Genomic DNA, 72,089 nt, shown 5'->3' on the forward strand with positions numbered 1-72,089 from the left:
TATCATGCCCTTCTTCCAGATTAGGGCTAGACTGATGTACTGTATAATGTTGAGTAAATCAGGAGTAGCCAGGAATAGAAAGAATGCTTCATTATTTTACAACCCAGAGCAATCATTACATGTGAAACTAAGATTCCTGTAACCATGCAGGTCTGTTCAAGTCACTCCTGAAATTCCTTCATGAAGGTGGAGGGGGTACACAGCAAGAAAATTTTCCCTTGCTACTTTCTCCAAAACCTTTCTGTGTGGGAGGAAGGCCATCTATGGCTTCAGGGAATAGAGTGGGCCTTACACTGAATTTTTCTTCCTTCTTTCATCTTCTCAGCGTAAGATGCAACCACATTCTCTCTTCTTTGAATGACTGTTCAGGTGTAACTAATTTCCAGGGTACCTTAGTGATTCTGTATTTGGGGTTTTATGATGATTCTCTTCTATTTTCTGGGGAAGGTAATGTCCACTATATGCAGATATGAGTGTGGGTGTAAGAATTTCAGAGGTATCATGGAAGTTGAGGCAATGTATGAGAATATGAATAATGCATGCAGCAGTTGCTTAAAACTAATATTGTGCAGTCAACCACTCTTTTTTTTCTAGCTTTCTAGCAAATACAGGAATAAAATTGCTTACTGTCTCCTTTATGAGAATAATTGGTCCTTCTTGTAATCCCATTGCAGTACTCATGCAGAAAACTGTTTTTTTTCTTCTGTTACTGTTCTTATGGAGCTTTTTATTGAGAAAATAAACTGTCAAGAGTGTTAAAATTAGACATAACATCAGAAAACATTTTTGCGAGACCAGAATTTTACTGTTTGATGAAAAAACAGTAAAGGTTGATCTAACCTCATCTGCGCTTAAGCTTTCATTATCATGAAACCTTCTAGCAGGCAGAACCTAGCCAGACTTGTAAAACAACCAAAGGGAGAGCTGAGACAGTTGATTACCATTTCCAAAATGTATGACTTGGCTTAAAGACTGGAAGATGGCCATGGGTACGGTTTTGGGTTTTTGTTTTTTGGCAACAAGATATGAAACTTATCAGCAGTTCTGTTGTTGAGACCTTAAATGGCATTGGACCTAGTCAGCCAAACAGCTAGAAATTTCTTGTGGTTTTGACCCTGTTCCTAGTTTGACAGCAGATGATTCAGAGTATGCAGTGGGTGGTTTACGACAGCCTGTACAACTGAGGTTGTAACGTGGCTACTGGGTGAAGTCTGTCCTTGACATAATTAGCTAAACTTTTCTCAACTCTACAAAGATAGGAAGATAAGGATTTGTCCCACAGGTGGAAGGCTGCTTTCCAGAGACCATGCAAAGTGAATTTGCCAAAACTGTCTGCAGAACTCCATGATTCTTCATCATCTTGTGGTTCAAATAATTCTTCTGATCTCCAGTCCAACAGCTGACAGTCAGTATTTCCATTTGTTTTGTAATGGTATCTTTATACAGTTTCAGAATAACCCCATATGAAACTTCAGAACATTGCAGAAACCAGATGGGAATGCCAGAATTAATGTCATCATTTCATTCTTCAAGAATATTGCACAGAACATGCCAGTGACAAAGGCTTGGATTCAGTCTAGATATTGAAGTTCGCTCTGCTAAAATGACAAATTGATCAAAGTTCAAAGAAGGAAAGTGATCTCGACAGCAGAACGTGAAGGCTCAAGGAAGGTAGAGCCTGACGGATGCAAAGGCATGGACCAGAGAGAGACTTAAAGTCGCGTAGGTAAGAAGAATCACCTGGGGCTAAGCCAGTTTGGGAGGGTGTTTGGTCTGCAGCTGTTTCTTGAATATTGAGTGAACAGGTAAAAAGAGACTGTAAGTAAATTATTGACAGAATTTACTGCTTGCATGAGAGTGCTGGGAAGTGTGGTAGAGTAAATGTAGACAAATGATAACCTCTCATGTTGATGGTAGACTCTCCTTAGAAAAGGTGTGAGAATTAGGAGGCCTTGCAAAACCTGGAAGCTGAAGAGTTTGAAAAGTATTCCCTGCTTGAGGTCGCTTTCCTCAAGAGAAGTTGGAAGCATTTCCCCTGGCCCCCGCTGTAGTAATGTTTACTTTGCAGTTGGCCAACATGCCCAGCTGCCCCACAGCCCGTGCTGCTGCAGCTTGCTTGCTGCTGTTTGCCTCAAATTAAGTCAGAATATTTCTAGTAACTGCAGTTGTGCATTTACAGTGCTTTGAAGAGGTACTGCTGACCTGACTGCTGGTCTGAAATGGGCTAGACCATTTAACTTCAGGTGTGGAATGATATTACCAGCAGATTCCACATTCAGCAAGAGTTCATCTCCTGCAGAAAGGGAGACATTGAAAACATTGCTTTAGCAAAAAGCAGGTCTACTCTTTGCACTAACACAAACATATTGTGTTTGTGTTAGTGTGTGTAAATGTGTGTAGTTTAAGAATCTGGCAGATAGACTGATTCCTTACAGACTGATTTACTGTTACCTGCAAGAGTGTACAGGTACTTGGAAGACTGTGCCCAGCAAGCGGGACTGGAAAAATTTTGTTTCTTTCTTAAATCAGGGAAATACCTCATTATGCAGCTTGGGAATTGAACAGCTCGATGAACAGCACAAAGAAAAGTAGATAAAAAAATACCCAGGAAAATGGAGGCTTTCTTTTCTAGCACACCCCTCTCAGCTATGATCTCGCAGCTGCTACTTAAGCTTGGTCATAAGAAAATGCCATTTCTTTTCCCAGTAAGAAACTAAAGTTTGTTTATAGCTTCTCCTCTGAGGGCTTGTGTGCTCAAGACTCCCCTATGTGCTGTTGGCTAATGCAAAAGGCAGGTCGTAGGAGCATCCAATTCTTAACCTCTAAATCCCTATCCCACAGAGGTAGATAACTTATGGTTCAACTGGTAGGGTGCAGCCTTCAACAATGCTGGAACACTACTTTAATTCATGCCCCTTGAGCTATTACAGACATGCCACTGCAGCCCTAAGAAACATACATGTATCATAAATAAGGTTAAATGTTATTTTAAGTAATAAACACTGAGATACAGAAGCTTCATTGCAGCTTTCTGTCTTTGCCTGTCTCTTCATTTCAACTATTTTTAGTTTGCAGTCATCATTATGACTGTGAACTCAAGGAACACTTGGACAATAGGTACATAAATAATTACGGATAGGTCTCCAGAGCCTTAAACATTAGCAGAGAATTCAAGTTAAATACTGTCTGGGACTATTCAATGGCTTGGAAATGTTGCTCGTGCTTATATATATTGATAATATTTAATTTTCCATGGTGAAAACCTAACCTGGACATTGGCAGTGGTGGACTGGTCTGCACAGAAACTATGAGAGTTGTAAAGCAATGGATAACTGAACACAATTCTGCAGAATGAGCTGGAGCCATCTTCTATGTTTGACTGCTTACACTTCACAACAGTGACCTCTGAGAAATTTATATAGGCTAAAACTGATTAAAGCTGTGTTATTACTCATTTAAGAGTTACCCTGCTTTATAATAAGGCTGCAGTGTTGCTGAAACCTGTTTGAGATATTAACTGCTAGAGTTGTCACAGAAAACATACTGCACATCTGCAGACATACCTGAGAGTAAAAAGAGATTTTTACTGTTTTTCCAATTGATATTTAAAATATGAGTTAAAAAATAGCTTGTAAGGATAAAAGCTAAGTGTGCATCAAGGGATACTGCACTGCAATTGTTTGTGATAAAAAAATGGTAACAGTGAAGAAAACTTGTGTAAACTGAACCTTTTTCAGTAACTTGCTTTTTCTGCATGTGTTTTTCAAAGACAACTCTTTTATATTAAGTTGCCTCTTGAAAAAGTCTCTTAGGAAGTATTAGTCAAAGGGTGCAGAAAAGTAAGGCTTTTATGCAGAGATATAAAAATATGTTTTAAAAAAATTGAAATCTGTATTTCTGAAAGCACTAACTATGCAGACATTGATGTTGGTAAGAATGTTGCAAAATTACCATGTAGATTTTCTCTATTTGTTTTTATTTCCTTTTCAAAGTCTTTGAGAATACTTTGTTTTGATGCATCTTTGAAGGGCTGGGCCATGCAGGACAGTGAGTAACACAGAAGACTTCCACCTCCCTGGGTCACCCCTGCAAATGCAAGGGTAGGAAGAAATAGTAAAGGCTAAGAGTTCACTGAAACACAAACCTATTGCTGCAAATCTATAAAGAGAAGAGTGAGGACAAGTTAGGCAAAGCACTGATTTGAATGACAAGCTTTGGTGATCAGGGAAGTTGTCTGCGTAGCCTTCCGTTCCATGTTGTGACACTCTGTAAAATTAAGTGGGGGCCCCGGAATACATCAAGAGCCAGAGCCAGGACTTTCTTGCTTAGTAATTAAAGGTGTCATTTTAAGAGGGCAAAAAGACCTCAGGTCTTATCTAGGCTTAAAAAAGGGGGAATTTAAATTCACACTAGAGACGGTGACTCCACCACCTCCCCGGGCAGGAGGAATACGCGGCACTGCGGACAGGCAGCAGAATTCCGCCTTCCACAGTGTCCGACTTCTGCAACTTGCGGGGTATTTCAGCGACGCAGACACACAGCGACCTCCCAGATGGTCACCGCGAATGGGCGTTACCAGGGCATTCCCCAAGGCGTCTTTATCCCCTCCGCAAGTCCCCGGACGCCTCGCCCGCACCGACCCCCGCAGCAGCGCAGCCCTGCCGGCTGCTGCCCGCACGGCTCCCGGTGCCACCCGTACTGCCCCCAGCCTGGGCCAGCCCTGCCTGGGCCCGCCGCAGCCCCCGGGACCCCCCGGCAGGGACAGGACCGCCGGGCAGCGCCCCCGCTCCGCACCGCGGGGGCGAGCAAGGGGCAGCTCCACGCATCGCCCCCGCCACGGAGTCCCCCGGGCCCGCCGTGACCGCGGTGCGCGGCTCTCACCACGACGAGGAGGGCGGCGAGGGCCGCGGTGGCCGCAGGTAGAGACAGGGGCAGGGACAGGGGCAAGACGTAGACGGCGGCAGCGCCGGCGCCATCGCCCCCAGCGGAGCGCGGGGCTCGGTCGCGCGGCAGCAGCGAGGCGGAAGCGGCCGCATCGCCAGGAGCCGCCGGCGCCCCCCCGCGGCCGGGCCCCGCCAGCGCCGCCGCCCCGAGCGCCGCCGCCAGGGCCGGTCCTCCCGCAGAGCCCGCCGGGCGGGCCTACCGCCAGGGGGCGCCATATGCGGGGCGGCGGCGGTGCCGCCATGGCGGCCGCCTTCAAGTAAGTGAGGGGAGCGGGCTCGGCGCGGCCTCCGGCATGGGGTCGGTGCTGAGGGGGCTGCGGGGCCCCGACGTGTGCGAGGGGCTGCTGAGCGAGCAGGGGATGTCTTGCCGGGAAAGTGGCCGACAAGGCGCGGAACTCAGTGTGGCCCGGAGCTACCTGGTATCACAGAATTGCAGAGTATCCCGAGTTGGATCCACAGGGATCACCGAGTCCAAGTCCTGGACCTGCGCAGGACACCGATATCACACCACATGTGACGTCTCACATCTGAGAGCGTTGTCCAAATCTTCTTGGACTCTCTCAGGCTTGATGCTGTGACCACTTCCCCAGGGGAGCCTCTTCCAGCACCCATCCACCCACTGGGTGAAGAACCTTTTCCTGATATCCACCCTAAACCTCCCCTGACACAGAATTACAAGGAGGTTAAAACTGTAGGGAATTCAGTGGCTTTCCATACATAACTACTAGTTTTAGAATAGTAAAATGGTTTGCGTCAGAGGGGATCTTCAAAGATCATCTGATTCCAACCTCCCTGCCGTTGGCAGAACACCCTCCACTAGAGCAGATTACTCAGAGCTTCATCCAACCTGGCCTTGAATACTTCCAGAGATGGGACATCCACAGCTTCTCTGGGCATGAAGACTGTTAGTAGTATGTAATTAATAAGGAGCATTAATTATTTCTCACCTGAAGCCTTGCACGAAGCATATTTTGTAATTTTATGTTTTCTCAAAGATTCTAAGAAAAACTGTAGCATTTAAAATTGTTTTATACCATTTTGTACATCTGAATGTGGTCGTTGAACTAACATATTTCAGACACAGTTATAACATTATGCTTTCTGCATTTCTTGAAAACCATTCTATACCCTTCTGTCAGTAAACACTTCTTTTGATTTATAACTAATATTACTGAGGTGAAAGCTTAATAGTTTTTGTTAGGTATATGTGCAGGTAGGTTCCTTGTAAGGAGGAGGCATTTTGGAACTGAATGTAGGAAAACATCTTAGATCAGTTCAGAGTTTCCTCTTCTTTCTGTAACCATATTGCTAAACAGCTTTGCCAGGCATCTTGCTTCCCAAATTGTATGTCGTTGTGGGTTAGTGCTTGCTTATCTATTTTTTTTTGCTATCAGTTACCTTCTGAAGAGCTTGCATGTGAACTTCTCTTTCTATTTCTTTTAGAACTGTGGAACCATTGGAATATTACAAAAGATTTTTGGTGAGTAAAATGTGAGATGCTTGTATAAATTGCTTATAATGAATTTTTTTTTCTTGCAGTTCTTCAGATCTAACACGATGGAATATTATTTTAATTTCTGACTTAAGAGTCCAGTATTGTACAGCTTCTGCCTGATGGTATTTGAATGTTGTGGGGTTTTGGGGGTTGTTTTTTGTTCACTCTCTTTAGAGCTCCTCTAGGTGGGAATGGAGGAGGGGAATTGCCTACAAAACCTGAACAATGCAGACAGGTGGAAACTCTCATTTTAAGTTACCAATGGGTACTCATTCTTGGATGATATTCTGAATCTAGCCTGTAGTACTTACCTTTGAGACAATAAATCTATTGTTATATTTTCTAAATAAATTATAATAAAGAATATAATAAATTATAATAAGGGATTTTTTTTTTGCAGGCCTACAACCACAAACTGTAGTTTTCATCAGTTGATGAAAAACCAGCTAGAGTGTGATCAAGTTTTCCCTAGCATTTTTGAGTCTGCATATTTCTGCTAAAAAGAATATATCAACTCCCATAGCATAAATATTACTGTATTATTTAATAAAATACGTTTTCTAATTTGAACTCTGTAATTTTTGTTTAGAAAGAGAACTGTCGACCTGATGGAAGGGAGTTAAGTGAATTCCAGGCAACCACTGTCAACATAGGCAAGTGCTTATTTGGAATAATAATAATAATGGGGGAGGTATTATTAATATCAGGTTATAATAGTGACCTTAATGACTTGCTCAGTTTTCTTGGTGCTTGCTTTGAAACAAGGAAGAGAAAGGATTTTTATTTACTGTTTCAGCAAGCGTGAAAGAGAATGCATGGTACAGCAATATACTTTAACATTGTTTTCAGTCCTGATCCTAGGCTGATGTGCACAGTGTAATTACTCAGGTCTGCTCCTGTCCAGGTACATGCAGCACAGATTAGGTGGTTGTGGAATCTTGTCTTTGTCTCAAGTCAGCAGCAATATGTTACAGGTGTGAAAGGCAGTGTCAAGGCATACGCTGACCAGCACAAAATTGATGCCTGAGCATCTTGGGACACTGAGTTGTGGCTTCTGCTGTGTTCTAAGCTTGGTAGGCAACTGCCTCAAGCAGAGGCAAAATGAGCCAGTAAAGTGCCCTTGCTGCAAAGAAGCCAATGCTATCCTGGGCTGCATTAGGCACAGCATTGCCAGCAGGTCAAGGGAGGTGATCTTGCTCTCTGCTCAGCACTGGTGAGGCCACACCTCAAGTGTTGTGTCCAATGTGGGGCAATGTATATAAGGGGGGTGCAGAGAAGACAAAACTGGGTTCTATTCATTAGTGCCCAGTGACAGAACTTAAGTCAATGGGCACAAGCTGTAACACAGGATGTTTCCTCTGAATATGATGAAACACTTTTTTACTGATGGAGTGATGGAGCGCTGGCACAGGTTGGCCAGCGAAGTTGTGGAGTTTCCTTCCCCGGAGATAATCAAAAGCCATCTGGGTACAGTTCTGGGCAACCAGCTCTAGGTGGCCCTCCTTCAGTAGGGGTGTTGGACCAGATGAGGTCCAGCTGCCCCAGCCTCAGCCATTCTATGTGATTGTCCCACTCTGGATTTGAGATGTTGCTTAGCCTCTGTTTAGTATAAAATGATGGGACGTTAACAGTTTGTGAAGGCAGATGTTAATAATGTTCTTTGAATGAAAAATAGATTTTATTGAACAGTACTTTTTCTCTTCAGGTTCAATTACAACTGCAGATGGTTCTGCCCTGGTGAAGTTAGGAAGTACCACGGTGATTTGTGGAGTGAAAGCAGTATGGTTGGCTTTTATTTTAATTTATCTGTTAGCTTAATTTGTGCATTGGTGTTTAGAATGAATCGCCCACAGAGTTACAATAATGTGCCAGTCAGACACAATTACAGTTTTTCACCTGAGTTAGTTTCAGACATGAAACTTAATATAGAATTTAATTACCTAATCCTGCCTGTATAGTCTGAGGACATGTATTTTTATGGTGCCCATCATGTAGGGGGAAAGATGTATACAAATATAAACTCTTTATTATTTCTAGATAAAAAATATATAATTGAGAAGTTACTGAATATGGATCAATAAGTGCACTGGGGATTAGATGGCTGGGCTGTTACATGCTTTGTAGCCTCAACTTTACTGCTGACCCTCCATGAACTATGAGCCAAGTCCCTGCATGCCCCTGTACTGAATTTTTCCATAGAAAATTTACAGACAAGGACTGATTAAAAATGGCTTTTGTAAATATCATTGTAATGATAACTGGCAAGAAAATGGCTATTTATATATAGAATAGCTGGAAAATCTCATCTTTTTTGTTTCTCCAGGAACTTGCTGCACCTGCAGCAGATTCTGCTAATAAGGGATATATTGGTGAGTGTTTCAGTGTGGGTCTTGCTCAGGTCTTGTACTGCTTCAACTAAGACGCTGTAATGACAGATTGTGTTGTGAAGATTTCTTAAGAGAATGGATTTGGTAAAATTATATTTTCCAATTGACATCTAGGCAGTGGTACTTCGAAAATTTTAGAATTCCCTCTGCTCTGCTTGTGAGTTTTCCATGTAAAAGTACTCTTTTATGGCTGATTCCAGGCCAGGTTGGAAACAGATCTGCAGCAGGGGCAAGTGTGTATATTTAGAGGGGAAGGTAGTTAATCTATAAAAGATTGTGGCATGAAAGGTTGTGCAAAGGCATGCTAACTCCTGTTTTGAAGTCTCAGTAGGCAAAAAATGTAACTCTTGAAAACACTGAAATAAACCCTGTTTATTTCTCAGAAAACTTTAAAAGTCTTGGGAGTACCTCCCTGCTCCTGTTCAGAGTTTCTTTGGAAATAAAATAGTTCTGTGGAACTGAGAGGTTAGACCAAATCCCTTTTTTGCAAGGCATCTCTAAAGTATGTTGTTTTCAGTGAGCTTGGGGTTTTTTCTCAAATGTTTATGCATGTTTTTGCTTCAAGTCTAAAGCCTCAGTTTTTAATGGATGATGAAAAACAGATAGCATACTGGTCAAGTCAGGCTAGTGGGATGAAAATATTGCTGTTTCCTGATCTGCTGAAGAGTGCCTAACACTTCAAGAAGAGTTTGTGTGGGGTTGTGATAGTCATAGCAGGATTATAAATAGAATATGGTAGTTAGGATTATATGGTTTTCCACGAAATATATAGTTTCTATATAAAGAGTACTACAAGTTCTTTAATATCAACTCATGCATAACTTTAGTTTTGAAGGGAGTAGGGAGGCTTGATTGAAAAATTTTTGGTCTTGCCTTGCATTTGAAGTACATAAAATGGTATTAAGAGTGACTGTTGTCTTATATCTATCTGTTTTTGATATCCAGTTGCCTGCTTTTTTGATACCTAGTACCAAATGTAGAACTGCCATCCTAGTGTTCAGAGAGGTTTCGCTCTGGACCACCTGGTGAAGAGGCTCAAGCAGCAAGCCAGTTCATTGCAGATGTGATTGAAAAGTAAGAACCATCTTAGTGCATTTAAAACACAGACAACTCTGCAACACAGTTTTCTGTTTCCTGGCTTATTCTCTGATCTTATTTTAGTTCACAGATGATAGTGAAAGAAGATCTGTGTATTGCAAATGGCAAGGTAAGTTGTATACAGAAGTGAAGAGGGGGATACTAACAAGATCTCAGTAATGAGATGTAAAAGAAGGTATCTGGGGTTATAGGTTGTTCTGTTGTTTTGCTTTTCAGTCTTCATAGCTTGGTTTACATCTGAAGTGTAAAAATTGCAAGATAGAAATCAGTATCTGTATTCAATGTGGCCAGAATTTTCTTGCATATTGCACCATTTGCTTAGCTGCTGTGATATCTCACATGTGCAAACCTTTTTTGATAGCTTGCTTGGGTGTTATACTGTGATATCATATGTCTGGACTATGATGGAAACCTTTTGGATGCCAGTGTCTTTGCTTTGTTAGCAGCATTAAAAAATGGTAAGTCTTCCTTAGAGCAAGAGACATGTTCTGATTAATGTTGCTTGGAGAAATGCATTAGTTTTGAACTAATTAATAGGTAACTGGTTCACAGTCCGTTAGGACTGTTTGTTTCTTGTCATTTGAATGCTAAATTACTAAAACACAAAGTGGAAATGATGGTATGGGTGCCATAGGTGTGTAACACCTGGAGAGACTATATTCCTGGTTTTTGTATGTCCAGTAGGCTTTTTGGGGAAAAAATACTTTTTGTTAAATATGACTCCAAACTATTTTAATTGCATGGCATTTTGGAAGTAGAAAATGCTTCTGTGCAAGGAGAAATGCTTCTGTTACTTTGAGGAGAAAAATCAAATACTTCCTTGAACAGGTAGTCCTAAGCTAAATACTTTGCTTGAAATCAAGAGTACCATTAACATAGCCAAAACTCTGATTGATTTTTGGTGGGTTAAAAGAACAGCTTAAATATTTCAGTAGTCTTGGACATCTTTAGGCCTGCTAAACCTAGCAATGTTTAATATTAGACCAGTGTCATTTTTTTATCTCTTCAGTACAACTGCCATCGGTTATTATACATGAAGAAACTGGTTTATCAGAAGTGAATTTAAAACAGAAGACTCCTTTGATTATCAGAAAGCATCCAGTTGCCACATCATTTGCTGTATTTGATGAGTAAGTTCATAACTGTTTTGTACTTATGGAAACAACTGTGTCTGTAAAAGTTTGAGTGAAAGACAGAGGATGCTACCAGTGATGCTTCTGCACTTCTAGTGATGAGTGTGCAGCCTCAGGCAGTGCTGTTTAACTCATCTTAAATCAAGGTCTCTCTTGTTGAACTGACCTGTAGTTCTGTGATATGAATGAGTATGCAGAACAAAACATATATAGCTTCTTCCTGTTACTTGAAGCAGAACTGTTCCCCAACCTAAAAGATATGCTTAAAAGTACAAGGTAGGTATTGTTTTAGGTTTTTGTAGTATCCGTGAAATGAAACAATGTTACCAATACAATTAATGTTTCAGAACCTATGTAAATAACTGATATAAAAGATGGTAGTTTTGAACAGCTTATACTAATGATGTAGTCAACAGAGCAAGTAAGAAGTAACAGTCCAGTTAGAACATAACCTCTGAATAACTGAAAATATAATTACCCAAAATGAAGTATGACCAGCATTCCTAAGTCATTGTTTGTATAGGAAAATAATCGAATTATGAGATTTCAAAATAATCACATCTGATAATTTACTCCTCACCTGAAATTGTTTACTGGCTCTTCATTAGTCTAAGTATGTTAAGGATATTTTCTGCTGCTGTTTATAAGAAATGCAGTCATTTCTGGTGGCATCCATTTGAAAGCAAAAAAATGACAAGAAGGACAGTGCTCACAGTACTATGTAAGATTTAGCTCTATTTAGAGATATCGGTGATTTATGGCACATTAATCTGTATTCACAGAAGTGATTAGCAGGGCCTTTCACTCAAATAAGAGATAGGCTGGGGAAAGCAATTAACTCAAATGTTGACCAAGTGATTACCAAAATGAACCAGAACATGATTTTATCAGTACTTTAGAGTGCCTGTGTTAATTGCTTTAATACCAGTTCTAATGGGTCTGAAGTTTGATGTAGACTGAAAGTGAGAGAGGCTGGGTAACATACCAGACAGACACACAGATCACACTTACTTACACACAGATGAAAAAATTGCCTTTGTAAGAAAGCTTTCCATGCATGTCTCAGGCTTTGTTTCCTTCACTGAAATCAACTGTTGCATCAAACAATCTACTTAAGTCTCCCTTTAGCTCCTAAAACTAAATATCGAGGGGGTGCGTGCCTATGTTGTGTGGTCTGTTTAATTCTCGTTTATTAGTTCTACAGCTGTTGACACAGCCCTCTAAATAAAATGCTTTACATACTCTGGCATTCAGAGGCATTTTTATTCTGTATAAAAGCCCTCCTTAAACAAATAAAACGTGTAGGTTACTGGATAGTGCGGCCATGGGTGAGGAGCACTGGTGCAGAATGTGGTGCAGCTCCACAGCTGGCTCCTGGGGTGTTGACTTGTACATAAAAAATAAATGATGCATTGAACTCTTCACATCTCCCTGCATCACACAAAGGGCTGATGTGTCACAGTGCATGCGGTTAGACTTCAAAAAGCAGCATTTTTGAACAGCATAGCTAAGGACTTATCTTTTTGTTACTACTGCTATTAAATGGCAATCTGAAATATTGGTGAGGTTTTAAAGTTCAGCTTTAAGTTCAAGTTTTATTTGTTGAACAAAGTTGGCTTATAGTTAGATCTTTTTTTTTCCATTGATTTTGCTCTATTTTTAACTTAAATGGTTCAAAAATAAGAGTATTTAATCTCTCAAAGATATGCATCATGTGATGTATGACAAGTTTATTTTGGATGCCTTAAGGACAGTCACACACCCTGTAAATCCATTTTTTTAACCAATCGCAGGCTGAGTGATATTAGAGTTCTCTGACAAGAAACTGAGAACTACTTTGGTGAACTTACCATTAGAAATGAGTTTTGCATTAAGGTGGAGATTAGTGCAGCCTACACCCCGTATCAGTCTTCGTGTAACTACAAAATAAGTGACTGCATCCTTCAAATGACAGTTTAGTGGCATTTTCCTGCAAGACACGGATGTCACAAACCTAGGAAACTTAAGGCATAAAGCTGCATTTTCAATAGACATATACACTTGATTATGTGGAATTTCCCATATTTTTTGACTTTTTAATTTTTTTAAAATTGGTGCACTTTGCTAAGAAAACAGGTAAGCCTGGGCACTAAATCCAGCTGCAAGTATTTTGTAAGACTACAGTAAAAATTAATGTTACGTGTATTTTGCAATAATGTTAATGGAGCAATATGTACAAACATGTCTGCACGCATTTTGCTTTCACAAGCACAGTACTCATTGTTGATCCAACTGCTGAAGAAGAAGATTTAGCAACTGGAACAGTAACCATTGTCACTGATGAAAAAGGCAGATTATGTTCTGTCCATAAACCAGGTACTTCCAAACTTATTACAAAGAAACCTATGGAGATGATAATGTTTAGGTCAAGAAAAGACTATGTACCTGCTTTGTTTTGTAAGATTTGGGTGCTTTATAGTAATGGAGTGTCTGTTCAAATACTCATTAAATTACTTGCTCTTGAAATTAGTTTTTAAGATGGTGGCATGACTGAAGTTCAAAAAGAAGTCACAGCTTGACCTACATACAGCAGAGGACAGATATTGAGCATGTCTCCTGTTACAGCTCTAGTTTGTTTCTGTTATCTTTGCCTGAGGCTAGAGCTGGGAAAGCTGCATGCTCCCTATGAAAGGTGTTGCTCATGAGAATTACTGTATTAATACTCTTATTTGGAAATCACATTTAGAGATACATAACTGATGTATAAGTAGAAAATCAAATTGTTCCCTTTAATTTTTAGGTGGAAGTCCTCTTACAGGAGCCAAGCTTCAGGACTGTATCACCAGAGCAGTTACAAGACACAAAGAAGTAAAGAAGCTGATAGACAAAGTAATAAAAAGTATAATGCCCAAGTGAACAAAAGGAGAGAGCTTTTCAAAAATGGATTTGTAAAAATTGTATTTGTTACAGTGTTCACAAACCTTTTATACTAAATAAACAAATACCAATACTACCTTTACAAAGTTCATTTTTTCTAAAATGTTTTTCACCCTTATTCTATGTACAGTGCTGTTGAGTGGTAAAAAATACAAGATAAAACATTCTGTTAAAAAATTGACTTAAGGAAACCAGATCCTAGCTGCTTTATAGATGAAATTTCTAGGTTCTGTAGGGCTGGCTTCCAAAATCAGTTAATTTTTTTTAGTGTAACGTCAAAAGTTAATTTTCCCACCAGTAATAAAAACCACTGATTTAACTTTAAGCTTTCTCCTTATTAATCTGAAAAAAATCCCCTTTGAACCAATTTTTTGGGGAGGAGGCAAGTCTCATGATTTTGGAGGGGCCGGTGTGCCTCTTTTCCTTTTACTTTTTGAGTGGCTGCCTGAATGCTGTTGATGACGTAGGTGAGCTGCTTGTGCTGCTGCCGTTGCCATAGCCATTTGATGCTGCAAGAATCGCAACTGCTGCCATGAAGGAGAAGGGGGAGAAAAAGCTTGTTAGTGTTGACTATAAAGCTTTCATGTCAGGAAGAATGAGAGGAAGGTTGGGGGGAGAGGGGAAGGTAGAAAAATGAGGAAGCACCAGGTTGATGAAAGGAATACACCATGTACTGGGGCACTGGGTACAGTCAAGCAGCACCAGTGGCACAGAAGCCTGCTGAGGGCACAGCTATCGTTTTATATGTGTATGTGCCCAGCCTTGTTTCTTTGCCCTTTCTCTCCATTGCAGTAACTTCAGTAACTCAGCAACTTCTGTGAATATTTGGGTCACATAGTACATTTTTAACATATTACCTTCTCACTGTATGCATCGTATGTATTTTCTGTATATATTACAAAGAGGGGACTGTGTGCTGAAAAAATATTAAAATATTTTCATAAAGCATCTGGATGACAGAATGGTAAAAGGAATGCTTCGTAGAGCTGTTGCTTCCACATGCTGATTGTAGCAGTGCTGCATTTGAACTTGCAGGTGCTTCCATTCGTGCGATTTTAAAATCTATTGGCACCTGGCAGAGCTGATTTAGATACGTGCCACAAGCACCCCTTGAATGTTTTCGTATCAGGAAGGTGGATGGCTTAAATGAATAAAAATAAATTCAGTGCTCCAAGCTGAGAGAACCACAGATTACAAATCTTGCATGATGGTTTGCCAAATTCATGTTTGTTTGTTTTTTGTAATTTGTGAGACCATAGTGACATTAGTTAAAGAAGTCAAAAGGGCAAGATTTTTGATTTTGGAGCCAAGAATTGTATTTTTAGTTTTTTGGTTTGTTTGTTTGTTTGCTTGTTTTTTAAACACAGAGTGAAGTTGCTGGATTACTTGTATCTGTTGCTGCTGCTGCTGCAAGGCTTGTTGTTGCTGTTGCAAGGCAGAAGAGAGCTGGAGTCTCTGCTGAGGAAGGCTTTGCCCAGGTCTGTTCATGGCAGAGCCAAGCTGAGACAACACTGAGAAAGGAGAACGGGAAAGCAGGCAGATCAAAGAGGTCAGGTTGAGTTTGTCAGGGTTGGGGAAGGAAGACATAGGAATACAGTGTAACACAGGAATACAGGAAAGGGGGATCAATAGAATTAGTTTCAGAGTCAAACTGGAAACAGTGCAGAATAAGGTATACATGCTATACATACTCTGTTAGAACATAGTTAGATTATGAAGTGCTTGTGGAGGCACAAAGAGGTTTCTCACACTGGATGTTAAGCACAGAGTTAAAGAATTATTCCTCAATGAAGTCTGGCATGGAAGTTCCCTGCATTTTCTTTTTGTATTAAGTGGAGCTTATTTTCATGTGATACAATCAATTGACTGCACTTAACTGCCGAATAAAATAGAGAAGTGCATGTGTTAAAAGTCCAGTATTTCTTGTGTAATTCACATGCTGATAATCATTAAATTGTTCTGATCTAACACATGACTTCTTTAAGACCAAACTTCATTTCAGTGTGAATTTATCAATATACACATTTAACTACAAAAGGAGGCTCAGCAAGCACATACCTGTGGCTTGAGGTTGCATAAAATTCCCTACTCCAGTCAGGTTAATTACAGCAGCTTGTTGGGCAGATAATGCCTGATCTTGATTGGATGGACCTTGGTCAGACCCCTAGCAAAAATGAAAAGCTTGATCCTTATTACCAAACTTTGGTATCAATGAATAAGCAAACAAAGCCAGTGTGAAGGCAAACTTTTGAAGTGCCATTTAAAAACATTTAATGCTATGTCATCCAGTGCATGTAGATGTAGCAGTCACTACAAGTAGAACAGATGCTGACTGCCCCAAAACAGCTTTGTTTTGGCAGAAATGGTACTGCACCTGTTACCCTGCAGAAGTCCCATGTAGTTGTCAACTTCCTTCCCTGCAGTCTAGCAGAGACTGCACTTTATCGTTGTAATCTTAGGACTGTTTCCTATCCTACTCCCAGCCCCAGAGTCTTCAGGTGACCCTGAAACCATCCATGTCCTAATCAATCAAAGTGTGCAAAGCCTGACACTTTACTTTCCCATGCTCATATTGTGCCACACACTCCTTAATTTCATAAAAAATACAAACCCTGCTTTTAAAATTATATTTTCAGAACAGAGTGGTTCTCAAGTAATCACTCAAATGGAGTAAGTGGAGTCTGACAGTATCTCCTGAAGTCAAAGGGTGCTGAATAATGACCTCTTCTAGAATTTAAATTATGCATTCATTTATAACATAGGGAAATAAAGCATTATATTCACAATCCAAGCAAGCTGCATGGCTTATCAGTCAGATAAAGAGCTGGTGCATTCCAGGATTTGTGATGCTTCTTTAGCATAACCATATGATATAATGCCACTAAGATCTAAGTAAACCAGACCAAAAGATTGCACATTAAGAAGACATCATCACCTCAGTGATGACTAAGACTTATAGAATCATAGAACCACCGTGTAGGGAAAACCCTAAGAATGACATGAGAATACATATATTCTGTTGGTAGTCAAGAAAATTGTTGGTCTTTTTGGGCTTAGTTTGTTTCCACTAAGCACTATACACCATAAAACATCTGAGACAGGTATCTTGTTTATGAACAGTCTACAGGAACACAAGTGAAATTATTATGACAAACTTCAGTATCCAGTAGAGACTATTTGGTAAGCAGAAGTCTTGCATGTCTGGGAAGACGAACACAAAAGCAGAGCAGCTAGTTTTCCCAAATTGCTGCATCGGTGTTGGTAAAGATTTTTTAGTGCAGGTAGAACTAACCACTCAAAATTTGTCATTTTGATAACAGGTCTCGAGAACAAGACTTTAGACGTTTTCAATGCTTAAAGCCTTTAACACCAATTACAAGCAGCAGTAGAGCAAATACCTTAAGATTAGAGCATTAAAGCCAACTGATACTTCCTTTGGTGCAAAGAAAATTCTGTTGAACTACAGCAGTGAGGATTGTAAGCCAACTCACAGCAGTGTAAGTAGGAAGTTAACTCTGCAAGTAAGTAGTTAACTCTGCAAAAATCCTGACAGCGTTTTTTTTTCTGTTCATCTGATGTATCTGCTAGTTATGATAAACGTTAACACTAAGCTGATTTTACACCACTCATACAGTAGGCTGGCTCTCTTCATGATAAGAGTTAGACAGTGCTCAGCCAGTTCTTTTGTTACAGCTCTTCTATATAGGATACAAAAAAAGGAGTATAACCCAGTTAGCAACAGAGCCACTGCAGTCTTTGCTGTTTGAGAAGATTTAGGAGGAAGACTTTCCTCCCCCTCTGCTACAGATCTGTTGGATAAAGGCTCATTTACTTGTGAAGATGGGGAGAATAGGAGAAACAGTTTCATCCATGCACCCCAGACTGAGGGGCATTCTCCCTGTTGCTGAGGACTACAGGTTGTGGGCTGCTGAGATTGTTGCTGTGGAGAAAACTGTGATAGCTGCTGCTGGAGTGGGTTAAAATAAGTGAACCACCTGGAAGCTGCTGAAGATTAAAAACAAAAGGCATAATTCAAACTGCTGAGTTTCCCACTGTTCTAGGATGAACATAATATTGATAATGACATACTCCCTAGAGGTTTGTTTTTTGTTTTGTTTTTTAATTCCTTTAAAATCAATAAGTTTACAATTGCTGCTGTTTGTGAAAAAATCTTATGTTCTGAAAACAAACCTGTGTGCAATTATAGTGAGATATGTCCACAGAAAAATATATTCTAATTATTCTAATTAAAACAGTATTGTACTGATACTGAAAATGTAAATGTTAGCCTTCAAAAGCCCTGCATATTGTTTCCACTTTCAGAACATTTCACTGGATTTTAATAGATAGTGAGATGGCCTTGATTCCTCTCCCTTACCCCAGCTTTAATTGCACTGATTTCAGCCAAATATTCTTGGTGTATATGGGTGGCAGAGCTAGCTTGAAAGGATATACTTCAATGTGGAATCACGCAAATAAAAGCATTTAGATCTATAGAAGAGCTCTACTCTGGCATAACTGCCTCCTGTGGTGCCTCCCTTTTCCATGTTTCTGGAGTATGTACAGGAGTGGGAGAAGGAAGTGGCAAAGCTACAGCTGTTCTTTCACTGGTAATAATTTTTTGAAGTATGGTGCAACACACATGGAAAACCGTAGCTGCAATTCTGCACCTGTAACTGGCAGCTGACTTCAAGATCCAGGAACTCCACCCCGTTCCACAAACAGTCCCTGTTCTGCTTTTAAATGCAACTCTGACATAATAAGCAATATTCTGCTCATGTTTATATTTGTATGTATGCTTAGTGGAAAGAAAGCATTTACAGACATTCTAAACTCCCTATCCCACATGAGCTTCTATTTCCATTACCAGAAGCTAGGAATATAATTTCCACCTAGTATCTATGGATGTAGCTTTTTCACTTATTCTAAGCATTTTAAATAACCAATTAAAATTTACAGTAAATGGTCTAACCAACTGGCTCCAAAGATCTGTGTGGGGCAGTGCAGTAAACAGGTCTCTATAGAAAGATAAGAAATTATCATTCTTATGGTGTCCAAGTATATCAATTACCTGTAGAAGATTTAAGGGCCGAAGATTTGATGTATTTTTCAAACCAAAGGGGCTGCCTGTTAAAGAGAACATCTTTTCATTAGTAGGGAGGCTTTACTCAGTTATATTTGTGAATTGCAATATACCTTTCCACTGGGACTATTTCTAAACATTTAGAAGTTGGAAAACTGGCAAGTGTAAATTTTATACTTAATACAGTGCTGCATTTTCCATAATGTAAAATTCATAGTTATTCAGACTCAAAGTACAAGAGAGCTATATTGCTACTAAACACTGCACCTTGTAACCTATAACTTGCTAATGCATTTAGACAAAGGTGAATGGAGAACCCTAGCAGTTACTCTTCAGTGATTCTTATTCTGCCTTTAAAAACTTTTACTGTTTGTGCAGTAAATGCAAAAAACTCCATGGTCTCAATGAAGTAAGAAACTCTCAGTTTATCAATCTTTAACAGAAAACAATCCCACACAAAATCTGAGCAGCTCTCCAGTAAGCCAGCAGCTATCAAGCAGAACCCCTGGAGGTCTCACACAGACCCAGCTCAGTTCACTACTCCCATCTGTTGTGTGGGCAACAGCACAGCATGGAAAAAATCTGTGACACCAAAGTGGTAAAGGCTGGTACTGCTTGAAAGGGCAGAGTTAGACTAAAAGTAATCCTAGTGAATTGAACAAATGGTCCAAAATTCAATAACACTGAATTTAAAAAAGACAAATGAACAAGTACAAACTTGTAACTAGCTTTGTGTCTATACAGCAAGAAAGGACATGAGAAGTTACAATAAGTCACAAACATATCCAAATCATCCATATCACAAACTACAGAGCACACAAAAGAAAAGAACCTCTTCAGAGAGTTTACATTTATAAAATTCACTGTCACAAGATGCTGTAGGTTCCAGAAATATAAATGGGTTCAGAAACCAATTAGATAAATCCACAGACTAGAAATCTAGCATGGGATATTAAGCACAAAGATCCATGTGGATATTCTTCAGCTTAGAAAGTCTCAAAGCTGTAGATTGCCAGAAGAGGTACAGTTGTAGAGAAGGGATGTTTTACTTCACACTTTTGCCTCAGCTTAAACTCTTTCCTCAATATCCTCTAATGGCAACTGTCAGAGACAGAATATAAACTGGATGGATTTTTGGCCTAAACCAGTAAAGCCATTCTTATGTTAATGTAATGCTGTTGCAAAAAAATACAGATAAAAAACAGGCAGACCTCATTTGGGGAAATGTTAACAGGAATGTTGTAAAAGAGATGAGATGCATTTATTCTGCTGTGCTCCACAGTGGTAAATCAGCCAAGCTCAGGCTTGTGTCCAGTTTTGGTTATCACATTTTAAGAAGGATGTAAGCAAATTGGACAGTCTAGAAGAGAGTGACAGGATTATGAAAGGTTTGAAAAATACGACCTATCAGAAAGAGAAGACAAATGTGGGACATGACAGCATGTTTGATATTTAGAAGGTAAAGAGAAAGGGTGAACGATCATTTTACATGCCTGAAAGGTATAGGAGAAAAAAAATAACTTGCAATTAAGGAGATGCACTGTAATTAAAAGGAAACTATTTACACGGATAATAAACTACTCCAAACAGCTACTGAGGAAGATTGGAATCTTCTTTAGTGAAGGTAAAGACAATTTAGATAAACATTGGTTCCATATGGTTTAGACAGATTTGACTGTCTTAGCATAAGGGATGGATATCTTGAAGTCTCCTATCATTCTCATTCTATAATCATACATTAGGGTTTTTTTCTTTGTTATATGTTCAGAAAAAATAAACTGAGAATTTAAATTGGGCTTTTAATATTTATACAGTCACATTTGAAGGCAATAAGGAATTATTTAATTGTTGTAGTAGAAGAAAGTAGTACCAGGGACAGAATAAAATGCCTCACACATTTAAAAAGTGAGGCCTCTTTCTAAGTTCAGTCATGCCCTTTTTCTGGCAGTCATCATTATCAAAGTTGCATTTGAATTTGGAGTTTCTCTCAAATTTCCTACTGAGCATACCGAACAATCCAGGTTTTGAGTGTGTATCCCCCAGTCTAGCTTACCGAAAATCAACTTCAAACAATCTCCAACATAGTCTATACTTTGAATGCAAAACCACACACGTTATTCCTGAGCTCCAGCCATCAAATCCACAATCTATTCCCACAATGGCCACTTTTGTCCATCTTTCTCACCAAATGTTCCCACATTGTCCCTATCTGAAGGGTGGCTTTTCAACTGAGTCACACTGACCTGCTTGAGAGGCAGACTGCATTGCAGCGGGCAGCGCACTTGGTACCAGACCTCCTGATGGTAAAATGCCACTCAGATTTATACCTGCAGGGGCAATGGCACCAGTGTTGCACCCCAGCATAGGGTTTGAACCACTCATCAGTGACTGTGCTCCACTGTAGAAGAGGAAAGACAACACATGAAACCCAAGTGGCACGAGTAAACCTGAGTAACTACATTTTTTCCCTCTGTCTCAAGGCAAGTAAATCAATTGTTTGTTGTGAATGGGATTATGGATAAAGCATCAATGCAGCATAAAAAAAAAATTGTTTTGCCTAGAGCATAACATATATGTTCCATATTCTCAGCATATACAGGTTTTTTAATTCTATGGTATCAGCTAAAGAAAGTAAACCACAAGCGGTTCTTTTGTTCTAGAAATACTAAAAGATCAACAGTCTTCAAAATGGTTGTACTGCCATAAAAGCAACAGGTCTGCATTTTCTTTTTGCCCTACAGAAAATATCCCCAATTTATCAATATTGATCAACTGCTAAACACCTTAGATGAATAATTCAAGTGCCTGATACTTGCACTAGCGCACACTATGTGTCTTACACTGACTATCTGAATTGCAGAATTTCATTTAGTCTAAAAAGCAGTTCATGTTATACCACACAAATTATTCTTAACAGCATTTATTATTTTCTTTAAACCACAAAGTGAGTTTTAAGGCCTGAAGAATGTTTAACCTCGACGTTTGTTTAAATTGATCAAAACAAATCTGTTTCCATTTTTCATTTAAATTGGTCTGCATATGGTATTCTACCTCCTCTCTGATTAATAAAAGCTTTCAAACTTTAAGAGCAAAACCACAGAAATCAACCGAGATTAAGCCTTAAGAAATATGACTCCAAAAAGATTAACGTAATAAATGTCTTTCTTAATAGATCTTTTCAATATTCCAATAGTAGGTGCCTTCTGTTTGAGAAATAAAAATAGTTTCTAGTGGCTTTTCACTTTATAATTAAAAAAAGTGAGTGAACTTCTTGTATTGCAGATCCTGAAATATATCTACCCTAATGGATGGTGGACAGTCCTGGACTACTCTCCCCTCCCACCAACCAACCAATGGCAAATTAAGAAACCATCATAATAAAAGACTTACCACACAGAGCCCACTACATTGATGAAGTTAAGTCCTGCAGGGTTTGCCATGACCTGGGTGGAGGCTGTTCCTGTAGTAATGGATGTTACCATGGTGGAAAGAGGAATGGTCATTACAGGCAGTGCCTGGCTCAGAGACACTTGCTGCTGAGCAAACGGGGTTAACAAAGTGGGCTGAGGGGTGAAGCCTGAATCTTGGGGAGTAGGGGTGGCAGAAGGGGTAATAGGAGTTGAGCTCTGAGCATCAGGAGGGTGTGGGGTCGATGAAGGGGTGTTGGTTGGAGTAGGAGTAGATGGTTTAGGAGTTCCAGACCCTGCTCATTGAGAAAAATAAAAAGTGCTAGTTTGTTATAAAAGGCCAATCCTTTTTGTATAATATGGTTAATGGAATCTTACTTAGCACTGACAATTTGTTCTGTTTTTTAGACTGCAAGTGTTCTACATGGCATGAGTGTTGCATCACGCACTCATTGTTAAGGATGCAGTATAATCACAAAGAAAACCCCTTCTCCCTGCTTCATTCCTTATGGCATATACTGATTTGTATCCTCCTTTAAGGCTTCCGTAATTTATTGTACCTTAAGTCATAACTCCATTCAGGAATACTTACAACAAGTTCTTAGTGCCACTTTAACCTAATTAATGTTTTTGTCCTATACTGTTAAATAAATACTATATATGCACTGTCTGCACAATAGCATAGTGTTAAAAACATATGGAAAACGACAGAGCCAACAAAGAACACGTACTATATCCATCATCATGGGGCTGATCTAAATTTCATCAGATAGTTAAACTGCCATTTGCCAAATCTGGACCAAATAAAAAGCAATTATTTAAGAGCCAGAGGATAATACTGCATCTTTAAAAGCTACTGCTTTTTCCTTCTGCTTGAATGTAGCATGTACAGCTGTATTTGTTGTGGATGCAGTAGCCAAAGTTTATCATTAGAAAAACATAACCCCCCAAAAGCTTGAGTTGGTTTTTTTTGTTTTCCTTTTTTTTTTTTAGTTTTCATGTCCTGCAGAAAGAAAGGAAATAAATGTGAATGGTGACCAGAGCCTTAACGTAACAACTGTGTGCAGCAGATTTACACAATTCATAGCACTAACATAAAACCAGAGTCAATATATTAGAAGAAAACTTGTTATAAGTTTTCTTTTTTTTTTCTTTGTGCAAAACAAAAAGTTACACCTTTTGAGCTACCCAGTTTTTAAATTATTTAATGCAAAAAGCATATTATAATACTGTGCAGGATACTGAAACGTGCAGTGTACAATTATTCGTAAGAAAACTGAGAAACTGCAGATATGGTTCCCTCTTTGTATAAATCTGTTCATGAAATGGCTCAAGACGCATACGTATTTTAAATTTTTTTTATGATCTATAGCTATGATTACAATGAACCTGACAATGTTAATGAAAATACTTAAACTGGGACATCACTTCTGATTGAAATTTGCATTTTAACACCTCAGGATATGGTGCTATTATCATCAGCATCACCACCACACTTGTAATCAGCAATGATTTGTAAAACAGTGTAGGAGTGTTTTTAAAAAATCATCTTATCGTTTATTGTATTATCACCTTGGGACTGATCAGATTATATACATACACAGATACACAACTGCACCAGCTCCTATAACATTTAATAAACTAGATGCTTAAATTATGTAAAGGCAAACTGATCTAACATACTGTTTTTACATTGGAGGAAAAAAATCTACACTTTGGAATTTTATCTCATCACATCATCTACCGGCCTTTCATATATGAGGAGATCACACTAATTGCATAAAATGTATTAAAACGTATACACAGAGGGTGCATACATATATATATACAGAAAACAAACACAGTTACAATAAACAGAAATTACATACAGTGAACAAGAGACCTGCCTAAAGCTGCACAACTTATACAATTTAGGGTACACTGTACACTTAAGTTTCATCATTCCACAGGTTAAGAAGTTTATCTCAGGAAGCATTTATACAAAAGCCTAAGATTTAATGGAGAATTTAGGTCGTGACTCACTTTGTGAAGAGCTCGCAGGAGACATGGCAGCTGGAGAGAGCATGCTAACTTGATTAAGATCCATAGATTGTTTCCGAGAAAGACCAGGAGGCTTAGAAGGAGGAGGAGGAGTTGGGGATTTTAGATGGCCACTTGACTGTTGTGAACTAAAAATATTACCTGAAAAAGCATAATTAAAATATATTGTTGTTCTGTGAGTACAGATTAACTCAAATATATGTTAGGGTACAATTTTGTAGCCAATATAATCAGAAATCAAAAAAAATATGCTCTTCTCACAGATAAGACACTGGTATTTTTTTATTAAATCTTTACTAAAGGGATATCCTGTAATTTTACAACAGGCAGAACATGTAAAAAGGAGAGGCTTGAGTCAATAAATAATTACCTGAAGAACTACTTCCTGAGCTTGAAGGTAATTTGATAGGAGGAGGTCGGTGTTTTACACCTTTCCCCAGCACTGAAGACTGAACAGAACCTGATATGCTTTCTGGCTGCTGGGAGGAAAGAGAAATTAACACTACCACAGCAATGATGTGAGCTTCCACACAGTTGGCAGAAAAGACAATTCAGTTAACCTGTATTAAGACACCTCAAAACTATGACAAAGTTCCCGTCATGCATTTCAGATTTTTATGTATTTATTTAAAAAAACATAACTTATAACCAACTCCCTTTATCTAAAGTGTTTACTATCAAGAAGCAGCATGAAAGTGCTGGCAAAAATTTAAACTGAGTAAATTAAAGTAATTAAGGAGTTTCACTTTTCTCCATAAGTCTGAAATCCTTCTTAGTAATTTTCACAAATGCAAGAGTGACAAATGCACTTGAAGTAAAAGAATACTTTGGTTTTACTTGAAAAATTTCGTAATTTCATTCATTCTCTCTGTATATACCTGCCATTTCCAACCAAGATAGATTTAAAGAAAGGGATCAGAATTCCTGATTCTAGGAGTAGGATTTTAAATACATTCAGCAAAATCCTGAAAGCACAGAAATCAAGACACATTTCCCCACTGGCTTCAGTGGGATCAAAACTTCATTTATGTTTTTAGAGGGAAGATGTTCCCTTTTTATTTGTTCTTAAAATCTACTTATCATGCTATCTGAACATAAATTACGTTCAGCTACTTGAGTCAGTAGTTTGCAGTCACTCACAACAGACCAAAATCCATAATTCCAATAGCTGACACTGTCAAAAGACTCAAGAATGAAATGTATTTACAGTTATATATAGTCTATGTATTTTTACCTATAAATTTTTACCTATAAAATTTTTACCTATGTGCATTTTTCCATAAATGAAACTAATGTCTAAACAAACATAAGGCCCACAAACTGCTGAAACTAGAAAACGAGGCTGTTGACATGGTGAAGGGAATATTTCAATGCTGGAGCCTAAATTAGATGCGCATGGGTTAAGAAATCAGATCATTCTGCATTGTGCACAATCACCCTTTCTGGTAAGCTTAGCTTCCACTGATTCTCAGTAATGAGAGAGTCCCTCTCTGTGTTTCTAATTGCTTGCTTATAAAAAAGAATCTTATGAGGAAAATTTTAAGGACTACCCTTCTCTTCTTCTACTAAAATCTGCTTTCTTGGTTTTGAAAATAAAGACTAATGCCCCATTTCAAAGGTAACAAGATCACTGAATACACTAAACATGAGTAACTTTGGTCCAGATTTTGATGGGGGCTTGCACAGGCAGACAAGATGACTTCTGCAAGTACCCTCCCACCCCAAGTTATTATATGATTTTAATGCATGTAGACATGTGCATGTACATGTCTGTATGTGTATACACGTAAGCATTCATATCCCTTTCTGCAACTGCTGGCCTTGGAATGCTGCTGGTCTGGCTGACACCAAGAACTACCTCTTTCACAGCAATGTTGTTGAAGTTTAAAACTAGGTGTTTAGGGGAGGATGTCACTAAGGAAATAGCCCAACAGATACAACTCTCATTTACTACTTGAAGCCTAAATACAGCTCACTGCTAAAGTACTGAATCTGACCAACAAAGCCAGAAGCAGAACGTAAAACAAGGCAATGCCAACAGGAAGAAAATTTGGGAATGCAAGAATTTATACTGGAAAGGTAGAAATGTGTGTGCATGTAAATATACATATTTTAAAGTTCTTGGGGGGTTTTTGTTTGCTAGTTTTTGTTTTGGTTTTTTTGGGTTTTTTTCTTGTTTTGTTTTGCGTTTTCCTCTCCAAAGTAAAGAGAAAATAATTTTAATTTCTACAGGCAAAAGAAGTTTAGCTACTCCATCTCCTTCTGTGGTTACTGACCTGCAAAATAAAACACATAGCTACATTTTACTATACTGCTCTGTGAAAGGTTCATCTGAACAGGGGAAAATGCTAAAACAAAACCTTGGAGCTAGCTACACTATACACAGCCAAAAAAACCCCAAAACATCTAGAAGACAGTATTTGAACACTGAAAACATAAATGCTTTCCTTTAACTTTTCCAATGTATGATCGTGACCACATTTAAAAATTCGTTCATGATGACATTTTTAGGTTATTTTACTTTTAAATGTCGACAGCAAAGAGAACCCTGAGATTAGCTCAGTTGATTAGAGCACATGCTAATAATGCCAACGTCACGGGTTTGATCCCCGTATGGGCCACTCACCTAACAGCTGATGATCCTTGTGGGTCCCTTCCAACTCAAAATATTCTTTGAAACAAACAAAGCTATCTCTGAAATTCTATCAATTCAATAATCAAAGGCAAATAAAAAAATGTGTGGCTTAATAAACTCACTTCCATTTCCTTCCCTGGAGAAAGATGACTAAGATTGACTGATCCACTTGAATTATGAAATATTTTCACAGGACATTTAGCTTCACTTTGTACTAACTCCTGATATTGGTTCACCACCCTGAAACAAACAATGAAGACATAAAAAGATTAACAACTTTTAACTTCTAAAGTAGATACATATATAAAACCACATAATTGCATATATTATGGTCATATATTTTATCTATTATGTAAGCATATCTCTATGTAACATAAATATGCAGATATATAAAAATATTTATATCTCTATGTATCTTTCTACATTATGTTCCTGGGCTCTTAGGTTTATTCCATTTTAACTTTTAATCCCAGTCTTTTTTTTCCTAATGCAAAATACAGTGTAAGAAACACCCTTTTGGAGGAATATGGAAACCAGTAGATAGAGCAGTTCCCTTCCTGAAAGCAACTGCAGGTCTTTGGGACGTCAGTCAATGGGGATCCCATTCCCTTCACACAGGCCCAGAATCTTTTATAAAGGTGTCTCTTCTGCTTATGCTCCCTGTGGAACAGTCAACCCCTCCTTTAACTTGAGGTCTATGTCAGATGAGGAGTCTAAATGCAAGGGATGAACAATCACTCCTCTTTGAGCACCATGACAGACATTTAATAAAGCACCAAAAGCATCAGGCAAACAAATTTAAAATACTGTTCTATCAAATGAAATACTACATCTCTACTAATCTAAGACAACCAAGTTGAGGGAAAACTGTTTCACAAACATGAGCAGAATATACAAAGTGACCTTGCTGACTTGAAAAATCAAGTTGAAGCGCTGTTGTCACTTACAACTGATTATCAATGAAAAACTGCTGGAATATTTCTATTACCTTACACCTAAACGTGATGAACTACAATTTATTTTGGTATAGCACTGATTCTGTAATATGCTGTTACTTAATTAATGCAGACCTAAGCAAGGGCCGTGAGATACACAACAGAGGAAAGGGTGCAGTGTACTTTTTTCAGCAATTAGATTTCAGACTGACTTAAAATTACAGTGGAATTAAGAGCAGTAAAATGCCATGTACTCAAAAAGGTGGTCCTGACCTCTTATATTGTTGCATCTTGTCCTAGTCCCTGAAACCCAACTGCTTATTCTGATAGAAGGACTTGTGCAACCAAGTGACAAGCAGGATCAGGAAACCAATCCCAGCTACAACTAGGTCCCTGTATTATTGTTTTAGTTTTCAGCCAATCCCCCAATTCTGCTTACAAAACAAACAGCAAAAGTATCAGCACAAAGGATGCAGGAGAGAATATAAGCAAAGGGTTTCTTGATCAAAATTGCCTATTTAAAAAAAGAACACGATTACTGATTTCTGATCAACTCAAATACTCATTTCCCTGCCAGGCACGTAAGATAGGGATAAGAGCTATGGCATGTACATCAGCTCAAGGTATCCTATGGAAGTATAAAAACACAACTGGCTTTGACAGAGGTTGATTTTTAAAGGTTCTGTGTTCATATGCACAGGTATCTAATGTGATGCATGCAGACAAACATTTGAAAAAACAGTTATTTTGCTGCCTGTTTCCCTGAATTGCTACTCCTATTCATTCTATGACTAAAATACACTGAAAAACTTTTTAATTACTTGCTTCTCTAGGAAAGCTGAATCAAGTAAGGCGCAACACAAGTTGTATAAATCTTAAGTCCTAGATTACACTTCAAATGACAAGTTCAAATGTACCATTTCCATGACTGGTAATTTACCATCCAAAATGTCAGGATGAAATTCCTGCAAAGTGCTCTCAGAGTTCAGGTAGCACAACAAACTGTACTCACGTATTTGATTTCCTCTATTCTTTCTTGCTCCTTAAATACAGAAACTACACACTATATTCTACTTCTCGTTATGATGATTAATTCCTCTTATTTCTCCTCATCTGTTCTGCATCTGTTTCCATAATCATAACATTAGCAGTCATAATGGCTAAAAGGAACAAAATTCATTATTTGGCATCAAACCAAATGGCTGTACATACTATATTAAATTACCTTTCAGCATCAGTCTTCGAACCAATAAGGAACCTAAAATGTAAAATACATTTTCAGTCATGAATTAGATTAAAAGATCATATTTTTAAAATTACAAGACTTCAGACAAATGTCAGTGCTACCTTTTTTCTGACTTGCTCAAAATACAAGTGATAATATATCCATTCAACAGACTGGGTATTATTCAGTACTTGAAATACATACTTGACTTCCTATCTGTATATATGATATACACACATGGTCTAATATGGTCTCCTTTAGGAGTAAATAACGTACAAAGAAAAAGGTAGAGTATGGAAGTTTGAGATTTTATATTTTCAAAAAAATGGACATAACTGCTACAGAATTGTAACTGTAAAAAGTACAAAGTTATATATAAATCAACAACATATCAATATGCTCACACTGAAATATAACTGTTCTGAGGGTATGTCAAAAGCAGCCCTACCCATAATATTTTAGCACATATTTAGTTTCCATTGTTTGATTTCACTTATGCAAATTCCAATTCCCTCTGATTTTCCAGTCCTCCTAAATAAGTATTTTTCTTTTGCATAACACTTACAGCTTGCAAACTTATTACTGCAGTTTAACACCTTTTTCCTCTTTCTCCAGCTCCAAAAATAAAAAAAAAAATGTAAAAAACATTGTTTTATTTTACTGAACAACTTTTATTTTGTATGACAGTTCGCTAATGAGGAATTATCCAAGTTTTGATGAACTTCAATTGGCAATGTCTTAGCAATAAATTCCAACCTCCCCTGAGGCATCTAATACCTCTAAATCCATTTAATTCCCAGCCTTATTACACAATTCTAAGCTAGCACTGCTGGTTTAGGAAGACAAATTCTAAGTATGTATGCTGGTTTTGGCTAGGGTAGAGTTAACTTCCTCCATAGTAGCTGATATAGGGCTGTGTTTTGTGCTGAAAATAGTTTTAATAATACATGGGTGTTTTAGGTATTCCTGAGCAGTACCTACAAAGTTCCTTTTTGTCTCTCACCAGCAAGTGGGCTTGAGGTGCACAAAAAGATGGGAAGTGATACTGCAAGGACAGCTGACCCCAAGTGACCAAAGACAGGGATATTCCATACCATATGGTGTCATCAGCATATAAAGCCAGTGGAAAAAGAAAGAAAAGGGGTATGTGAGTACTTAGGGTGATGGTGTTTGTCTTTCCAAGTAACCATTAGACATGACGGGGCCCTGCTCTCCCTGAGACAGATGAACACCTGTCTGCCCATGGGAAGTGGTGAATGAATTCCTTGTTTTGCTTTGCTTGCGTGTGTGGGTTTTCCTTTACCTATTCAGCTGTCTTTATCTCAACCGACAAGTTTCCTCACTTTTACCCTTCCAATTCTTTCCCCCGTCCCACTGGGGAGGCAGGGGGAGGAGGGGTAGAGTGAGTGCCTGCATGGTTCTTAGTTGCCAGCTGGGGTTAAACCACAACAGTATGGAAACAAATTGTAAATAGCTGAAGTCTATGGATAAAATAGTCTTAATACTCAAGATGTTTTACGATTTGGATAAAAAAATAAGAGAAGAATTACATACTAGACAATAAAAATAATTTTCATTAGCAAAACTAAAAAGTTTGCTCAGGCTCACTGCTCCTTGCCTTACTGAAATGTATAGGTTCTACTCTGCTGCACAGGTTCCTCCACACAAGTAATCTAGTACATACAACAAAAAGAGCCAAGAACAGAAAATCTTTGTAGAACCACAGCCAAAACCAGCATATTTAAAACAATTCAAAATTAAAAAGCTTTTTAGAAGCTTATGTTTTCTTTCATCTATTTAGCTTAAATTTCTCTGTCTAAGGGTAAATAGAATAAAGTCATGTCTTAAGCTTTCACAGCATCAGGGACATTTTAAGAACAATCAAAATTCTGAATAACACTAAAAAAGAGTGCAACAACATCTCACGGTGTCTCCACCATTTGCGTGGATTGTGTTTGTGGGAGATTGCTTTTACCCCCAATATATTTTCAATGTAAAAGAACATGCAAATTTAACATAAAAGTACATTAAAGATATGATGGCGGTTTGAACGCATTTTGTTTGGTACTGTTTTTTGTTAAAAACTCTTAAATCAGATTTTAGCTCTGGAGTATTTTTATGACTGAAAATGACAAGCAATGTTTGTATTCCTTCATCTATCAGATCACAGCACAGTTTAAAAGAGCATATAACTTACTGTGATGGAGTTAATAGGTTGTCATTTTCCTCATCACCTTTGAGTGTCTGAATTTTACCATAGTACAAGGGATTGCCAAGAGACTGGAAAATGGTCAGCTTTGTTTTTTGGAGCTGATTACCAACTTCACATTCAAATACATAATCATCTTTTATTTCCTAAAATGACAGAAGAATTGAACAAGTGTTAGCAGAAACAGTGAGTAAAACAGATCAGCTCTATACACAACATAGTAAAAAACATTCTATAAGTAACTCTGTAAGTAAGTAAAACTCTATAGGAAGGAGTACGTAATATGAAATGGAAGTGATTTGAGAGTAAGTTATCTAAAGGGATGAAAGGAAAAAGAGTTTATCATCTCTTAAAAAACACAACAATATTGCAAAAGCTAAACAATCATGTTAGACATGGAAAGGTAGATGGGGTAAACATATATAGGAACAGTTTAATATAAATTATGACAAAGCAAAAAATGTTTAGAGTAAAATGTTGGGAGTGAAGATTAAGTTCTGTGGGAAAGTACTACTTTTTTCCAATATGAAACTACAAAGACATCATGATACATGCTATTAATAAAGATAGTATCTTGCCTCTAAAATTATAAAAAAATTAATCAATTATCTATGGCTGATTACATTAAATTATTACTTCCTATCAAATAACATAATTTGTGCCAAAAATCTTACGGTTCAACTTACATATTGCAGAAACAGCTTTTTGTAAGAGGCATTTAATACTAACCTCTTTCAAAATTTAACATTTTGATTTTAACTGAAGCTCTTTTCCATCAGCATTAGAGTGTCTGAGTAAAGAAAGCAATTTGTTTACTGCTCCCTGTAAATTATTATGCTTTCTTTGCTGGAAGTTGCTCTTCCTTGTATTTCTGGAAAACTTGAGGAAATTACAAGACTGATCACATTCTTGCTGTACTGTAGAAAATTACAAGTATCTCTGGTAATCTTCCCATGTCTATATAACACATGGAAGATGAATTAAATTGGGGCAGAGAAGATTATTCCTACATTACTTTGATTTTGTTGAAATAAGAGGCATTTTAACTAGAGACAGTGAAGTTTGGCCAAAGGTCTAAACTACTCACATGTGCTGGCCAGACAGTTGGTTGTGAGTCATCAGGCTTGATAGACTTTTCCACTTTGGCATATTTTTCCACCTTAAAGAAAATAGAGAGATCAGAAAATAAAGAATCTCCTATTTTATGCATTCAGAAAAACTAAATCAGAGAATCTTCAGAACTTGACACTTATAATGTTACACCGTATTTGCCAGGTTAAACAACAAAAGAGTGAATGAAACATAGCTTAAAACTACAGATTGAAATAACTGTCTGCAATGTGGAATGATTAAGAAGTCGAAGTGAAAAAAGTACAAACTTATACCATCATTTCATGTGTAATGCACATTCTTGCCAGCCCTATGATGTCCAAAGCTACAGTCTTGTCTAATCTACAGAAGACTCATTAGACTAGAGAAGACTTGTGGAAAGGGCCCTGGGGGTCCTGGTCAATGACAAGCTGAATCTGAGTCAGCAGTGCCCTGGTAGCCAGGAGGGCCAACCGTGTCCTGGGGGGCATCAGGCAAAGTATCCCCAGCTGGCTGAGGGAGGGGATTGTCCTGTTCTGCTCTGCGCTGGTGTGGCCTTACCTTGAATACTGTGTGCAGTTTTGGGTGCTAAAATATAAGAAGGATTTAAAGCTATTAAAGAGTGTCAAAGAAGGGACAAGAAAAAGGTGAAAGGCCTTGAGGGGAAGCTGTATGAGGAGCAGCTGAGGTCATTTGGTCTGTTCAGTCTGGAGGAGACTGAGGGAAGACCTTATTGCAGTCTACAACTTCCTTATGAGGGGAGGAGGAGGGGCAGGCCCTGATCTCTTCTCTGTGGTGACCAGTGACAGGACCTGAGAGGAGGTTTAGGCTGGAATTTAGAAAAAATTGCTTCACCCAGAGGGTGGTCAGTACTGGAACAGGCTACCCAGGGAAGTGTTCACAGTACCAAGCCTGATGGAGTTCAAGTATTTGGACAAGACACTTGGTGTGATTTTTGAGGTTGTCTTGTCCTCCAGGACGAGGAGTTAGACTTTTGATGATCCTTGTAGGTCCCTTCCAGCTCAGGTATTCTATGATTCTATGAGTCCCTTCTGTACGCTGGTAGTATATGTTTTGTCAGTGCCAGAAACTAAGAACACGAATGTCCCTGAGAGAAGAATGCACACAGAGTGATCAAAAGAACTCTCAACTAGAATTCTCTGTATAAAAATCAAAACTTCTCAAAATATTGATGTGCCATAGTATCATAATATATCAAAAGAGAGGAATTTCCACCAACATGAGAAGTGACTCATTTTTAAATAACCCACAAACCTCATTTGTTTTTCTGGTTTTCGTATTATCAAACAACTTCAAATAGACATGTGGTCATTGAACCCACAGAAGAAAAACAGTAACAGTTGTACTGTTTACCTCATACAAACTATTCTGTTACAATTACAGAGTGGTTTCACTCGTGTTTATACCTTATGGTAGAAAAAGTAATTGTAAAAAGTAAAGTTATCCCATTTTTTCTTTGATACCAGATACTTTTTAGTCACTTCTTCATATAATACAGTGTTCAATACAATTGCTAATAATTGCTAATGATAACAACTGGTCTTACGTCTACTTCAGAAGGTGCAGTCAAGTAGCAAGGGTTCTGTTTCCACATATCTACGCACTGGAAAATGAAAAAGCAGGATTAATATGTTAAATGGTCTAATTAAATAGTTAGAAGCATATGAAATTACTTCTCAGAACACTTACATTTCCAGCTTTAGAAATTTTGAGGTCATACTGCTGGGCTGCTTTCCTCTCCTTCCTTTTCTGTAAGTAATCAAGTATTCTGAGCTGAGGTGGAGCTGAGTAGTGAGCTACTTCCTGCTGTCTGTTCAGAGAGGACCTTGAGTACCTTTTAAAGCATCTATGGAAAAATGACACAAGCTTGTAAAACCATCAACATTAAATTCTCCACTGCCTGTGTAAAAACACAAAAATACGCAGAGAACTCCTACTTAAATTGAGACTAATAGGTTTTTAAATATTAATTTAAAATTGCTTTTCTGGGTGTGGTGGTTTGGGCTAGGCCTTCCTTGGTGACCAGTTTGTAACCAAGGAAGGGTCCAGATTTACCCAGTATTCCCTACGATTTTTACGTAAGCCAGATTATAAGAAGAAAGGAGGAGAGGTCTTCGCTCTCTTTCCTTCCGGCGGCTTGGAGGTGCAGGTTCCCTGCTGTTGAGTCTGCCGTGTTGGGGAGCGAGGCCTGGTAGGGCCTTGTCGACCTTGGGAGGCAGAGGTTGCCGGCGATCGTACCGGAGCGACTCTCGGTTGTCCCAAGGAGAGTGGTGGGATATTTTCTTTGCTAACTCTTAGTTACTAGATCTCGGGCTACTGATTGGGATATATATATATATATATATATATATATTTTATTTTGGTTTTGTTCCCTTTCCCTTTCCCCTTCCCTTGTGAAATTCTATATATATATTTTTTAAATTGTATATATATTTCAATTGTAACATAAGTGTAAATATATTTATATATATCACTTTAGCTGTCTTTCTCTCGTTTCGGGTTTTTCTTAGTTGGTTGGTTTTTTTTTCTCTCCCTCTTCTCCCCGAGGTTTGGGGGGGGGGGGGCTTCTGGTGGTAAGGTTTGGAGACTTGGCAGGGAGCCAGCTTCAAACCATATCACTGGGTTACACTGTACAACTCTAACTTTTTATTTCATATTTATAAAAGATACTAGTATTCTGTTCATCTGTTTCAGCAGTAAGAATGGGGTTATTTTTTTAATGCATAATTGAATCGAACATTATCAAACTCGTTGTTACAGTAATGCTGTTCCAGATATTCATTTAACCTTTGCCTATTTTACTAGTGGAATATTTGTTGACCACCAAGCTTTAATTTCAAGGACAGCTCGATCAATTTCGCTATTTATACCTTTAGACATTGCCACTAGTTTTACACTAGCATAGTATTTCAATACAGATCGAGTTTTAAATATTGCAGTAATTTTGAAAGACCATTAGTACATTTCCCTTCTACAGAGTGAATGCAACTCTTGTAGCAGAACAAATATGAACCATTTCAAGCTTTTGTGGGAAAAAAGTGAATAACCATGCACAAAAGTGAAATGAATTTCAACTTTTCCAAGATTCTGATATGCTTACACTTCTGTTTAGCCTGAATGTCAAACATGCAAATAATTCCTTTGATCTCCTCATTCAGGATTAAGCTTATACATAGCTTTTAACAAATCAGAGACCAATATGCAACATATCAATTTATATATTTTACAATACTAAGCTGCCATCTGACTCAGCCTACACATAAATTATGCAAAAAAAAAGGCAAAATCCAAACTGCAGTATAACAGATTATGTTGAAAAAATACATATATACACACTTTCCTTTGATATACAAAAATAAGCATACTACAGTATCTACTACCAACTGAAATACAGCACAATACTGAGCACTTTGAAATAAGATATAATTTCTTGACTGTTCCTCACACAACCCTAATAGTTCAGTAAGTATTTCATATGAGTACCTAAATTTTCACATAAAGCATTACTTATATTTTTCTTTGAAAATGTTTCACACTGAAAACTACCGTTTCATTGGGCGAGTGTTCATCTTCTGCTTGTTGTACAGGAGTCTGTTTGTAGTACACGTCACTGCTATTGAAGGATCAAGACACAAAGGCTCTGCTGTAGCCAAAATAAGTTGGCTCTCAAGTAGGAGTTTGTCCTCCTGTAATATAAACAGCTATTAATAAATGTAAAAATATGAAAACCTTTACACTAATTAAGCTCTTATATACCTATGCACATGGACATCATATTAGAGAAAACTGAAAAAATTGTGTGTGGATAGTCAACAGAAGAAACTGTTCAACAATTAAGTATCCCTAACCACTATTATTAGTTACAGAGCTTGGGTAGGGTTTCCAGTAGGAAAAAAACAAGGAATCTGCTGAAAAGCAGAGGTCATGTTCTGGGTTTTTTTGTGTGAGTTTTCTTTGTTTGCTTGCTTTAAACACAGTACTAGTGGCACTGAAATCCATTTTCTGTCAGTGATTTATACTGATGTATTAGCAATCAGTGCCATAAAGATGATCTACCGGGAATTAGGTTACAATTTGAATTATATTTGAGCATGACTGTGGCTCTGAAACACAAAAAAGAACACTGAGTACACCATGCTGTTCAGCAATTCACTACCTATAACTGTACTACTGTAGTTACTTTAGATTCTCTTTACTTTAAAAGTATCAACAGTAAAATAAAGGTGGAGGAGCAATTGTGTCATTAGATTGCCAGTGCTGTTATGGGGCTGCACACTGATGATGAACGAAGTAGGGTAAACTAGCTAGAGTCACTCCAAGGCTGTCATTTTTCACTTCAAAAATTAAGGTCTGACTCCACAAAATCTTCAGCAAATCCCATTGTATTCTATGGCATCTTGTGGAAAGATGGTATTAAATTAATTTGGCAGCTCTCTGAATCATGTACCATGCACAACTATACACACTGACAGTCTGAATTAATAAAAAAAGAGTAAGTTCTATATTTACTAAACAAATAGAAAATTTTACATAATTTTATTTTTTCGTGTATTTATGACATCACTGTAAATTTTAAAATAACTTCTAACCCACCTGTGTCCATTTGTGGTTGTCACTTGTTATAGAATGCACATCACAAATTAAAGTCTGAGGAAGAAGACATAATAGTAATTAGCTTTCAACTGAGTAATAAGACTTCTTAATATATGGTCTGTAATAGTATCCAGTCTAGGAACTATGGTAACACTGAGAAATTACTTAAGCCACTTCTCACCTGCATTGTAGGACGCAAAAGAATATGCTTGCTTTGGTATGTTGGAGATTTCATGTTACCAGACTGCCTATAGTCACGTATTTCTGCTATGACACATCCACAATGAAAAATATTAACCTAGTTGAAAGAAAAAAAAAAAACAACTTTTAAATAAATAAATATTTACCAATCCACCCCTGCCTCTAAATAGAAGTTTTTTATATAACATATAAAATTCAGTGAAACTATGAATAAAACTAATAATTAATTTTTTCAGACCGGTGCTCTTTACTACATGCCTACACATACCTAAAATACAAGCTTAAAATGTAGTGTTTCATATGCCAGCAAAGTAGTTTAAAAAAATTCCCATGCCAAACATTGTCATCATGACGAAGAACAAAGGGCATTTTGCTAGAGCACAGAACTGAAGTTGCTTCACAGTTATAACCACAGCAATCTCTCTTCTATCTCTTTCTCCTCAGTATTTTTTTCCTAAAGAACAATAAAATATTTATTTGAGGCTTTATATATTACAGTTTCAAATGCACAAGTGTCCTGTGATTAGAATCACCTATGTGAAGCATTCAAAAAAATCAAAGTCTATCTGGGTAAAAAACATAAGTTCTTGTCGAAAACAAAACTTTCAAACCTGTGATTTTTCCAAAAGATCAACCAAAATAGGTGGTAGTTCCTCTGCATCCAAATATTCAAGCAGCTCTGCTTCCTCATAAGGCAGACGAATGGTCTCAGAATCTGAATTTAAACAAAACATATTACTTTTCTTTCGCCTTTCAAGTTCCAACTTTAACAATGAGAAATCTAAAACAAACTTGCTACAGGAAAAAGCAGGGTTGGCAGAAACCTACCCAAACAGACCATTTTTTTTTTGCACAGTATTAATTTTCACATCTCTTTCTGTTTCTAGAGCTTTATTTTGCTCTTACGGTGCTAATAGACAGAATTTTTGCTCCCAGGTGACACACTGTATGCTCTTATTGCACGTCACAGTACCAACAGCAAGGAAATACAACCAAACTGGGACAAAAATGCCTTTACACAGACCTAGATATAGGAAACAGCAAAACAATCAATCTGACAGAAGGAACTTAATATAAGAGAAACTTGGATATGCAACTCCAGAAACTAAGTGGAAATAAGAGAATGAAAGGCTATCAAAAAGACTCATATCTACAGATTTACACTGCAACTCACAGCTTTATGTAAATTTTTAATTCAAGTACAGTTGTTTGTTCTCCCTCCACCCGTCGCCCCCAGAATGATCTTAGAAGTGGAACAGTTAAATGTAAGCAACAACACATTCTAACTATTTATATAGCATTCTGAGTGTTTTTAAAAATTAAAGAGCAAAATTATTACCTGAACCATTTTTTCCCCTGAGCATAAGCGAATAACCCTCATTTCCTGGATAGAGGTTCACTACAAGACATGACAACGTCTCCTGCATAACCAGCTTCTCAAGTAAATTCACATTTCGTCTCAGCTTCTGCTTTAAAAGTAAACATTGCTCATGAACATAGTACAATGAAATAATTAGTAGAAATAAAAACAATTGATAGAATATGAGTAATATTTAGATTAATAACAAAGCATACATCTAAACAAGTCCAGTTAAATTTAATTGTACTGTATTCAACAGAGTAAATATGTTATGTATTAGCACACACACTTACATGCACTGATTTTTTTAAAAACCTCCACTCATTTAAATTACAAACCCTAGAACTGAAAGTTCATAGACAACAGAATTAATGATGCTATGCTACGATGTTATAAATCTACAGTGGCCCTATTTATTTGTATAATTTCTATGAACATCATTTATCCTCTACACATTGTTTGATAAAACAACAAAATATTTAGTACTTTCAAATATTCCTAACAGAAGCAGATATTTCTCTCCAGGATTAAAATACTTAATTACAACATTTGGAAGCTTTAATTGCATTTTCTTGTCTGTATTTGCTGAAATCTGATCCAGCAGCTGCAGACACTATTCCCTTATTTAACTATAAGAATGATTTTTCCCATGTATAACAGATTTTTAAAATTACTTGGTCCGTTTTAGAGACCCCATATATATCCTATCAACTGAAACATTTAAAGCCCCCTTAGAACTTAAGACAATGAATTCTAAAACTCAGATAATTTAATACTTTCTGGCCGGAGGCCAGATTTCATCTCTGAATACCAGCCCTGAGTGGAGCCATTAACTGGGAGTTAATCTGAGCTCTCTACTAACCCTGCCAAACAACTCATTTCACACACACCCAACTAAGTAGTAGTGGGCTATCTTTTTTTGAACAAATTCATCTTTCCATAGATATTGAAAAGAGGGAAAGTAGGATCATAACTTATTGGGGAACAAACTTAGAGAAAAGGACTGAAAACAAAACCTCCAAATCCCACAGCAATATAATTAAAGAAAGAGAAAAGGGAAGAAAGTATTTTCAATTTCCTGCTATGTAGTTTTAGAATCATTGCCTAAAGTTAACTCTTCCCCATGCATCATGAATGATGGTGACTACATCTCACTGGCTTTTACAGTACAGAAATAGTGGAAACTAAGAAACAGACAAAGTAGCACCTAAATCCTTTTAGAATTAATGGGAAAAGAGTGGGGGACAATGGGGGAAAGTATGTCATAGCAACAACAGAGGTAAGAGACTGGTGATGAAAGCCAATTTCTCATACAGGATGCTGGAGATGCAGCATGTTAAGCAAAAGATTCTTCAGCCAGAACTCCTATTAACCCATCCACCAAACACCAGGAGGCTGCATGTGCGGTGCTTCAATTTTCAGACACATCCCTGAGTAGAGGATATAGCTATTGGGCTTTCACGCAGACACAGCAGGAAGCAGCCTGAGGTACAGGAAATGTCATCTGAGACCAAAGTCAGCATTCAACTACTCTGACATCCTCTTTTTAAAAAACTGATACTGTCATGTTTTGATGGAAAAGGTTTTGAGTATGTTCCTCTGTGTTGGGTAAATTAATTCTTTCATATTTAGCTATGCACTGGCACTAGGACAGAAAGAAATATGACAATTCTGTAAGGTATGTAAAGGAGATTAATTACACTAAAGTTATTTTTAAAAATAACAAATAAAACAATAAAAACCAATTCCATTCCTCTATCATTGGGATAGAACCAATACAACTTCTAGAAGCTGTTACTGATAATACTGTTAACAGTTCTAATCCAACTTTGCTATTTTCAGGAGCTGAAGAAAAAGGATCATTCAATTAATGGCATTATTCCACCCAAAATACAGGCACAGAATAATTTATACTAACTAGTAACCACTCATGGAATTTCTAGATGAACAATATTTTTTTCCTAAATATTTGTCTATGTATGCAAGACATAGACATGAGATTTATTTTATGGAAGGCTTCTGCTCCTTAACATCTCAGAAATAAAATATATATCATGGTAATTAAATTGCAAATGTAATAAAATTCAGTTAATTGCATCACTCTCTAAATTTATAATTAAGTGAATGATATGTTAGTTTTATTTTTTAAGTTTTGTTCAATAATTGTTGGCCACTCATGGCTTGGATTTTTAGGTTGTTACATTTTTTTGGAGGCTAGGATGATGAGGGGGGAAAACAGGTAAAGGAAAAAGGAGAGGACAATCACATAGGCCTGAGAACATTTCTGACATTGCATTCGTATAACCTCAGATTTTAAAGACATATTATAAAAACATGTTAAAATATAAAGCCTTTCCAAGACATTGGAGTAAATTAGTGTTTTAAGTACAAACATTTCAACGTGTCGATAAAGTTACATTTCACTAAGCATGAAAAGTTTTTATGTCTACAAAAAATACTTTTCTCCTTTGAGCTGGCACTCTGAGATACTGTGTCAAAACTGATATTAAGCATTAGCTCAGGTCTTGTGTGTAAAGATTATAAAGATCAAGGACTGGCCTGAGGTGTATTATGTTGCTTTATACTACAAGAGTTCAGATACCAAGCCACCAGGACAGCTCTACTGCTCTGTTACAGCAGCTAAACCTCTACCCTCTCTGATTTCACTCAGAGAAAAGCAGCACTCCTCCCTCCTGAACATGCACTGCAGGGACTGTGTGATGGATGGGAAGCCGCACAGAGAAGACATAGGTGCTTCTTTCTCTTCCTGTGAATTCTGATGACTACCACTGAATAAAGAATACTTAGCACTCCTGCCTAACCAGACTGAAGTAGTGATTTTATGTTGTTTATTATTCCTCCACCCTTGGCTACAAGCAAAATGTTAATTTTAATACCTACTCCTCAAACAGCGCACAGAGTATTACACAAAATTATGTTATCTTTATCATGACTGCTTTTCTTATTCCTCACTGTAGCATATTAAACTGATTTTCCCATCTACCTTTACAACTGAAAAGTTGGTCAAAAAGCTTAAAATAAACAGATCACTCCCAAAAAAAAAAAAAGCACTACTTCATGAATGCACAGAAGATGCACCTTGAAAGGAACTGAAGTGACTTTCATTACAGTGTTCTGAAACTCTGTTTACTCCAAGATGTTTTACATGCTTGCACACTGATGCTATCACGTGCAGCTGTCAGAAGACACCAACTGAGAATAAGCAACTGATCAATGATTTTCCATTTCTTTTTTAAATTTGTTTTTGTAGCAGAGATCTTCAGATTTACCTGCCTTGCAGAAGGCGTGATCTATGATCCTAAGAGTCTATGATCCTTCCAGTCCATAGGCCAGGTGTGTTTCCACATTTGTGTTTAACACTGAGTCCAAAATTTTTTTTTTTTTTTTATTTCCACTTTTACATATGGGAATGTTGCACACTAGAGGCCAAGTGAAGCCAACTCTTTCATTAGACAACCACTTCAACACAGTTAGTTCTCTCTTGAGTGTGCATATGCAGAAATAGAAGAGACCCAAAAAGCAATGAAGCTGGGTAGACTGGAGTAATAGGGGAATAATAATTAATTAGGGAGAAAGTTAAGACTGAAAAACAATATTCAGTGCTAATTTAAAAATTGCTTCTGAGTGGACAATCTAATTACAACTTGTACCATCAAAACGGTGTAATACTGGAATACAAACTTCGACAGTTCTGTACACTAAAGCCTTTAAGCTACATCCAAGTCATTGATCAAATTCTAGTTAGAACTCAGTTCAGTTTTACTTTGCCAATTAAGAAACAAATACACGATCCTATGCTTGTGGATGAAGTTTCACAGTAGCATTATCTTTTAACCTTTGTACCTCGATCTTTGAGCTTCTCATTTTCAATTGTTACAATCCCTAACATAAGACCAAGGTATGTATTAACTATTCACATCTTAGTTCAGTGAATAAGGGCTCTACGTACAAACTTGCCTATCATAAGATTCCAACTCCTCAATAAAGAACTTACTTTTTTATTCAAATCTAGATCAGCAACAATCCCTTTCACCTACTCTGATGTTATAACTCGTTTCACTACTTCAATTTTATTATAGTTGGGTAAGTTTGCCCAGTGCCTTCTAGTTTAGTAAGACCTGTTGCATTAAAATCCCAGGGTTTTTCCTAGATTCCAGTCTAGCAAGGCTGATCTTCTCCCTGCTGCTCAAATATTTTACTACCCATTCACTACTGATGTTTTTCAAGTCTATAATTTGCTTAAAACCTCACATCTGTGATTTGAATCAAGATCATATGCTAAATACAATCAACCATATCAGAATCACCGAAAGCAATTACAGGTGCTCGATAAGTAACATCTCACATCCATTTAGCTTCTCATTTGTTTTTATTTCCTTGGAAGCAGCAATACAGCAGATTCCACAGCTTGTTCTTCTTGTTCCATGGTTTAGCAAAGTAACTTGTGCCTTTTTACAGCTTATATTTAGCATTGCTAAGTCTGCTTCAGCTTCTTTGCTAACGTTATGAAAAAATTTCACAAACTTCTGAGTTTACAAGCTGTTAGAGAAATAAATCTGACTTTACAGCAAAGTATAGAGTCAAAAATTATCCACATTTTTTCCTACGGCAGTCATTCGAAGCAATTGATTCTGAAACAGTGATTAAGACAGAATGAATAGGTCACTCAAGCCAGTCTAGGCCTTACTATTCATATTATATCATTCAGTTACTTTAATAGTACTGCTCTCTAATAAACCTGTTAGATAGATCTGTCCATTCCAGACCATTCTTTTGAAATTCTCTCTTTCCATATAAAGAAAAGCATCTCAAGAGTACACTAAATACAGTCCTCAGCAAGCATTCTACTTTATAATCTCTAAAAACAGATTCAGGGTTACCAGTTACCAGGTAGTCATTGGCCTTCCCATTACCTTGTTTTTATTTCAAACTGGACTAAGATGATGCTATTAAATTACACAGCTTAGTCCACAAAACTCATAATAATTGTTTCTCCTGTAGTCTTAGCCTTAGGTAACTACTACAGTGGGAAGAGTTTATTCTTCTTTTAACAAAGAAATTAATTGAAATAAAAAAATGTATTTTCTGAACTTGCCTGTTTAGACAGCAATTAAAAGCTTCTCAGCAATTTCCACTTACCTTTATCTCGGGCTCTTTTTCACATTCTTCTGTATATAAATCATAGAGTTTTTGAAACACAGATTTTCTGCAATTAAAAAAGCTTAACATGTAACCAAAATTAAATCAAAAGAAATGTCACTTAAAAACTGAATACTGAAACTCTTAATACCTTCCACTGGATAAATATTTTCTTTTGGGAGGTCTCTGACGGGCACTTTCAATGATATACTACAAGAGAAAAGTAAACCAAAAAAATAACATACATTACAAAGAAATTTAATTCTATCTACCACACAACTTTAGATCATTACCAGACAGTGTTCCACATATACAGAAAGTAATTAGCAGCTATGCTACATGACTGTTCCAAAAGTGTACTGAACACAATTTGGTCTACGTTATAGTCATCAACAAGAACACAGCTCAGTTTAGTTGTCAAAAGTAGCATTTCATGGCTATGGGATTAGTTGCACACAAAGTCTTGATTCTGCATTCATGTTTTTTAATTACAGCAGTAATTAACACTACTGTACTTCGCTAACGTTACTAAAGTTAACATAGTTAACACACTGACAGTAATGGGGTGAACATGCTAAGATATGACCAAATTTATGCATACTGGCTCGACAACATCTACAATCAAGTACTCCTCAACAAAACTAATTTCAGGAAGTTTAGTTTTCCCCGTCTTTTGCATTTACATTTGTTTTCTCTATAGAGCTGTGCATTATAAATACAATTCACATTCATTAAATATTCCTATTAAAAAAGAATAAGAGAGATATCATCCTACATTAAATATGATTTATATTCTAATAAGGTTTTTCCTAATCATTGTTCTTTGTCTGAAGTATTTTGATTAACAGCTTAGTTCAGAATTTCAGTGAAGAGAGGATTGCCCACAGAAACATTTCCCATTACAGGAATGGTTCAAGGTAACGTGTCACGTGTCAGCATGAAAGAACATGAATGTGAAGACACTTGCCTCTTTGTTCTAACTGGGCTATCCTTAAAAACAAATAGGATTTTACCATATATTTCTGCCAGCTGTCTTGTAGAGCTCTGCCTATTTCACAGCACACAGATGCTAGTTTAAAAAGGGAAAACTGAAGTCCTGCATAGTCTATCACCATCATACTTGATGTCTGTAGTACAATGGGTAAGAGACAAATACATGACAACAATTGTAGTGAGAATTTTGTAAACTCAGTGTTACATGTATGGGTGATTATTTATACACATACCTATATTTACATAACATGCTTTTCCACTGCTTTTCAGACAAAATAAAAATATAACTTGTATTTTTATAACTGTGAGATGAATATATTATGTACAAGCAAGTAATTTAGCTGCTTCTTACCTCAGCACGATCCAATGCCTGTTCTAAAGCTTGTTGCTGCAAGAATCACAAAGGGGTTTTTCAAATTACATGACTTGTTTAAACATCCTCATGCATAAAGACACCACATATGGACTTATAATTAGAAGATGTGCTCAAACATTCTTTGGCACATACTAAACAGTTGAAATCTCATGTAACTGTATCACAAGGTTTGGCTAAATTATGTAGCCTTAGAACAATGAAAGGCAATTGAAATTAAAAATAGGAATAGAAATTACGCCTAATAAAAGCAGTAACAAATATTTACCAAAACACTTAGAGATGACAAGTAGATAACCTGTTCTCCTTTGTTAAGGTGGTCACTGATTCAACAGAAAGCCTAAGCCAAAGCGTCCCTCAACAGTCGTCCAGGAAGAAAACATTTTCACTTCTAGATACTGGTGCCCAAGTATTAATACACAAAATGGAAATTAAGATCTTGTGTTCAGAATGTTACTTCTGCACACGATACAATTTGAGAAGAGTTTCTTATGACATACCGTTAGGTGGCTAAGAAACAAAACCAGCTTCCACTCCAGATTTCCTCTAAAGTAGGCTAAGTCTGGACAACTCTACCAAAACACAGCAAAATCTGGAAAAGCTACTCTATATCCCATTGCATAGTATACTCAATACCATTTACTTTAATGAATTTAGCTCCTCTGAAATGTCTTTCACTTCAGAATACCTGCAGCCAATATTCCTGTATTCCAAGAAGATCAAAAAGAGTAATGAGTTCTTGGACTAAAATTTAACACAAGTATTTCAATCCGGAATAAACAAAAAAAGAAAGTTTTCCTCGGGGCCTAACTTTCCTCCTCTGGCACTCACTTCAGCTCTGATGCCTCCTTTGCGTCCTTCGTAGAGGAATAACATGCAGCTGCTAAATGCACTAGACAATGAAACTGATTCAGGGCAGGGAGGAGAGAGAGAGAACAATACTAATTTCAGGGACAGGTGGATAATGCCCTTAGGAATGTATTGTAACAAGCTCTAATATTCAGTAAAGCTTAGAAACATTTGTAATAGATATCTCTTCTCAGATACATATTTGTGTTATTTCCTCAGTTTAAGCCGTCCCTATCAGCTGTTCGTGAAAGCAAATACCTTTACTTGAACGTCAAGGAACAGAAGGCGCGTGAGCCATGTCCAGTCCAACGTAGCACCAGTTATTTCACAGATAGTGAATATTTCATATTTTGTTATAATAGAATTCAAGGAAGAAAAACATTACACAATAACAAAGTAACAACAAAGAAATATACAACAAAACCACTCAGGCATTTTACCATTCATCTACAACATACCTAACACAAAATTTCTTACCTGTTCACAAAAAAAGCCATCTACTTAACATGCTATTACTTCTTAGAGTCCACCACTACAGAAGATGTAAATTTTCAAGTGTCTAGGTGTTTTAATGAAAATGTCTAATACTCATGCTTTCTATTTAAGTCTAGTGGATAACTGCATGATTTCAGATATTCAGTTTCCTGACTGCTTAACATTAGGTAACAATCCAAAGCAATATTAGGACTAGTGAACAGAATACTATGTGGAAGCAGGATTTATATACACCCAACTGTCCATCAATTGTGACTGAAAACCCACCACTAGCTTCATATGACAATTCCGATGATGCACTGGTCAGTGACTAAGCGTTTAGAAGCATTCACAAGCTATGAAGGAACGAACATACCCCTGAAAAAAAGAATGTCAGAGCCCAGAAGTGACATGCAAAATAATTTTTTTAAAGAAGATGTGAAACACTGATGGTATTCTCCTCGTCAGCCAGACAGCTAGCAGGCTAGAGCAAAAGGATCTGAAATATATTATCCGAATCATAACTTACCATTGTAGTTGAGGCCACGTGACCAAACTACAAAAGAAGTACTTTGGGAGTTTGGTGGAGCAGGCAAAGAATCATATTTTATGGTCACACTTGGGGTACTGAAAAAAAAAAAAAAGGAGAAAAAGTATCACTAAGAAACTAAATGAGTATTTTATTTAAATATAAGATTTTTCGTAGCTAATTGTATTGAAATGTCATTTGCATAGTATTCTTTCCTCCAAACGTAGAAACAAGAGTTCCATTCACTGCTAGTGTAGAGGTTCTCCTTCTAATGACTGCTACTCCTCTTCATAATAATTTTGCACTAGTTACATTAAATAGTAATGAGCATGCAAGTAAGCTTACATAGCCAAGTACTCTTCTCTTGCAGTAGTCTGCCTAGACATCCCACATATCATATCCTCAGATGCACAGAAAGCTAAAATATTTAATGACAATCAGAGTGCTTAGCACACTCCATCAGTTCTTTTGTTTTGCTTTCGAGCAGGTGTTATTCCCAGTCAACACCTCCACTAGCGGTGTCTTCCAGCACTGTTTTGCGTTGTTAGTTTAACACTGACTCACGGCAAGCGTCTGCCGGGGCGGAGAGCGACCGAGGGCAGCAGCCGACCAGGAAGGGCCGGGCCGGCCTAAGCCAAGGGTGCAGGACGGGTCCCAGTCCCGACACCTCCCGCCGCCCCCTCCCCGGCGCGGTCGGGGGAGCGCCATGCCCGGGGGACCCCCGCGCTCCGCCAAGCGCAGCTACCTGTCGGCCTGTCCCGCGGAGCCCCCGGCACATCGGCCCCGCCGCCCGCCCCACCATCCACCCCGCCGCTTCCGAGCCGCTCCGGAAGGGGCGGGAGCGGCGCCATGGAGAGCGGGCGGGCAGGGCGGGGAGAGGCTGGCGGCGCTGTTTGGGGGGCGGAAGTCCGGAGGGTTCAGTGGTAAAAGAAGAGCTGGGAGAGTTCTTCGAGGCGAAGGATTAATTCCGTTGTGAAGGTCAGAATAGGTTTCCGTGTGTCTCAAGGGTGCTGTAAGGATATTTGAAGGTTTTTGGTGTGTGACTCCCGGCCAGCAGCATGTCGTGGAAACTGGTTTCTTTTGAGAGCAGAGAGGATTCAGAGTATCCTGAGCTGGAAGGAACCCACTGCGATCATCAAGTCAAGTTCCTGGCCCTGCACAGGACAACCCCAAAAATCACACCATGTGTCTGAGAACATTGTCCAGACACTTATTGAACTCTGTCAGGCTTGGTGCCACGACCACCTCCCTGGGGAGCCTGTTCGAGTGCCTGACCACCCTCTGGGTAAAGAACCTTACTGTAAAATCCAACCTAAACTTCCTATGACACAGCTTCATGCCATCCCTTTGGATCCTGTCACTAGTCACCTGAGAGAAGTCCCCCCTCTTCCCCTCACAAGGAAGTTGTAGGCTAGGATGAGGTCTCCCCTCTGTCTCCGCTTCTCCGGGCTGAACAGAGCAAGTTACCTCAGCTGCTCTTCATATTGCTTCCCCTCAAGGCCCTTTACCATCTTCTTGTCCCTCCTTTGGACGCTCCGTAAAAGCTTAATATCTTTCTTACGTTGTAGCACCCAAGACTGCATGCAGGACTCGAAGTGAGGGTGCACCAGTGCAGAGAGGAGCCAGACAATCCCCTTGCTCAACTGGCTGGCGATGCTGTGCCTGATGCCCCCCAAGACACGGTTGGCCCTCCTGGCTGCCGGGTCACTGCTGACTCATATTCAACGTGCCATCGACCAGGACCCCCAGGTCTCTTTCTGCAGGAAAGGTTGACTTGTGGGTAGTGTGATAGCAATTCAGGGGCAGAGAGGGATAACCTGGAAAACGTACGGTGGGCACATGGCCGGGGCAGCTTTGTTTAGTATAAGCTCAGTGATTGTAAAGTTTACTCAGTCTTAATACTCTGTATTTTCACAATTCTTGTTTGAGGTACACAGGAATTGTGCTACAGAACGATACTGGGAACATTTAGGCCTCTTTTCTCTGTAATAAATTATTGTGTTTTAGCATCTGCTTCTGGGCAACTTGCTAGAGCTGCTGGGTGGTTCATCAGATCATTATGTAAACATTATGCCATCAATTTGAAGTGATAAAAGCTAATTTTAAAATTTAATTAAAAGCCTGCTGTTTGTAAAGTGAAAAAAATATGACTGCCTGGTTTGGGGAGTTGGTTTGTTTATTTTTCCAGAATGTTCAATTTTCTGTAAAATCAGACAAAATAGATAAAGAAGAACTTCACAGCAGATTTGATATGTTCACATACATACTGAAAATTTGTTTGATTTATATAGTAAATAGCTAAGGGATTGGAAGCAACTTGAGAAGAAATTTAGTGTGACTTCTCTCTCCAGAGGGGTTAAATAATGCCTGTATTGTTTTTGGCAGATAGTTGTCTAACAATGATCAGATCTGTCTGCAAGCAAAGTTAAATAATGTTGTTGTTGGATTTGTAACAACACATATGTTATTACAAATTAACAAACATCACTGTTGCTTGATAAAATGTCTTTATGATAAAGGATTGAAACATCATCACATTAGGAAAACGGTTAATTTATTATTTGTATTCCTAAAAGAATAAGAACTGGGGAAAAAATATTTTATCTTCCCACAACATGAACAGAAGAGTTGAAGGATATGGCTAAAATAAACTAGTCCCAGGATCACATGAGATGTGTACAGTGCTGTGTTAGATCACTTCTAAGGGCATCCATACTCTTAAGTATTTCCAAGCTCTCCTAGGCACATCTCCACTATACATGGCACATACTGTCCCTGGGTACAGCACTTACCTGACTTGTAGCATGTTACTCCCAGGCCTTTCTAGAACTTCCAGCTGAGTCATAATTTATTTACTCACAGCAATAAGTGAATCTTCTACCCTGTGATCCAGCAGCCAGTCCTACGGGAAAAAAAACACACCTAAGACTACCTTTCAATGGCTTTGTTAACCTTGCAGTGCTGACTTGTCCTAAAAAGGAGTGACTTGAAAGCTCAAGAAAGTTTAAACACTGTGAGCTCCAGGTAGCTCTGGACAGAGTGAAGTGCTTCCTGGAGGACTACCTGGGTACTCTGTCCTGGTGCTGACACTGTTTTGATTTCAGCACTGTATTCTTTGTAGCCCTTCTGTGTCTCACAGCATATCCAAAATGTTGTGAGTCATAATTGGTGATGGTGCCTAGAGTCTCTCAGAGGTTCTCAGTACATAGAATAAAAACCTCTGATGAGATCAGTGTTTTTCATCTGTGGGCATAAACAAGTTGGACACCTAATTTCAGCAATTGAGAAGCTACGTTATTGGTTTGTTAGGAGCCCATGTTGTTCCTGAACACCAGAGAAAAGGTAATCAGGATCCCATCCTGGTCCAGGAGCAGGTGGCAGTTCTTCCTCAACTCATCCAGGCACTTAATAGATGTATGGTACAGCAGTTCTGCAGCTGCATTTGATCCAGCTTTGAAGTTAGCTCACCTTTGAGCATGCAGTTGGGCTACCTTTTAATCTAAATTTTTCTAAACTTCTGCACTGTATGCCATCTTCTTCACATTGCCCAGTAACTGTAAAAGTTGTCAGAACATGATTGTCATTGTGAAAGCCACTTTTGGGTCAATTTTGTTGTGAACTGAAGAACACTGGGAATGTGAGAGTGCTAAACTGTTAACTGGGCTTTGTTTTGAAAGTATTAATTATAATTTTTTTTATTTCAGTTTAAGTCTGTAACTTTCTGTATTTTAATGGGATTAAAGAGTTGAACATGGCAAAATACAGGCATAAATTAAATCTCATTTCATCTCACCTTCATCTGATGCTCAGAGCAACATTGTGGAGCTCTGGCTCGCCACCAGAGTGACAATCTGCAGGAAGTTCTTGTGTGTCTAAACTCTGTCGTGTTTCACTTGGATTAGACAGGCTACCTCTCTCTGCCCAGCAACATCCTCACCCCCTTTGAAGGACCTACACATTAACATGTTCTTTTGCCATGGTCTAGCTTGGTGAACCTGATGCCAACTCTTAGTTGACTGCACAATCTGTTACTTCTCAGTGCCCATCTGATCAGGTCTTCTGTTGGCTCATGTTGTGTTGCTTTGGGAGCAGGTCTTTGCCGGTGTGCCAAATGCCAGAAAGACCCACAGGCATTCACTGCAGAGAAACGGTGACCTGAGTAGCTGCAGAAATTTCATAAGACCTCCTATCCAAAGGCTTAGTTAATAATCCCAATGTCACATTTTCTGGTCCATTCCTCTAGAAAGATTATTGTTATGTGGAAAAAATTATCACTTTATTCTCAGCTGTTCACTGTTTGACTGTAGAAAATGAAAGATTGAGCTGTGTTCTTAGCCTGTACCAGCAGGGTTCATGTTTTGAGTGCCTTTTTTCTCCACTTTAGGCTGGAGTGGATTTCATGATGAAAACTGCCTTCCCCAGTTACTCATTCTTTTGGAAATCTTAGACTTTCCTATACCAACTCATATTTTCTTCATTTCTATCCAGTTGTCTTTGTGTTCTTGTGCTCTCTACAATCGACGTGGAAAAGCCTGAAGATTTTGAAATAGCAAAGCTGGAGGTTTGAAACTGATCTGGGAACCCAATGACTTTTCCAGTGAAAAAAATGGAAAATCAGTCCTCAGGGCTGGTAGTCCCTCTTGTTGCTTGTCCATCTCGTCCATTCTTGAGTGTAACCCACTTAAAGAACCACCATCAAAGGTATTGGCAAAAAGCAGGTTTTAATATGAATTTGTGAAAGTGCAACTTTAACAGAGTTTGATGGAAAGGTTCACTCTATTGCTTATTATGTAGATGAAACATACAGAGGAAAATTGGATTGGAATCAACATAGAATAATTTACACAGAGACTGGGGATTCAAAGATGAAGGTGCAAAGGATATAAACACCAAAGATAAGATGAAGGTGCAAAGGATATAAACACCAAAGATAAGGGTGCAAAAGGGTTTAGCAGCACTTAATTATTAACTGATTTAACAACTAAAAAGTGATTAAATAGGATTTACTAAAATTAAAAGCAGTGACTTAATTATAGATTCATAATGGCAACATTCATGTCATGATAAATTCACACAGATGCACACAAGCGAAGAGAGGTATACAGCTATATCTAAATGTGTAAAAATTCCCCTCAGGTTCAGTGAAATACTCTCCTGAAATCCCTTAACATTCCTCAACTGGCATGGGTTGCACCTAGAGGAAGGCATGTGGGGGGTGGGGTATCAGCCTAGCCCTTGTCATCAGCAACGGTCTTTTCTATATTGCAGATTTGAGGGTTCACAAGTTCTGAGGTGTGTCTCACTCAGAGGGAGGTACTGGTACAGCCCACTGCAGTCCAGGAGAGCTCAAACGGCCTCATTTAGGACCACTCTTTATACAACCACAAGTTGATTGTCTTTAGTCATCCTCAAAGTTTCCATCCTCAGGTTGGTAATTGCTGAAGTTTTGAAAACATTTGGAAATTGTTTCCAAAAGTCCAGCAACAATGTTAGTGTTCCACTTGGGCTACCATTCAGGTAGAGAATATTCCAAGACTGTCAATGGATGACTAGCTTTGTTCCCTACCTTGGTCAGGCAGTTAATGGTTCCTGTTAGTGTCATTTCCACCTTTTCCATTCAAGGGCTCCTGGTATGGTCAGGGGCACTTCACTGTCCAACTGGTACTGTAAAGGGTGCTTCACTGCCCAGCTGGTTTGGTCAAGGCTTGTCAGGAACTCCTGAGATTGTAGAGCAGGCCTGAGGGCAGGCGACGAGGGAGTGTACCAACGTCTACATCACCTTACAATTTGTTCCATCTATTTTTTAATTTGTCCATCGTCTTATTTTCTTCGTTGTGCAGCATATGTCATTTAAAAAGCCATCTTTTTAAGATCCCTTATTACCATTCCTCGTACGCATGCAGAGCATTTGAAGACAGATGCTATCCAAGAAATAATGCAGTGAGTAATCTTGTAGTTTACTGGCTAAATGTCATTGACAGCTCTTGCTGCCAAACAGTGCTTTCTTCATCAGAACGGGAAATGGCAACAAGGAATACTGAAAGCCATTTCCCCCCATTCTTTCTGTGCTTTTATTAAGCTTTCCATTTTCTCATATATGAGTTTTTGTATTCTGTTTCTCAGGAAAACGTTAACTGAGAACCAGACCCAGTACAGGATTTCAGGCTGGGTCATTTCAAATGCACGAATACTGTGGACCCAGTTTTGCCTCTACCTTTGCTTTGCTGTGTTTGCCCTATGAGGGGAAGGCCTTGGAGCGAACAGGCATTCTGCATTTCCTTTTCTGCAAGCCCTTCTAGCATTGGCTTTTCTGTACTATCTTGTCTGCAAGATCCCACCATTTTCTATACTACTGGCCTCTCAGCACTAGAAATTTGATACTATAGAATGTTGCCACCTTATTGTTTACCCATTTTCCCTGATGGTTTTTGAATGTGTTAAGTGGCTCAGGTCCCTCACAGCCACCTGTGGAGTCTTACTGGTTCCCTATAGAAACAGGCTGTTTATTCTTTCCTTTTGATTCTTATTTGCTCTCAAAACTCCATGTTCTGTCAGTCTCTGAATCCAACCTTGATTCCCTGTAGTCCTCATAGGACTTCATGCAACTTCTGCAGTCTTGTCAGTTGCCCTTAGGCCCTCGTCATCCCAGCAAACTGAATTCTGTTGTTCGACTGAGCAAGTGTTGTTTTCTGCCCATAACTCAGTGTCCCAAGCTCCTTTTTCTGATAGCAGCATCCCCCTTTTAGACCTCAGTAGGAAACATGATTTTCTTTTGTTTGAGTCAAGAACCTTATATGGTATAACAGATGAGAGGAATAGAGCCTGTGTACCCCATGCTCCTAAAGCCTAGTGTGCTTTATTACAGAAAGGGCTCTGCAGTGGAAATCCACCACTAGATGAATCAGCAGTTGACTTTAGCTGACTCCAGAAAGACAATTCAAGTTTGTTGATAACTGCATTTGAGTTCTTATATATAGATGTCTTCTTAAGGTCCCTCCATTCTTCATCGCTTTCACTGTGGCTTTTCTGCCTTGGGTCTGCAAAATTGGTTTGTTCTGTCATCATGGCTAGGCTTTGTGAACGAAGATTTGGGGAGGGCTCTACCCACGTTTGTTACAAGCTGGTGGCTAATGAGGCCAATACGAGATAGGCACGTCCGATTGCAGAAGGCACAGCAGAAAGACTCCTTAGGAGGTATATTCTGCAAGACACGATTCTTTCTGCACTGTCTTTTCTCCTCGAGAGTGATCCTGCGTGCTTTCTCAAAAGCATCAACAGCGTTATAGATGGTGTGTCTCCAGACCTCCCGATTGGAGGCCACAGTAGACCAGTTATGGTGATCAATATGGCCAAGGCTGAGATGTTGTTTCAGGGAGTCCTTGTGTCTTCTCTTTGGGGCTCCTCTCTTGCGGCAACCAGTGGCAAGTTCACCATAAAGCAAGATCTTAGGGAGGCAGTGGTCCTTCATCCTGGAGACGTGTCCTGCCCAGCGCAGCTGTGAGAACACAGAGGCCATGGTTTGTTCTGTAATACTGACAGAACAATACTAGACAATGCATTTTAGTTCTCTCAGCATTGTTTATTCACTGAATTAAGCTTTGAAATCAGTCGATCCTACTCTCACAGCCCCACAAGAGGAAGAGGGAATAACTATGCTGCTGCAAGGCTCTTTTGGGAGATGAACTATGGCAGAAATGTTTGCAATGACTCTTCTTTCCCTTCTGAGACTGAGGGAAAATAAATCCATTCCTTTGGAAAGGTACTTTCCTGCACGTGCAACCCCGGGTACCCTCTTGGGACAAAAGCTCTCAGTTTCTTACCTCCCCTTTCTTGCCTACCTGTTGTCCTGAGTGGACAAAGCCCTCAGCAACCTGGTCTACCTGCATAGCTGATCTTGCCATGAACAGGCAGATGGGCTCTTCAGGTCCTGAATTAACTGAAAAAGAACAGTGAGCTCAGTTATCTATAAAAAGGGCAGTCAAAGATTGACTATACATCTCTGATACCTATTATTAGAGCAATTTTTTTTCCAGAGTTTCTTAGGCAAGTACCAACTTTTACAATATATGTTTCACGTCGCTCATTGTGTTGAACAATAAAAATACAAGCCAGAAAAGGCAGTGCAAGAATTTTCAGATCTTAGTGTTGTGATGGGACTGTGAGCTTTTTAGCTTTAAAAATTTCTCTGTGTGTGAGAAGTCAGTCTCATTGGTAATCTATAGAAATTGGATTATTCTTTAATAATAAACAACTTTCATTAGTAATATCTGTCTGTAAGTGGATCTGCATGATTAGTACGTTTGATGCATTTATGGGAACAGAATACCAGAGTTCTGTAGCCATAGGTGTCCCAGTACAAAATGCAAGGCTGTTTTTTATTTTCTTGTGTTGTTTCAAAATTAAATGGCATGCAGGCCTGTGAATCTGAGTCAGATTCATATGCTAAGGCTGAGACAGTGATTCAAGTATGGTCCCCCTCATTTGAGTAAAAAAAAAAAAAAAGACAGGACAGCATGCTATGAGTAGAAAGTGCTCAAGTCAGATAGACTGTGGGCATGTGATGAAAATAAGGGCAAAGAGCCATGAACTCCTGCATTCTAACTCAGTTATGTCACTGACTTTCTGTGTGGGCTGTTATAAATCCCTGTGATTAACGTTTCCTACCCTGGGTACGTACATCTGTATTTAGGACTTAGATGAGTTGCAGAGATGTGGAAGATCCACAGCTTCTGCCTATTTTTAAGGTCAGATACACCTTCTCAAGTACAACCATCCACTCTTTTGTAGGTAGATATTTCTAATTTGACTGCTTAAATGGAATTTTACTGTTGGTGAGTAGAAATGAACAGCATTCTTATTCAATTTATCTTTAATTTGTTCACTGAGCATTTGTTTTTCCTTCCTGAATGCAGACAGAGAAAGTTACAGAGAAACCTGCTGATTTATTCGCAGGCAGTAGAGGTCAAGAAAACATGAAATATCATGGAATAAATGTTTTGAAGTGACTTGGGGTAGGTTTCAGTGTGTAATTAAGACACATAAAATAACTATAAGTGAGGTGGGAGCTTAAGTTTTTGTTACACTCCACAAAGCCTAAAAATCAATTCAGCTCACTCTAAAGTAGGTATTTTGGGTAGGCTCCAGTTGCTTGAAGATAAGTATCTAGTTCTTTTTGTAGTGCCCCTGGTGTATCTTACAGGACTGTCAAATGTAACACAGAACTTGAGGGAGATCTGTATTCTTCATTTGAAAATGTCTTAATCAATGTGCTGCTGGTGATCTGAGTTGCTTTCTTTGGACTTCTTGGCTGCATTGAAGAGTTCCTCTGACTATGGGAACGTTAACACATATAGGCAGCTAAAATTATGTCTCCTCAAACTGAACCTTTATCCCTCAGTTTTGAGATGCTTAGCAGAGATGCCTTAAAAACAGTCTTGGTTTTCAGAATTTTCTGAATTTTCTGAGTTATATTTAGTGATTTAGTCATCTTTATTGGGTTTCTGGATTGATTATTAAAGAAGTTGATTTATGATTACAAATTATCTATGATTTCTATCAGACAAATATAACACTTGAAGCTATTCAGTTCCAATCATGTATTATTTTCAGTTTTCTCTTCTGATGGAAGATGCAGTGAAGGTGCCTGTAGCTACACTACCTCATCTATATTGCAGGACGCTGTGAAACCTTAGGAAGATGATCAGGGGATTCACATCACAGATGTATGGGACACCTGGAGACAATCTCTATTCCACTTCTTCAACATCTCCATCTTGTTCCACCCTGAACTTATTTGCATCTCTAACACTGTACTTTCCAGTCCTGCATAAAAGACTGTCTCACTCCTACCAGAAGCTAATAGACATGAAGGAGGAGCAAGATGGGCAACCTGACCCACAATGTTTAATTACCATCCCTTCTTCATTGCTTCTCAGTTGTTTGAACTTGACAGCTCCTACTGGACAAAGCACAAACTGTTCAATAGGAGATGAAGTGGGTAAAGACTTGCTTGGATTTCTGTACACAGAGAATATCAGAGAATGAATTTAGGAGCTAACAATCCTTTTCAGGATAGCAAATAAAGCAAGAATTTAATAGCAGATGCTAAATCTGAAATGTCATGGGCCACAGAGAGTAAGCCAGAGGCTGAGGTTATAGGACTGATTTTTGGATGCAGTTTTTCTGTTTTCTTGAGAAAGGGAGGGAGAAGGAGGTAAGAACTGAGGAGATGGACAGTGGTCAGGGTAGATCAACTCCCTGATGATCTGGACGCAGGCAGGCAGAGTTAGCTTGGGCCAGAGCAGGTCACACAGTCCAGGTTGCACTTTATATATAAGAAGGCTACTCTGCCTGGTCTTTTTCTTGCCTTATGCTTACGTAGAACACATTATGAAAATACCAAAGTGTGCTTATAATAATTAATGTCTTATGATGTTAAGTCAATCTGTTGTTTGTGTTTGGAATTGGGATAGCTGTCATACTTTTTCCAAGAGCTAGGGAACCTGTGGTTTGAGAAGTTTGGCACTGTAGGCACTTCAAGGAGAACTTAGGGCAATACAGATACAGCCAAAAATTCAGGTATGAGTCTGTTATGCCAAACTTACATAGCTCATTAGCATATAAAGGGAGGCTTACAATTAAACCATTACATTTAGAGTATTTCAAGGAAGAGAATTTGTCCGGTACCAGTTGATCCAACATGACTGATCATAGCAGTCAACTTGTTTTTACTGAACAGTGAGGTTGTCATGGTAAAGCACAGTGGTACAATAAAACAAGGCCCTCTAATTAAGTCAGTGATGTCTGGATGCAAGAATCTCAGTGTAACAAAGTTTAGGACAGTCTCTGGAATCCCTAGAAATTTTTGTCAAATTATTCTTAATTTGTTAAAATATAATATGTATGTTTCTATTATGAACAAAATTGATGTGGATAGTGAGTCAATCTGTAATAAGGATGGAAATATGATGTTTTCTTCTCCTTAGAAGATTAAAAAGTGTGTCTTTTATTGTGCTGCTACTGTATTGAATAAGCAAAGAAATGTACTATTTCTACATAATTAATTTTTGGATGGGCTGTTTTGACTGAGTGTTCCAGAGTTCATAAGAAACAGACTTGTTGGCCTCATCTTGCAGTACTCAGAATCTGGAAAACATATCTGTGTATTTTGAACTTGTACAGATGATATGAAAGTGAAGCACATTTGTCACTCTTTGGAAGAGGTATCTTTGTTTAATTTTTTTTATTATTATTTTTTATTCCAATAATTACGTCCTTGTTATGTTCTGTCTGTCTAGTTTGGTGTGATTCCCATTTGCTTAGTTCACGTCAAATCAGAATAACATTAGTTACACTAATGTAGGTACATAATGTGACTAAGAGAATCAACTGTATGAGTGCTTTCATAAGGATTTATGTGCTGGAGACTGTAGGATATGTAGGAAGGAGCATAGCAGAGTAACTGTGGCTATCCTGTTCAGACTGTCCCTACATCATTTACCCTGTGTCGGGAATTTGAAGTAGGCAGCCCTCATTCCTGTCACTTTGTGTCCTTCTTTGGCCTTCTAGATGAAGACATCTGAATTTAATGTTGTGTGTTTTCTGCAGTCTTCATGTAGAAGCCTCCCATATTTAATTGGAAAATCATTGCAGTAATCTTTTCAGAGTTCTGGATTTAATTTTCACTGTAGGACAAAAATAACAGGAAACCTAAGATTCTCACTCTTTGAAGTCTGGAGTGTATTGTGGAAGTGTTAAGTTTTTACTGAACGTGTCAGTGGTTCATAAGCCTTTGCAGGAATCAGGTATTCTTAGATGATAGAAAAATTGGAATGTACTTATCCCTAACCTGACTTACTTATTTTTCTGAAGGCAGAGATAGATATCTCTTGGTCTAAAGGTAAGTTTACCAAAAAAAGATAAGTTAACCAAACTATGCAGATAGCTAAGAGACTAATAATAGGGTTTACTTAATACAGAGCTCCCAATGGGAATGAGCAGTCATCTGCTGAATGTCAAAACACCTCATCAATCAGAGGGATGTTGGCATAAGGCAAACATAGTACTGCTGTTAGCCTGTAATTAATTTTCAGTTGTTTAATGAAACAGTTAGTCCTTGACTGATTGCATGGCTTTTCTGGAACTTCTACATTTTCCAGCTTTAAATGAAATTGTTTATGAAACTAGATTAGTGTGTTATACTGCCTGCAATGCTGTTTCACTGAACCACTAGAGGTCAGAGCTGTACTGCTAAAGTACATGGTTAAAAATCATCTAGGAAGAAATCTCTTAAGATATTGCCAGAAGTGATAATGTTGTCTGAGACTTCTAAGTTGTGGAAATTTAGAATATGTTTTATAATTCAATTAATATTAAATAATACGTTGTATTTAATACTGGTGAAGTAGGCCAATTTGGCAGGTATATGGTTATTACAAAATTACACAGCAGTGACAAAAAATATCTAATCTCTTTTTTAATTCATATATCTCTAAATTTCTATTACATTGCTGTTGCAGTTTTAGTTCCAGCTTTGTGATTCCATTTTATACACTGGTTATTTTAATGTCTACTTAAAGAAGATCAGAGACAGGTATAAAGAGTATTTCTTAGTTCCATAGAACACAGGTTAATTCCAGTCATGTAACCTTCTCAGCAACCTTTTGAAGGAATGGGTTACAATGATAATGGTTTGTAATCCAAAGGATGGGCAAGGTCTTTGAAATAACATTTCACACACAGTCCAGGGACTTTTCCACATTACTTGCTGATTTCATAAGAACTGATTTCATCTTGTTATGAATAGGTAAAACACAGTGCATGATCAGTACTTTGGTAATATTTTATTCTGCTCTTTAATATTGTCCCTTTTGTAAAATCCATGCATGCTAAAACGAAAGAGAGCCACAAGGCTGATGGCAAACTTGTGCAAAGGCTTAGTCACACTGACCACATCAATATATATATCAAAGGCAAGGGAAGGCAGACGGGATGCTTTGTATTGCTTCTGGTGTAAGAAAGGAAACATTCTTTTTCCTCCTGTGTTGACTCTAAGCCTGAGATGGCCAGCTCCACCTTGTGACAAGAATAGGAGACCTGAACAAATGAGAAATTAGTATTCATCCAGACTAGTAGTGACACTCATTTCTTTGCCGTTGTTTGCTATGAGATCAGCACCTAAAAATAAATGACATCTCTCTCATATGACCAGATTTCAATCACACAGCATTCATCATTTTTATGTCTACTGTATTATGGATGTGCACCTGCAAGTGGGGATGAGCACCAGCTCTTTGCTGTGCTTGTGTCATCACAGGAGAGATGCATGCCTGCATTTGGAGTAGGTGAGCTCCAAGTGGGTGATGGGGGTGCTGCAGGGAAGGGCTGATAGTACAGAGTGGCTGCTATAGAGAGACATGCAGTGGGATTGCGCTCCTGGCTTTGGTGGCATTCTACCAGCCCAGTAGCCATTTTGCCTGACTAGTAGTCAAAAAATCTCAGATCAGGTTGACATGTGACATCTAACATGTGTGGCTCTGCAGCAGTGAAGCTGCAAAACCGCAGACTGAAAGGACCATGGGAGAGCCAGAAGACTGAATTGGAAACTGAAAGAAAGAGGTTTGAAAGGTCTGATAGGGTTGCCTTTTAACATTTTTCATAGGGTGAAACCTCTGTCCTCCCCTAAATTTTTTAAAAAGTCAATAATTTAAAATGTCACATATGTAGTTATGTATTTATCCAGAAAAACTAAGATTTTTTCCCATGATAATTGGCTTTATTATTCTTCCAGAAATCTTGCACTTACAGAACTTGATTGAATTAGAACAACAGAAGTCGTTGTTATGTTTCCAAGCACTCTGATACCGATATTTGCAGGAGAATGCAATGTGATAGGTTTGTACATTTATCAATACTCTCTAGCAAAGGAAATCCCTTTAGCTATGTGCTGGGATTTGTTTTCAATTTGTCTTAGTGAACCGAAGTTGGGAAAAGTAATGTGGACTCTTTCGCTTTCTGAAACTAATTGGTTACACAGTATTTGGCAAGAGTTGGGGTATTGAGGCTCTAAAGAGTGATGAACGACAATCTTTTTCTCTGTTGGGATGGGCTGGTGGATTATGATGCTCTCATGCTGGATATCCAGAGGCAGTTCTCCATAGAGAATTTCAAAGGTGTCCTACTCTAAGAGGAAATTCTTAAATGTTGTCATCCCACTTGTAGCACAGTGTAGTCTTGCCAAATGGATGTTAGTCTTTCAGGCCTTAGACCTTTCCTCTCTTAAGGAGTAATGAGAAGCAGACTTTGACCCTCCTTATTGCAATTGTCCTTGGCAAGGAATTCTGGGCCTTAATAGCACTTTTCTCTATTGCATTGCCAAGTCCCAGAATGAGGCATAGTATATGCGTATTGTGGATCCTTTGCTGACTAACATCTACGTTGATCCCAACCAAGAAGGCAAGCCTTAGACACCATGGAAGTGTGTCTGATATGGATGAAAGTAATAAAAAATCAAAGCAGTAGGAGCTTCAGGAATATGAACATCTAGAGGCAGCACGTTAAGACACATCGTGCTCAGTAACTGCCCATGTGAGAGCATCTATGGGCTGAGGTTATTCACTGTGTGTGGCCTATATGACATGCTAGAGACATGTGTGGGTAACTTCCAAGGTCTGAGAGATAGCTTTTCCCACCTTTCTCTGCAGCAGGATTATTGCCCAGGAATTCCTTTGAAGGTAGAGCCATAGTAACAAAACTAAGGTGACATTGGTCCTTGCTCTCAAAAGATAATCAAATTAGATCCACATTTTTCATTCCTTTCTCTGGAGTTTTTCCTCATTTTCTTCCATGTTCTTTTCTCCTATCTGGTTTGAAGGACCTTTTCTTAGTAATGAGCAATGGCCCAATTTGAATAGAGCTACTAGAAATAGTTCAAATTTTCTCCACTCTTCCTTCGCACTGTCTTATGCTAAAAACAGACATTTTTCTAAACATCCTGAAACTGTGGGTAAGGGATTCTCTGGAATAGCAAGAACAGTGTCTTTAATTATCCAAGCAAGGACTTAAATGTGCATCATATACATCTTTGCTAATCACACTAATCATTGTGCAACCACTAATGGTGGAAAGAGGGACACTTCATTCTCCTTTATGGAGACATTGATTCCTCTGCGTATGCTCTGAGCATGCCTCAAAGTCTGAGCTCTTAAGGTAATAGGCCTGGGACTGGAGGAACACTTTACCTGGTTTATGCATGAAATAGGTGCTTAGTTTTCAGAGCTGTCAGGAGTAGATTTCTTCTGAGAACTCCCAGGTGCAGCGTTCTAGGCATCAGGTGAGCTCTGGTATCAGAAACTTGGCCAGCTGCACAGTTTCTGTGCAGGTTGAACAGATACCAAATGGTGATTTTGCTGAGTGTCACTTCCAGTTAACACGCCTGAAATGGCATTTGGGACTCATCTACGGTGAGACTCAGGCACTTAAAGGAAATCTGGATGATGTTATTTAATGCTAATTTTAACTGTAGTAAAATTAATAATGGATCAATAAAGTAGCTGACAGCAAGGTTCTTAATTTTTTTCTCCAGCTCAGAAAGACTGCCATTATGTTATAATTCTCTTTGCATGCCTCAAAATTTAAAAATTCTCAATATTTCTCTACTTTAAGTCAATTTAAAATGGTATTCAGTATAAATATTATTCTTTTTTTATGAAGAAGTAGTTCTGAAAAGAAGTCAGATTAAAAATTGCTAAACTGACAGAGCATGGAAAAAATCACCTGGTGAGAAGGCCAAGTGTCCTTATGATGTAACTATGTCTTACATATCAGATCATAATTTTATTTGAGAATATATGTTTCTTTCCAGCTGTTGGCAGCTTCTGCTTTTCAGCTTTATGAGCCTCAAGTGTGTCTGTTAAGAAGAACATTGACTCAAAGCCATTTTCTTTTTGTTTCTTTCCAGATAGAGTCGAGTCACTGTATCTGCTTTTTGTGTAGAAAATCCAGAAAGCTCTCCTATGGGAATTTGCTTCCTTTTCATTTCAGATTTTTATTTTCTTTCTTTGATGTATTATTTGTGTACAGTATGCTATAAATAATAAAACCAAAACTTTGAACTGATACTGAAATCTAGAGTATTTGGGCCTTTCTTACAAGAACACAGCAAATGTGTTCCATATGTTAATGAAAAGTTGGCTTGTAATTCCTCTTTATATGTTAACATAAATGTCTTATCAAAACTAACAGCTAGTCCTCGTGATTTTAAGGACTTTTTTGCTATAGATTTCATTTCAGTCCTGGAAGAGTGTGTAGCCAGGTAGGCTAACTGAAGAGATCGCCAGCACAAAGCCTGCAGCCTTAAAAGAAGCATAGTGTGCCTTTCATTAACCTGAGTCTCTCACAATTTGAGATCTTTTTTTTGTTTTGCTGCAACTGTTAATTACTATGTCCAGGACAAACTGCTGCCTTGGGAACAATACACTTTTTGACTTTACAGATCATACATATTCGTGTGTTTTCAACACAGTGGTGCTTTCAGTTATTGTCTAAGCTCTTGGTGTGTCATGGCTTCTGGTGTGTGTAAGGGCAAGAAATGGACATTTCTTGCTTTAGACTTGTTCTACAACTGTGGAAAGGTGGACTTGATACCTGAGGACATCCGATCTGTTGCTATATTTCTATACATTTGTAATCTCTATGGAATTCCAGACAGGATATGTTATTTCTGTTTAAAATTCTTATGCATATTTGAAGATATCATTCAAGTATTTGTATCTCCAAGAATCCAAGATGGGAATCATGCCCAGATTATAATCACCTAAGATTCTGTGTCTCAAAAGAAGTTTCCACATTTACATGAGGTGCCTTAGATGCTGATAGAGTAAAGAGAGATCAATATAGGAAATAGTGGGATTCAGTTCCATGAATTTAACCCAACAGTCTTAAAAGATTGTTCAACTGATCATCTGTAGGTGTCTCTTTTAGGATAGACTGGATCTCTCTCTAAGCTCAGTTGATTATGTAGATGGAAGGAAGATTTTTTTTTTCCTAAACATGTGAGTTTAATGTCCTTTTTGGTGGTCAGGGTACACTCCTGGAATTCAGCTGCTGCTCCACATTTTTCCCCCAAGTCCTATGACATAGCTTCTGGCTCTGTGCCGAGGTTTTGCATTGTCCATGACAATGGAAGTCCCTCTTAAGGCTACTGAATCCCACTCTAGGTCTGGTGATATCAAAATATGATTTTCTAAGTCTGACACTGATCCACACTTTGTCCTTCACTGTTCTGCTAATCATGTCTCTGTTAATTTACCTCAGATTTTTGTCTCATGCCCAAAGCGTTATGCACTGGTCCTGCATGTATGTTTTAAACTTTATGTCATATAAGTAATCCAGTCCTGGTTTTAAGTTCACAGTACTACTCAGCCAGTTAAACATACTGATAAAGTTTTTAATTAGAAATTTGAATCAAAAATTGTATAATTCTCTATACAAAATGCCTTATGAATAGTATAACATAATTTTTCAAGTATTACTGTATTTCAGTTATTTGTGAAGCAATTCTTAATTGTAGTTTTGTGATCCTTCTAAATTAATGACATTGATGTAATTGTTATTTGCTTTAAAGAAGAGTTTTACCATAAATTTAATGATGTGAGTTATAAATACTGGATGTCCTTTCTCTTGACTTCATAACCTCATCTTTCAAGCAGCTCCAATATTATTCTGATACACACGGCAACTATCCAGTTCTGCAGATGCTATGAACAGGCTTAATTAAAAAACCTTACTCTTCTCCTCAGCAAAGAGTATTCTGAATGGCTAGACAAAAAATCAGATTTTGAAGTTGATCCAGCTGTAAGCTGGAGAATTCTCTGGCATTGACTTTTGCTATTTCTGTCCGAAACTAATGCCTTCTACAATAACTGTGTTATATATCATTTTGTACAGCTACCAATTTCAAATTCAGCATTTACTATATCACACATGAAAAAGTATACAACATTTCATGGCACTAAAAGAGTGAGAATTCATAGTGAGGAATATATAGGAATGCCTCAAAAGGAGTATATCTAGGTATTGGGTTGCCTTTTGAACTTTAGAGACTTACAAAGAGTGGTTAGAGTATGTGGGGTTTAGGTTCATGTTTCTCTATAAAAAAGAGAAAACTTTAGATTCAGGTTTTATTTTAACATTTTGCTGAAACTTTAGTTCAGTACTGATTGACACATACCAGATAACACTCAAATTATGCCACAGTCTAAGATGTCATAGGAAGACTCCTGGCACAGCAGGAAGGCTGAGGGAGACACTGCTCTTGTGGTCACAAGAACTAAAGGTTTATTCACTAGCTGTGGGACTTTACAAGCTGTATACTCCTAACCTTCAATGCTTTTCTGTCCTACTGTGGTGGGTTGACCTTGGCTAGCTACAAGATGCCTATCAAGCTCCTTGGTCACTCCCTTTCCATCAACAGGATGGGGAAAAAATGCAATGAAAAGCTTGTAGGAGGTCTGAGGACAGGAAAATCACTTACCAACTGTCGTCATGGGCAAGACAGACTCAACTTGGCAAAATTAATTTAATATATTGATGATTAAACAGAGCAGGATAATGAGAAATAAGAACAAATCTAAAAATACCTTTTCCCCACCCCTCCCTTCTCCCCAGGCTCAACTTCACTCCCAGCTTCTCTACCTTCTTCCTCCCCAAGCTCTTCCTCCGTTCAGCGTGGGGTCCTTACCTATAGGCTACAGTCCTGCATGACCTTCTCCTATGTGAGTCACTCCATGGTCTGCAATTTGTCACAAAATGCTCCAGTGTGGGTCCCTTCCACCAGGTGGAAGAGTTCTTCAGGAAGGAACTGCTTCAGTGTGGGCCCCTCATAAGTCCCACCAGAAACCCTGCTTCAGTGTGGGCTCCTCTCCACAGACTGCAGCTCCTGCAAGGAGCTTGCACCTGTGTGGGACGTCCATGGGATGCAGCTTTCTTCAGGGTACATCCATGCTGCTCCAGTGTGGGGCCTGCCACAGGCTGCAGGTGGATATCTAATCCACTGTGGTCCTCCATGGGCTTCAGGGAAACAACCTGCCTCATCATGGTCTGCATCACAGGCTGCAGGGTAATCTCTTCTTGGGCATCTGGAGCACCTCCTTCCCCTCCTTCTTGACTGGCCTTGGTACCTGCAGAGTTGTTTCTCTCACATTTTCTCACTCCTCTTTTCCAGATGCTGGTGTGCAGCATTTTCTACCCTTTCTTAAAGATGTTATCACAGAGGCGTTGCCACTGTTGCTGATGGGCTCAGCTTTGGCCAGTGGTGCATTCATCTTGGAGCCAGCTGGAACAGGCTCTGTCCAATATGGTAGAGCTTCTGGTATCTTCTCATAGAAAACACCCTTGCAGCCCCCCACTACCAAAACCTTGCCGCATAAGCCAAATACACTTACTTTGGACATGAATTAGAGGTTTATCTGCAGGAATATTCAGGACCTACCACTTGTTACTGAAATAGGAAGGTTTCTCTTAGTAAATATTTACAAGAGGAAAGTTAGTTTTATTGGTTCTATGTATGACTGCAGCCCTAAAGAGTCCTGTGTTTCTGTCATGGCTGCTTTGTGTCACTAGAAGAGTTATTTTCTGGTGGCCAGTACAGAGTCAACAAGTGGCTGCTCAGTCTGAGATGTTATGGTTACTTTTATAGAAGTTCTAAGGATTCACAGCTGAATGGAAGTCAATGGAAGCTGTTTTTGAAGCGTCATGTAATGCTCAGTACAGCCAGGAGACAGATACAATTTCAGTTACAATAAATAACCATGACAAATTACCCAAAATGTACAGTTTTGTCTTCAGAGCAGCATTGAACAGCCTACAATGAATAATATGTAAAAGTGAACATAGAGTAAACAAAACATGAAACAGTTTGGTCACTGCCTAGTCCTGACATAGCTAGTCCTGTGTAACAAAAGTGTTGCATAGAAAAGGACTGTTTTTATTAGCTGAAAGTATTCTATTTTTACAGCTGAGTGGTACTGAAACAACTACACTGAAATACAAGGTAAAAGAAATATGATTGCTGCAACTGATTGATGGCACATAAAATACAGAGTTGAATTAACCAGTAAACTTTACCTCTTAATTTCAATGTTTCAGAGTTGTTCTAATTATCCAAAGAAAAAGCAGTTGAAAGTGTACCCAGTAAGACATACTTGTTTAATGTTTCCAGTTATTTTAGAAAAAAACCCACTCTTTTCAATCAGTCTCACTTTGAGAGAAAGGGCAACCTCTGTAAACCTGGAGAAAGTTACCCAAGCGCTTAAATGGAAAGCTCAAAATTGCATGAAAGAATGGGAGAAGTTTCAGTAAAAACCAAGTTATGTCATTCCCTTATTATATGTCTGACTTGTCACTGATAGATTTTCCTTTCCTGCAGCCCCCCTGCCTGCCCAGCACAGTGCAAATAACATATGCCTTGGATAGCAGATACAGTAGATATACTTTGGACAGATAAATGTTAAAACCATACCACTTGGAATATAGTCTAGTTAGGGTTTCCAGCTAGAGTTTTCTTGCAAACCCAGTAAGAGGTGGACTAAATGGTTTAGGGTTCTTTTTTCACAACTACTCTTTCCTTGTTCCTTTTTCTCTTAAAATGAAATTGAATAACATTTAAGATCTTTGCTATTTTCATTATTTTTTTCCTCTTCTACTTCTCTGTAAGTTTTATAAAATCTTCATTGGAAAAATGGTAAAATGACAAAAAAAAAAAAGGGGGGGGGAAGAAAAAGAAAATATGTGGAAAACTTCTGAACTTTACTTACTCATTTGTATTCAGTCATATAAAGATGAAAAGGCACTTCCAGTAATTAAGTTTCATACTTTCTGACGACCTTTTGGTAGAGAGGTTGAGTAAGAGAATGACTTTACACAATCTCTCATTATACAAAAAGAGAAAAAATAGGTCTTTCTAGTTAGTCAAAGGGATGAAAGAAGTTCTGTGTAGCTGTTAGTAATGGCAGTCTAGATGCAAACTCTGGCTCAGCATGCCTCTGGACTGGTGATTGTGGGGAATGAAGAAAATATTATTAAAAGATGTCTCTATACTTACATTTTCCTTCTCTTTTCCTTAAATCAAATGCTAGTGGGCACTGTTTAATCAAATGAACCTGTTTTTGTAGCTGGAAAGACAGTTCTTAAGTTCCCATGCTATCCTCACTTTTTGAGTATTTTATGTAATAACACCTACTTTAACTAACATTACACTTTTCAAATCCACAGAGATTGCCATATGAATGAAGCATTGTTCTCCATTTTAGATTTCCCACTTTGAGAATCAGGTGTTTTAGAGCCTGGAGAGATGCATAGCAGTCAATACAGTCAATAAACTCTGTGTCTGTGACTCAGATTCATCTGTGCCTTACATATTTCCTGCTGAGTCACTATATGACCTTTTCACCGACTTTTATTCTTGTCATTTTTGAGCGGGAAATTATTTTGGCTGCAGGCCATACTTTTCATGTATTTCTTTGTATTGCATACAATGAAGAAACTTGATGTAAAAACCTGGGAAAAACAGCTACGGGATGATCATAAGAAAGTCTTTTTTTGAACGAATCAGGGAATTCATTTATAAATGAAGGTAAAACTGTCAACTAGTGTTCTTTCCATTGACTAGGCATATGTTGTTGTAGTTGCTGGAAGTTGGTCTGCAAGTTGTCATTTGGACAAAGGCAATCCCCATGCTGGTCACACTGATTTACAGAGAAGAGATTGAGCTGTTAGTTCTGTACTTGTAACTCTACTATGCCCGTATCTCCAAAACTAAGAAATCTGAAAATCTGGATGTAATTGAGATGAAAAACTTTATATAACAAATATGGATTATACTCAGAAAGAAAATGTTTCTTTTGGTGGTTTTCCTCTGCTTCCATCTTCTTCACAGTTGCATGTATAAAATGGTCTGCTGGCATAACTCAGCTAAGTTAAATGGAGAAATGAAATCAGTCCAGATAAACTTATAAGAACAGATATTTTAATGTTCACATGGATGACTCAGCATACTTTTACACAGCTAAAATAATAGTTAAAGGCTAATAATTAATAAAAATTAAATAGGTTTAAAACTAGGCCCTAGTTTTCTATTGGTTGAAGTGTGCTTAGTCTCTTGTGGTGAGAGAAATGTTGCAGGATTACAGAACAATGATTGCATCATTCCCTCTTCCTTTCCCTTCCAGGCTTTCCACTTCATTACCTGGATTCTTCTGCTCTCTTTTTTTTTTTTTTTTTTTTTGTCATTCAAGGAAAAGTTTTAACAAATGAAAAGGCTTTGTATCCTTAGTAAAGCATTTGAAAATGGGGGCTTGTATTAATATGTGGCAGCCTGTTTCTGAGAATCCTCTATCCTGAAGTCTTTCAGCAGGCCTTTTTCTGTTTGCGCTGCTTCTGCAGATTATCTAGGTGGCTGCTGAACTGTCTGAGTCTATCAGGTCTCCAAACTCTAAGGGCCTTAAATTAATGTTACTACTTTGGCTTTGAGGCAGAGAAAAACAGAGAGGTAGGGAAGCTGTCTGCATGGAGGTGGCGTATCAATGCTTGGTTTTGTCATGAAGTAAGCTGGAGACAGCGAAGTCCATAGGTGCTTACATAGGTTGAGAACACGGCCAAATATTGTAATGAAACAGTGATTTCAGTATCCAGAAAGTTATTTCATAGCTTCTATAGCTTTCTTCACTTATGTGAATGCAAATATTTATATTTATGGAAGATAAGTGTTAACATTTCTGGTGGGATTGTTTTAAGCTCACTTTTGCCTGTTCTTTGAACAAGAATGAACTTTGGATAGAAAGTTTTCGAAACCTGGAGATACTTAGTTTCCTGTGTCCCATGGATTAGACGGTGTATGTGTAACAGATTTGCACATGTGCAGCTCAAGGATTTCTGGACATAGAACAGTTGGTAGGTCATTGCTTGGAGCAGTAGAATGGCAGAGTATTGCTGTGTAACACTGAAAGCAAAGACTGAGAAGTAGCCTAATGGTCACAAACAAAGGTCTATTTCTCCTTTGAGTCATAGCCCCAGAGATTGTTGCTTTAATCCAGTCTGTGAAGCTAAGCAGCTGTTTCTCATGACTGATTCCTAATACTTCTTTAATAGTATTTTATTTTTTGTGCCACAGTGATTCAGTTACAGGAGAAGCTTAGCAAGGTTCATTGGCATCCTCATCCCTTTTCTGTGATTACTAGAATGAAGTAATTGACATATGGGAGCATTTAGAAGATTGTATTAGACAAGCTAGATTGAAAGCAACAGACAGATGTCCAATGAGTTAAATATGCAAATCTTGAATGTAAATGATGAATTAATGAACAGATGAAAAATGACAATGAAAAAACGATGGGAATATGATCTCATTCCTTCTGGGAGAGTTTTTGTGAATCACAAAGACAGCATGTTTCTTGTTTAGTATAATTCTGAATAACTGGCACATTCTTTGCTATTATCATGCTATATACAAATGTGTTTTTCTGTGTCTAGGTGGAACTTTTAGGCAGGTACTTTCTAATTATTTGTCAGTCACATTCGCTTTTATTTGGACACAGTACTGGGTAGATGCCAGTAACAGGAGTCTTGGTTCATACTCTCAGTAAATTTAAAATTCTAATAATTTATATAAAGGTGCCTGATCAAAGTAACAAAAATAAAATTTTACCTTTATTTTCTGCATATATTTTCATCACTGAGAACTGCATGAAGATACGTAAGAATTGATATTGAACGACTGGAGATTTTAGGGTTTTGCTGGGACACAGCTGAGCTGATCAGATTTCATATGAAATGCATTTAATTACAACAGAAGGGATTAATTTCTGTCTAGCAGACAGCCTGAGGTACTTTTTTAAAACAACCTCTAAACCAGTGGAGAGAAGTAGACTGAGGTCATGGCCAGAGGCATGCTAGCTTAAAGTTCATCCCACTGCTCTTTCTGTGTCTCTTTTAGCAGCTGCTGGCATGAGCAGGGTCAGGGTCCAGCATATTATCTGTCTTCCCAGAGGGATGCAGGAGAATGGAGAATGTGGAAACATACCTTTTGGTCATAGTTCAGGTTTCTGTTACACAAAGGTGCCCATTTAACCACAGCTGACAATGCACATTTCTGTCAAGCTGCTTTTTGCCTGGGTGGCCCACAGTATATACCTGTGCCTGACACTGTACATCCCCAGGTGTAGGACTTTAAAGTTCATCTTGTTGAACAAAAAGTTATTAAAATGTATTCAACATTTAGAAAAAAATCTTTTGAACTGTTGTAACCACAGGGGTATTCTTCCGTGAGATACAGGGCTTTCTTTACCCAGTTAGGTTTCTTCCTGGTGCTCTTGTTTAGTTTGTCTGTGGGTTTTTTTACAGTTTTCTGAGGAAAAGGCAAAATAGCATTGAGCTGAGAGGGTAGTTACAGCATCTTGTGGTCAACACCAATAGGCAGCTGAGCCCCACACAGCTGCTCAGTCACTCCCCCCACAGCAAGATGGTGGAGAGAATCAGAAGGGTAGAAGTGAAGAAGCTTATGGGTTGAGATAAAGGCAGTTTAATAGGGAAAGCAAAAGCTGCGCACACAAGGAAAGCAAAACAAGAAATTCATTCACCACTTCGTGTGGGCAAGGAGGTGTTCAGCCATCTCCCTGAGAGCAGGGCTCCATCACACATAAGAGTGACTTGGGAAGATAAATTCCATCACTCCAAACATCCACCCTTTCTCTTTCTTCCCCCAACTTTGTATGCTGAGCATGACACTATATGGTATGGAATATCCATTTCACCAGCTGGGGTCAGCTGTCCTGGCTGTGTTCCCTCCCAACTTCTTGTGCACCCACAGCCTACTCTCTGATGGGGTGAGGTGAGGAGCAGAAAAGACTTTGACTCTGTATAAGCACTGCTGTTTTCAACACAAATCC

General features: G+C 38.4%; 2 protein-coding genes and 1 long non-coding RNA gene across 15 annotated transcripts; 2 read left to right on the forward strand and 1 right to left on the reverse strand.

The window, feature by feature from the left end:
• The first annotated feature begins 5,142 nt into the window (after positions 1-5,142).
• On the forward strand, positions 5,143-14,058 carry LOC116782007 (exosome complex component RRP43-like). The gene is made up of 9 exons (XM_032677984.1): positions 5,143-5,200; positions 6,387-6,423; positions 7,028-7,091; positions 8,144-8,222; positions 8,762-8,807; positions 10,285-10,381; positions 10,933-11,053; positions 13,305-13,411; positions 13,836-14,058. Exons 1-9 carry the CDS (start codon positions 5,160-5,162, stop codon positions 13,949-13,951), a joined length of 708 nt encoding a protein of 235 aa, XP_032533875.1. The 5' UTR covers positions 5,143-5,159; the 3' UTR covers positions 13,952-14,058.
• SUPT20H (SPT20 homolog, SAGA complex component) lies at positions 13,977-47,990 on the reverse strand. Of its 13 annotated transcripts, XR_004355056.1 has the most exons (24): positions 47,894-47,986; positions 47,149-47,246; positions 45,276-45,311; positions 44,082-44,140; positions 43,931-43,997; positions 38,750-38,879; positions 38,022-38,125; positions 37,391-37,507; positions 37,210-37,263; positions 36,163-36,302; positions 34,306-34,462; positions 34,163-34,219; positions 32,594-32,665; positions 31,495-31,652; positions 29,298-29,330; positions 27,260-27,377; positions 24,873-24,981; positions 24,485-24,643; positions 22,446-22,758; positions 21,299-21,453; positions 19,044-19,099; positions 16,031-16,136; positions 15,359-15,848; positions 13,977-14,499 (listed from the first exon to the last, which is right to left on the reverse strand). XR_004355056.1 is itself a non-coding variant. In XM_032677973.1 (23 exons), the coding sequence occupies exons 2-23, from the start codon at positions 47,149-47,151 to the stop codon at positions 14,399-14,401; spliced, it is 2,304 nt and encodes a 767-aa protein (XP_032533864.1). In that variant the 5' UTR covers positions 47,152-47,237; positions 47,894-47,990; the 3' UTR covers positions 13,977-14,398. The 13 variants fall into 13 exon arrangements, 11 of the variants coding, with proteins under 11 accessions (XP_032533864.1, XP_032533874.1, XP_032533868.1 ...); XM_032677973.1 differs by lacking the exon at positions 15,359-15,848 and having other exon boundaries at positions 47,149-47,237; positions 47,894-47,990; XM_032677983.1 differs by lacking the exon at positions 15,359-15,848 and having other exon boundaries at positions 22,446-22,515; positions 24,873-24,978; positions 38,750-38,876.
• A 46-nt stretch (positions 47,991-48,036) lies between these two features.
• Positions 48,037-50,857, forward strand: LOC116782009. Its single transcript, XR_004355060.1, has 2 exons — positions 48,037-48,433; positions 48,717-50,857. It is a non-coding gene; the product is annotated as an uncharacterized LOC116782009 (long non-coding RNA).
• The last annotated feature ends 21,232 nt before the right edge of the window (positions 50,858-72,089 follow it).

This window comes from Chiroxiphia lanceolata, chromosome 2 (genome assembly GCF_009829145.1).
Source record: "Chiroxiphia lanceolata isolate bChiLan1 chromosome 2, bChiLan1.pri, whole genome shotgun sequence".
NCBI classification, from domain to species: Eukaryota; Metazoa; Chordata; class Aves; order Passeriformes; family Pipridae; genus Chiroxiphia; species Chiroxiphia lanceolata.

Excerpts from the sequence above, each read along its gene's own strand:
- LOC116782007 (XM_032677984.1), top strand. The coding sequence starts at position 5,160 with ATGCGGGGCGGCGGCGGTGCCGCCATGGCGGCCGCCTTCAA. Across the intron at positions 8,223-8,761 it reads TGTGGAGTGAAAGCAGTATG|GAACTTGCTGCACCTGCAGC; the intron begins GTTGGCTTTTAT and ends TTGTTTCTCCAG. Across the intron at positions 11,054-13,304 it reads TCATTTGCTGTATTTGATGA|CACAGTACTCATTGTTGATC; the intron begins GTAAGTTCATAA and ends TGCTTTCACAAG.
- SUPT20H (XM_032677973.1), bottom strand. Across the intron at positions 37,264-37,390 it reads TTTTGCGTCCTACAATGCAG|ACTTTAATTTGTGATGTGCA; the intron begins GTGAGAAGTGGC and ends CTTCTTCCTCAG. Across the intron at positions 24,644-24,872 it reads CTCAGGAAGTAGTTCTTCAG|GTAATATTTTTAGTTCACAA; the intron begins GTAATTATTTAT and ends ATGCTTTTTCAG.